The sequence below is a fragment of the Corythoichthys intestinalis genome, chromosome 2 (assembly GCF_030265065.1).
Source record: "Corythoichthys intestinalis isolate RoL2023-P3 chromosome 2, ASM3026506v1, whole genome shotgun sequence".
Taxonomy (NCBI): domain Eukaryota; kingdom Metazoa; phylum Chordata; class Actinopteri; order Syngnathiformes; family Syngnathidae; genus Corythoichthys; species Corythoichthys intestinalis.
The window spans coordinates 14,212,978-14,285,066 of record NC_080396.1 but is presented as its reverse complement, the minus strand read 5'-3'; the positions used below and the strand labels follow the sequence as shown (position 1 = coordinate 14,285,066).

Genomic DNA, 72,089 nt, shown 5'->3' with positions numbered 1-72,089 from the left:
AAATGTCAACAATTTCAGTTCCACGGAATCTCAATTCCACAGAATCGTTTGGCAGTTTGTTTAGCCTTTGTGGTTCTCTTTCGACTCTCGGGCTCTTGTGAAATACTTTTGCTGTGAAATTAAACTAGCTTCAACTTGCTTCAATTTCTCGCTAATCGCTACGCATCTTCCCTGTAATCTTGTCGTACATGTCAGCGTGTTTTGTTCGGTAATATCGCCTCACCATTAACTCTTTAAAAACAGCGACTGTAGACAGTTGTTGCGTATTTTAGTGAAGAAATAGTTCAATTTCCACCTATCCTTGAAGCGCCAGCCGTCGCAGTCAACTTTCATTTTCTTGTTGATTGTCGCCGTTTTAGAAAATTGGGAGTAAAGGGTCACACGGGGGAATGTTGCTTACAGTGCTGATGCCTTTTCATGGGTAAATGAGGAGCAGCATTTAGTGTGTAAGATACTTCATATGCTGATAGCAGTACTGCTGACCAATTTATTAAGTCTGTGTGCGGGCCAGACCTTATGGATTTTATGACAGAGGCTGGGGGCCAGATGAAATTTGACCACGGGCCGCATTTGGCCCCCGGGCTGGACTTTGGACATTTCTGACGTATACTTAGCGCAACTGCAAGCTAGCGGTTATTGACATAGAGTTTATATGACCTACTGCTAAAGCAAAATTATACTGTATCATTAGCCAGGCTGTTGTTTTAGAAATATTTTCAATATTCAGCCAGCTGTGGATTAGTTTCAGTTAGATTTACTCCCCCTCCCATTTTAGAGAAATTTGCACAAGGTGTATGGGGGACTAAAATTGTCTTGCTTATTTTCATGTGATGTGAACCACTTTTATATGGAGGACCAGGAGTGCAAAAATTCAATAAATAAATGCACAATTAAATAAATTATTAAAAGTGTCATTAAAATGCTTCTATTTCAATATTTATTTATTCATTTCAATATTTATTTCAATATTTATTTATTTCAATTTATATTCATTTATTTCAATTTTTATTTATTTATTTCAATTTATATTTATTTATTTCAAAATTTATTTAGATTTTTATTTATTTATTTCAATTTTTATTCATTTATTTCAACTTTTATTTATTTATTTCAACTTTTTTTTGTATAAATATAAATTGAAATAAATAAATAAAAATTGAAACAAATGAATAAAAATTGAAATAAATGAATAAAAATTGAAATAAATAAATAAAAATTGAAATAAATAAATAAATAAATAAATACTGAAAAACAAGCATTTTAATGACACTTTTAATTATTTATTTAATTGTGTATTTATTTATTGGATTTTTGCACTCCTGGTCCTCCATACTTTTACCTTGTGTTAAATTGTGCTTTTCAAATAAATTTGCCTTGCCTAAAAGTGCCAAGGTTAATTAAATAAATACACCATTAAATCTGCAATTAATAATTTCAAAGTTCTTTGGTATGGGGGAGTAAAAGTGCCAAGGATTTAAATGCAAACATTTGTTATTAAATGTGTCATTAATTCATTAAAATGGCGATCATGTTCATGTGAAAAAATATTCAATTTATTTTTTTTTTGCTATCATATATTATTTACTTCATTATTATTGGATAGTCCTGTGTAGTTGCCGTGCTTCAAGAATTTATTTTCTTTTAACTACGCCCATCAAAGATAGTGGCCGGATCCAATAGACAGGTACAGTAGGCTGCAAGAATTTAGACGCTATTATGGTTATATCAGGCTGGTTTCACAATCAACAGCTATTTGACGAATATAATGTAACATTCCACTTTCTGTTTTTTGTAGATGCTCTTCTGAAATATTTTCCTTCTACCTCTGTACATCCTGGGCCATCTTTTACAGCGAACTTATCCACATCAGCACCAAGTCCAAGCCCACCAAGTCCGGGAAAACAACTTTCTTATGAAAGGGAAATAGATGCTTTTGCAACAGTGAAAACAAGGTGAGTAAGGTCAAGGTGAAAAAAAAAAGTTGCATTTTAAAGTGTTCCGTATGTCTTTATATACAGTAGGTTTGTGTGGGTGGGTGTTAATCATATTGTAATAACAATTGTAATTCATTTTATTCATTTGTATTTGAAGTGTTTTATTGGTGCTTTTCAATAGTTATTAGAGCATTTTTCTTTTAATTTCTGCACTTTTTGTTGTTGTCTTTATTTATATAATACATTAAAAAGAGATAACGTGATTTTTCAGTGTGAGTGTTTAAATATATGTGGTGAAAATGGGGGGGGGGGGGGGGGGGGGTGCCAACAAATATGTTGGCTAGGGCAGGGGTCCCCAACTTTTTTTGCACCACGGACCGGTATTATTTGGGTCTTTTTTTCACGGACAGGTGTTCTGACAAATTTTGCAACCCATCAAAAATTGCAACGATGCGGTTCTGTGCATGCAGGTAACGTTAAACATGGCCGCAAATGCAGCGATTCCAAAGTAAACACTACAAACTTTCTTTAAAGAAAGGAATATTAACTTACGTTAGGTCATGAAAAGTATAGAAAAGTTCTTCACAGAGACATCCTGCCATGTTAGTTGCACGCAACAACTGCACACCACTCTCTCACCATTAATGACTTCGCCTTGTCGTTAAGCATTAATTAAGAAGCCCACTTCACAAAGATACGATGTTAGAAATTGTAGCAAGGTTTTCAATGCTCTCGTAGCGATGTCAGGATATTCCGGAATGACTTTAATCCAGAACCTCGCTAGAGTTGTTGTCTCAAATGTACGTTTAAGGTCGCCATCATTTGCGATCTCTACAAGCTGCTCCTCCTGTTGCACAGACATTCTCAAATCACTCGGTTTATTCACAAACTGGTCACGAATCGACTCCTTCACATTTCATGGGTCTTCGAGGTTGTAGGCTCATCTTCTGGCTCGTCAGGTGCCCTTTTCGCTAAAGATCGATCGGCATCGATCACGTCATTTTCAAAGTATCGGAATCGGCAAAAAAATATCGGACATGCCTCTTTTTAATATATATATATATATATATATTTTTTTTTTTAAATTAAATCGTTTTCTAATTGTATTTAACGTTACAGAAAAAATGTCTTACACTCATCCAGAGTCTTTAGTTTTGGCTTAAAGTAGGGCTATCAAATTTATCGCGTTAACGGCGGTAATTAATTTTTTTTTAATTAATCACGTTAAAATATTTAACGTATTTAACGCATGCGCTGCACGACCTACTCACGCATTATCGCGTTCAATCTATAATGGCGCCGTTTTACCTATATATAGAGCTAAAAGGCAGCGTGAAATGAGTAGAGTGAATTTTGGCAGTGTTTGACGCCTTTTTTTAATTGGCTAAAGCCTTACAATCCCTCTCTCAACAATTTGAAATATCGTGGGAAGCAATGTGGGGAAGCAAGGTAGTAGTTGATCTTTTTCTTAACACCCTATGTTAATGCCCAACGCAGAGAAGATATATCAATTGGTGCCACTACGCACAGTCATGGTTGCACTTCCCATCATGCATTTGGGCAGAACAGTTAAATGGCTACAGTATCATTTACTGAAAGCTCAACAAATACACTAGATGGCAATATTTAGTCACAATATACAAAGTCACATTTATCCTTTAAGAATTACAAGTCTTTCTATCCGTGGATCCCTCTCACAGAAAGAATGCCATCTTGAGGATTTAGTGTCATAATAAACAAATACAATACTTATGTACTGTATGTTGAATGTATATATTCGTCCGAGTTTTATTCATTTTTTTCTTAATGCATTGCCATAATGTATATGATCGGGAAAAATTATCGGGAATGATTGGAATTGAATCGGGAGAAAGAAAAAAAAAAGCAATCGGATCGGGAAATATCGGGATCGGCAGATACTCAAATTAAAACGATCGGGATCGGATCAGGAGCAAAAAAAAAAATGATCGGAACAACCCTACTTTTCGCTGAAAAAAATATCTCCAAAGACGTCTGTTTTCCAGTCATCTTCGCTCGTGTGGGGGCTAATTATTTCCGGAAGCAAACGCGCTGCGCCCGCGGCCTAGTAATACGTTATTATCCGGGACAAGCGCACATAGATATATTATATACACAAAATAAGATGTACTGCTAGCGGTCCAATCAATGGATTTCTATGACGACATTCTAATCCATCCTGTAGTATTATATCTAGATTAGACAGGGATATGTGTGTTAAGGTGTGTTAAGCAGGGGCACAGGGTTAATTCGGCCAGCATGCTGTCATTAATAAATTATTATTTCTGTGCGGCCCAGTAGCAAATGTGCCACGGCCGCAGCCTGGCAGATTGGGACCCCTGGCTTAGGGTACCAAATTGGTCAGGAACGGCCCTGCGGATAAGCAGTGTAAAAAATTGATGAATGACTTTGACCGGAATTTAAAAATATTCCCGAGGTAGAAAATACCTATCTTACACAGTACAGTATAGTTTTTATATGTTTATCAAAATGAATTTACACAAACTTAGCTGAAAGTTTGTGTAAAGCAGTACTTCTCAAATGGTGGGACGGGCCCCCCCCAGGGGGGCGCAGAGCTATGCCAGGGGTGGCGCATGTGACCTTGGGGAACATACGTTTTTTGCTGTACTAGAATAAAGTGTAATTGGACATCAGCTCAGTGGGTGCCAGTGGCGCTCCGGACACTGGACATATGGAAAGCCAAGACGAGGAAAGACGAAGCCTATGTAGCGTTTGGCTTTGACTTTTAGCAGAGTGGGAGACCAGCAAAGACCAGTCTGTTTACCGTGTCTAAAAATGTTCGCAGCGGACAGCAGGATGCCAAATCAATTAGGAGGTCACATAAAGACATTAGACATCTCAATTTAATCAAAATTAAATTGAATGGGAAAAAAATGAATATGAATCAGGAATTATTATGGATGAAAATTGTCCAATTTAGAAAAATAGGTCTAAATTAAAAAACAAAACAAAACAAAAACCCAGGTATGACATGTAAAAAAAATATAGAAAATTGGACATAAAAAAATTAAAAACTTTAAAGATAAAAGAAAGAAAGAAAAAAATTTTAAAGAATTTTTAAAAAGAATAAATTCCATTTTTATTTTTAATGATTCCTCTTTTTTTCCATTTACAATATTTTTTTTATTTTTAAATATCTTATTTAAATTGTTTTCACATTTTCTCGTTTCTTGTTGTAATCTTAGTCATTTGTTTGGTCTATACTAAAAAACACATAAATGGATGATTCATTATCAATAATTATATGTAAATTTACAGCAAAAATAAAAACTGTCCCTCTGCTCAATGACAATGTCATATTTGTTCTATTTTTGTTTTTTTTTCGGTCAAACTGTTTGGGATTTAGTCCTCAAGAGTTGTTGCTAATCAATTTGAATTTATATATATTTTTTTTTTATTGAATTTTATTTTTCAGTATCAAACGGTCAACAAATGTATCTTAAGTGTATTTTTTGCAGTTTGGAAGTGTTTTTGTTTGTTTTTTAATTTAGGCAAATTGATGTGCTTGAAGTCTTTTCTGTTAAAAACAATGTTAGTAAAGTCATATTGTATTTTATTGTAAGTTGATCTATTTTATGTTGTTTTCTTTAATATTAAAAAGGACACAATGTTATTCAGAGGTGTACTGAATATAATAATAATCTTATAGACAAATGATACGTTTACAGTGGAGGCAGAGAGCTGGGGGGGGCGGGGGGGCGCAAAACATTTACGTCTTCCATTGGGGGGCATTGCAGAAAATAATTGAAAAGCAAAGGTGTAAAGTAACCCAAAATTTGAAGTAACTTTAGAAGCATCAATTAAATACTTGACTTTTCATAACATTCAAATTGTACCATGCTTTTATCTCATCTCTCTTATCAGCGTTAAAATAATTAGGTGTTATAAATCTGGAGGCTTTGATATGAAATGTTTTAAAACATTTCGATGACATCTCTAAAGGATGCTGAGCAGATGTGGATCACGTGGATTAAACAGCAGTGAAGTTAAGGATACAGAACTACGGCAAAAACTGCTAATATCTCAACAGCAAATTAATTAGCGGCAATAAACGACAACTGTCATATAAGGAGCAAGTGTGATGTCATTAAAAGAGTGTGCCTTGATGGAGAGGAGGAGTGACTTTCTACTGGTCCTTAGTGCCTTTTCACCCAAGAGAGTTTGGGTAACCCTCAGATAAGAACAAATACAGTAGGTACCAGTGTTGTTAATCTTACTGAAAAAAAGTAATTAATTATAGTTACAAATTACTTCTCCCAAAAAGTAATTGCGTTAGTAACTCAATTACCTGAATGTAAGAGTAATTAGTTACTTGGCAAAGTAATTGGTGATAATTACTTTTTTTTTTTCCTCAATAAAAAAAAATTAAAAAAAAAACATTGGCCACACTATGTGAAGGTTTTTGGTACAATTGGCCCGAGCCCAATTCTTTACCCTAATTTACTCTTTACCCTGAATCAACTGTTAAAAGTTGTTAGAATTGCTCCCATTATTGCATTAGTTCCCTTCTCTCTACTTTCGACATATGAAAGTTTTAAAACTGTTTCATCATTTAAAGATAGATTCAAGTCAAGATTTTGCCGATTTAGAAGTATTTTATATAAAAAGTTACTTAGGTTTGCTAGGAAGGTTCTCTACAGCAGAGCCATCCTAAAAAGTCTACTGCTTCAAGATGGCGGCTGTCTACTAACGCATTTAGTGTGTCATTTTGCATCTAGTTATATCTATATACAGTACGTGTGATCTCTACCATGTCTACCATATCTACCATAACATGCGGGCGTAGTTTGAAGGCTATCGGCAACAACATGTATTATTGGAGCTACCTAGCATCGCGTTTGTTCGGCGTCACAACTTTCTTGCCTCCTCCACACTCCTGCTCTGCTCTGTCGTCTCGGTGAGTCAGTCTCCCTCAGACTTTTCGACCAGTATAGTAACGCATAGTAACTCATGCCTTTCCGTCCTCAGTAACGGTAACGGCGTTACCAAGATGAGAAAAGTAATTAATTAGATTACCCACTACTGAAAAAAATAACGCCGTTAGTAACGCCGTTATACTTTAACGCCGTTATTAACAACACTGGTAGGTACATACCGTATTGGCCCGGATATAAGACGCTTTTTTGCACTGAAATAAGACTGAAAAAGTGGGGGTCGTCTTATATTCGCGGTCTAGACGTAATACCCATTCACGACGCTAGATGGTGCCAGATATCATTGAAGCGATGTTCTGTCATGATAGATCTCAGCTACTCTCAAGTATAACCAGTTTGCATTATTTTATTGCAATGTTTTTCCTTATTCAGATTTGTTTCAAGACTACAGTTACAGTTAGACTTCACTTTTATGGTTAATGCAGTTATTGCAATTTTGTTGTTCTATCACAATAGATTGGTTTATTTACATTTCAAAAAACAGAAGCCATTCATTTATGAATGTAATTGCACTTTAGTTTACATATTTAAATGTTCAGATATAAAAAATTAATGGGGCAAAATAAGATGCTTTTTCTCTCAAATATATTGTTATAATCATTTGTTTCAGTTGTACTGTAATTATTTTCTGTATAAAAATTAATTTGGTGTTCAAAAAGTCTTTTTTCAAACTTCTTATGATAACGTCTTATAATCAGGGCCGTCCTATATTCGGGCCAATACGGTATATAATATTTCTAATTAATTAAATTGGATTTTACAGTCATTGGTCCCCATGATTGTATCGGCTAAATTGTCAGCTTCTTATTATGTGGTGAGTACTCTTTGTGGAACACATGTGAATACGCCTCTGGTCACTTTGAAAATATATATGGCGTACTTTAATTTGTTAACCTACAGAACAAATGCACTTGATCTCATCTGGCTTGACAAAGTATCAAGTCTCTAGCCAAGCATGAGGACAGAGCATCAATCACTGTCTTGTAGAGGTCAAATGTAATAAGGATGGAGCTATTTGAATACACACACACACACACGCGCACGCACACTTTTGTACATACTAAACTGTGCTTTATACGCAGGGGTGAAAGTGGCCCAGAATGGTCTGAAACGCCGCTTTGATCCCGAAAATATGAAGACAACTGTCAAACCTCTATGTTAAAAAAAACTGCTAGGCTGCCATACACGCATCTCCAAGTAGAAAACAATCTACTAACATACTCAAGTGTTAACAACAAGCCTAATAAAGTGCTTTGTCTGACGTCATCCATTTCCACTGATATTTATTATTTATTTATTCCACTGAGTCCGACGAGACCGTCGATGTGCACATGCGCGCAACAAACCACTCTGCCTGAACCCTAGTTGTCCGTTCAATTGGCTGACATACTGACATGTGATCAGCATGGATAGTTAGCTCTGATTGGTTCAAATGCACAATTCTGGGACAACAAAAAATGGGAGGGGGGGGGGGGATAAGCTTGATGATTTAATGTGATAAAAAAGCGCAATGCAACGGAAAATAGATCAGATCTTTTTGAGAAAGGAAAGTTGAAGAGGCTTATTAAATGTAGTCTGATGGGGAGCTTAAAAGTATCTTCCATGTTATAATGCCTGACCCCAGTATTAACTAATTTGCTCCCAAAAACTTATAAATACCTTCTATTTTTAATTGTTTCAGTGTCCCAAAGATTTATACATCTTTTAGTTTTTTTTTTTTTGTTTTTTTTTTTTTTTACAAGAGACATCCCTGGGTTCTGATTCAATTTAGCTCCAAAGCACAAAGCTAAATTCCATTTTAAAGCAGTAAAACTGGCCACTGGATGACAGTAGCACATTTGGTGAGACCTGCAACCGGATTCAACGACAGCAAACGACCGGTCTGCACGGCCGGGGCACCGGCGGAAGACGACCTAATGGAGAACAACCTAGAGGACGCTCGGGATGCCAGAAGCTGGACGACCGAGCAGCGGACGATGCTCTTAATGTTTTCGTTTTAATAAAATTTGTAAAATTTTCAATCAAAAAATAAACTAGCCCGCCATTGTTGATGCCAATAATTACACAATGATCATGGGTGCTTAAGCCCATAAAATCAGTCGCACCCAAGCGCCAGCAGAGGGCGACAAAACTCCAAAAAACACAAGTAACAAGTTGACATTGCACTGTGCTGTAATTTTAATCTGTTTGAGCGGGGCATGTGTGTTAATTGCGTCAAATATTTTAACGTGATTAATTTAAAAAATTAATTACCGCCCGTTAACGCGATAATTTTGACAGCCCTAATATAAACTATATAAAAAAAGATTTTTTGTGGGTATATGATCCATATAAATTGTATAAATTATACTAAAATTAATTAGGTAAGCAAGTGAACTGAAATACATTAGTTGAAATTAACTCTATTTACCTAATTTTAATCAGTAAAAACTTCAACTTGAACAAAAAGTTAAACAATAAACATTTATATTTTTTATATTTGTGTGTCTATTATATCAGGTGGATAGTGGATTTGACATTTATTTTAATGAGTTGGCAGTTTTCTCAATGTTTAAATAGTCTATATATTTTTATTATCATTATAAATGCATTTACACAACGAAATAACTCTGGAAAAGTTTGTTAAATATATTTCTCATATGAGAGCAAAGCGTCACATTCGTTTACATTCAGCGAAGCCGACACAGGTTTCTGTATAGCATCTTCAACAATGAATTTGAAGCCTTTCCATGCCCCACTCGCCTTGTTTATATTCCTTAGTTTGACATCCATACATCGTTTTAGTGTACATATAGAAATATATATTTATTAGGGCTGTCAAAATTATCGCGTTAACGGGCGGTAATTAATTTTTTAAGTTAATCACGTTAAAATATTTGACGCATTTAATGCACATGCCCCGCTCAAACAGATTAAAATGACAGCACAGTGTAATGTCCACTTGTTATGTTTTTTGGTGTTTTGTCACCCTCTGCTGGCGCTTGGGTGCGACTGATTTTATGGGTTTCAGCACCATGAAAATTGTGTAATTATTGATTGTATTAAATGAAAACATTAAGAGGGGTTTTAATTAGGGCTGTCAAACGATTAAAATTTTTAATCGAGTTAATTACAGCTTAAAAATTAATCGTAATTAATCGTAATTAATCGCAATTAATCGCAATTCAAACCATCTATAAAATATGCCATATTTTTCTGTAAATTATATATATATTCTGTAAAATAAATTGTTGGAATGGAAAGATAAGACACAAGATGGATATATACATTCAACATACGGTACATAAGGACTGTAGTGGGCATTTCACTCTACTGTCATTTAAATCTGTCTATGCTGTCCTCACTCCGAAGCGTCTACTTTTTCCAAAGCTAGGCAGCTAGTGAACGACGCCTTAATAATTAGACGTCTTCCTTTTTCATCTGATTTATTAATAAAATGGCCTCAAACCATTGTCCTCTTTAGAACGTCGTAAAACTACATAATAAAAATACACAAGCATTGCATTAGCAACAACGTTAGCTTAGCACGCTATACAGGTTCACTAAACATAAACAAAAAGCGTCTCATACAAAAAATATAACATTTCGCTTACTAACATAATATGTACATTCTTTACAACAACCATACTTACGGACAAATCTTGTCCAAGGATCATATAAGCACAACATTATCAGCCCAAGACGTCGTGCAGCCATAATGAAGAAAGAAAAGAAGAAAATAATAAACCATGTCGCAAAGCGACCACAAGAGTTCGCTGTTGGACAGCGCAAAAAGCCTTGCTGTAAAACTTACCAAAAGGCAGAATACTTTCTGAGCGGGACATGTGCGTTAATTGCGTCAAATATTTTAACGTGATTAATTAAAAAAATTAATTACCGCGCGTTAACGCGATAATTTTGACAGCCCTAGTTTTAATATAAAATTTCTATAACTTGAACTAACATTTATCTTTTAAGAACTACATGTCTTTCTATCCATGGATCGCTTTAAAAGAATGTTAATAATGTTGATGCCATCTTCTTGATTTATTGTTATAATAAACAACTACAGTATTCATGTACCGTATGTTGAATGTATATATCGGTCTTGTGTCTTATCTCTCCATTCCAACAATAATTGACAGAAAAATGTGGCATATTTTATAGATGGTTTGAATTGCGATTAATTATGATTAATTGATTTTTAAGCTGAAATAAACGATTCAAAATTTTAATCGTTTGACAGCCCTAATATTTATTAAAAAAAAAAAAAAAAAAGTTAGCAAGAAAAAAGTCCGGCCCGACCAGAAAGAAAAGAATTGACATTTTGGGCCCGACCCGGCCCGAAATTCGGGTCGGATCGGGTTGGGTTCGGGCTTAAGATATATCCTATTAAAAAAAAAAAAAAAAAAAAAAAAAAAAAAAAAAAAAACATGTTGAATTAAAGGTGCAATGCAACGGAAAATTTATCAGATCTTTAGAGAAAGGAAAGAGTTGATTGAGGTTTATTTTATTTTTTTGGGTGGTTCAGAACACCTTCCATGTTAATGTGCACTTATTTTTGTTCATTTATGTAAGGCTACTCATTTATTTCCCTATGAAGTAAATAAGTCTACCATTGGTTTGTCTTCAAAATACAGTATATTCAACTCTCACTGTGCATAATATAAGTCATTTGCACTTTGTTTTTTAAATGTATTTTACTTATATATCGTTAGCATTTAAAAAAAAAAAAAAAAGTGTTTACAGCAGGGGTCTCCAAACTACAGCCCACACTAAGCCTCCACATTTGGTCCGGCCCCCTGAACAATACCAGAGAGCATTTTTGAATTTTTTTTTTTTTTTTTTCTCAATAGTGTTATTTATTTCCTTGGCTTTTTCTGTGAAGAACTCAGAGAGGGTTATTTGGTTATTATCTATTTAATTAATAGTTTTATTATTTTTTTTATTATTATGTTATTATTTTTATTTTATTCCCTTTTTTTCTGTGAAGAATCCAGAAAGGGTTATGTGATTGTGGCTTTCTGAAAAACAATTTTTTTACATTTAGGCATTCCTGCAATCGTCACACTTTTTCTGTTACAAACTGACCCCGGCCCCTCATCAGAGAAGGGAAAAGTTATGTGGCCCTCACAGGAAAATGTTTGGGGACCCCTGGTTTACAGTTTATTGTCTTCAATTTTAAAGTATATCCTATGTTCTTGAAAAGTTAAAATTGAGCTTTTGCTTTTAAAGTTGAGGAAATATAAAAATAGATGGCGTTTTAGATGGAATTTTGTAAATCAGTGAAAAAATACTATTTTGAATGGAAATCAGTTTCTCATGTATGCCTTGTTCCAGTGTAATGCAGCAGCATAATGCATGTATGAAATCTATTAATTAATTCCTTCATTTTCTGAGCCGCTTAAGCTCATGAAGGTCACGGGGGCGCTGCAGCCAAGGGAGTTCCGGCAAGAAATTCCAGCCACTTTCACCCCTGGATAGAGCTATTCTAAGATCTGACTTTTAATCTCTGCTCCTAGCCCAATCCGAGTACCAAGCATACTATGGCGCAGTTAATGCTATCACTCCCAATAGCATGTCAATGAAAACGAAAAATAGAGGAAAAACTACAATAAATGTGTGAAGTCACTAGAAAAAAGTAGGTCTCTCAGCACTTTTGGTGCATTATGGTACTCAGTAAAACTGCATCATGCATCATCAAACATACGGTAGAAATAGTTTAATTACAAGCAATACTTTTAATTATATTGTATTTTAAGGGTTTTGAAAGCTACTATATAAGGGCCCGGAACTATGTAAAATAGTCTTTAAAAAATAGATATCTTAAAAACAATCATATTTACAAATACTGCCACTCAATTGGAATATAATATGTACTGCTTAAGCACTACTGTAAAATAATGATAATCAGTAGTAGTAGTAGTGTAATCACCATGTTGTCTTGTTATAATTAAAATGTAAGTTGTGTGAGTGAGTCTCAAGTGAGTCTTGAGAAGCCACTGTGGCATGACTGCGTCTGAAATTGCAAGTACTGTAGACGCAGTGCAGATAATGACCATACTACTGGTGTGAAAGTCCATACTGCTCCCCTCTGGTTGATGTTTGTGCTGCACCTCCAGGCGTTCCTGCAGCAGAAGAGGGGAAAACTCAATCGTGTGTTTTGGGAATAGCCGACTGCAGGAAACACACTCTGTACTTATGAAGAAAATGCAAAATACTACACTTGTGTTAAAAGAAAGTGTGGTGAAAGTAGATGTGGTGATTTAAATGAATTCATTTGTTGAACAAAAAAAGGTTTAGACCTTCTCAAAATTAAATTACCCTTTTTTGACAGCACACACACACACACAAAAAGACAAAGCAAAGACAAAGTAAAAGTAAGGAAATTACTGCTACCTGTTTTTTTTTTTGTTTGTTTTTTTTTTAATTTAAGCGGTAAAGGTAAAAAAAAATAAAATAAAATAGGAAATTATACATCAGTTCAATCACAACTATATGAAAAAACTAATTACCGTACTTTTCGGACTATAAGTCGCAGTTTTTTTCATAGTTTGGTTGGGGGTGCGACTTATACTCTGGAGTGACTTATGTGTGGAATTATTAACACATTATTATATCATTTCTCATGTTGTTTTGGTGTTTTGGAGTGACGCTGATGGTTTGGTAAACTTGTTAGCATGTTCTTTATATGCTATAGTTATCTGAATAACTCATAATAGCTATGTTACGTTAACATACTGGCCATGTTCGCATTTCGTTGTTCACGCATCATGTAACACTATCATACTATACACTTATTCAGCATGTTGTTCTCTATTGTATTTTAATTTTACATTGCCTTTCAAGATGACACCTCTGTTCTATGTGTTGGATTTTATCAAGTAAATTTCCCCCAAAAATGCGACTTATACCCCGGTGCGACTTATATATGTTTTTTTCTTCTTCGTTGGGCATTTTATGGCTGGTGCGACTTATACGCAGGTGCGATTTATAATCCGAAAATACGGGTAAGTGCAAATTCTGTGACTGCCCACTTCTGAGACAGGTCATATTTTATAGCCATCACCAATTTCAACAATAACTGATCTAATTGAACACCTTTTAGACTCTTTAAAGCATTTACCCTGATGTTTTCTAGTCATGGAAAAACAAATTGGAGTACCTCAAGAACGTGTCATAATTGGAATTAAGAATGCCCTGCTACTAAAACTACTACTAGCATAACTTAAATTAAATATAGCACATCACTTGAGGGGTATTATTCATCCTTATTGGTAATGGTTCAGCTCTTCTTATTTCGATTTGTTTAACTCACTGGTTATCAATGGTGGTGAGAAAAAAAACAGAACTGCTTTAAAAAATGAACCGTTTTTCATTGATCACCCATAACTTTGGCATTACAGTATACTATTCATAACACCAAAACTAAATAACCTGACCAATAGCCTTCCTAATGTTATAACTGCTTCAATGTTATCAATAAATTGACTCATTGGCTGCCAATGCCATTTTGATGGATTGGACGTCTATCGACGACAATAGGACTCTAATATGATCATTGAATGCCAGCCATCACACTGCAAATGGTTTTGATGTCAGTCACGTTCACTGGCAGTGAATGAGTTAATAATCACTGACATTGATAACACTGGCTACATGCATTACCTGGAACTATGCACATGCACACAAAACTGATAGTAGAGTTAGGAAATACGTGCAACAGCCCTGTAAATGACCTTGAGGTAGAGTGCTATACAGACTTAGAGAACAAAAATCAAATGTAATGCATGATAAAATACATAATGCAGTGCATAAACACCATTAAATGAATACGGGTGGAAAACATGATTGACATGGTCGAAACAAACGGGATTTTGGTTCGTTTTCAGAGTTTCTCACTAATCTTATCTGTAATTAGCCGAGGTTACACAAGAGCTACCGACCACCTGTGTCAGTATCGCCTTGTACTTGCAGCACACATTGCACAATTTCTCACATCACATTTAAGCTAAACACAAACATTGGGTCCTGGCAATCACTTAGGTCACCATGGTTTTTTTGTATTTTTTTTTTTACTTCAGTATGTACAGTAGTTCCTGGTTTAGAGCATTTATATTAACTCTACAAATACAATGATTTTATGCTTTCTTTGTGTAATATATTCCTGCCTACAAAACAAAGGCTCTTTCCTCTATTGAATGAGCACTAACTCGCGTCCCACCACTTACGTTTCCTGCAGCCTTAGAGCTTTTGGGGAAAATAATGGTAAAGAGTTAAACAGGGTGTGAAAGATCTTCCCCAATAGTCCCATAAAAGGCTAATTTATACAGATCATTTACCAGCACTACACTGCTCAATGCAGCGGCACACCAGCTGTCATACAGACTGCCTGCAAATTCAACAGTCTTGCTGTGAAAGTACCTACAACGTGTCTCTTGGACATACACGTGTACAGTGTATCACAAAAGTGAGTACATCCCTCACATTTCTGCAGATATTTAAGTATAGCTTTTCATGGGACAACACTGACAAAATGACACTTTGACACAATGAAAAGTAGTCTGTCTGCAGCTTATATACAGTGAAAGAGTTTATTTATTTTCCCCTCAAAATAACTCAAATATAGCCACTAAAATCTAAACACCAGACAACAAACGTGAGTACCCCCCTTAGAAACTACGTATATTCCTAAATTTCCAAATTGAGCATTGCTTGCCATTTTTCCTCCAAATGTCATGTGACTCGTTACAGGAGTGCTGTCAGCATTGCTGCAGTGATTGAAGAGGTGGGGGGTCAGCCTGTTAGTGCTCAGACCATACGCCGTACTCTACAAGAAAGCCCGCAAACAGTTTGCTGAAGACTTGTCAACAAAGCACATGGATTACTGGAACCATGACCTACGGTCTGATGAGACGAGCGGGCTTTCTTGTGTACCGTCTTCAGAAGAGGCTGCCTCCTGGCGTGACAGCCATGGACACCAATTTGATGTAGAGTGCGGCGTATGGTCTGAGCACTAACAGGCTGACCCCCCCCCACCTCTTCAATCTCTGCAGCAATGCTGACAGCACTCCTCTAATGAGTCACATGACATTTTGGAGGGAAAATGACAAGCAGTACTCAATTTGGACATTTAGGGATGTACGTAGTTTCTAATGGGTGTAGTCACTTTTGTTGCCAGGGCTTTAGATATTAATGGCTATATTTTGAGTTATTTTGAGGGGAAAATAAATGAACTCTATTATATAAGCTGCACACAGACTACTTTTCATTGTGTCAAAGTGTCATTTTGTCAGTGTTGTCCCATGAAAAGGTATACAGTACTTAAATATCTGCAGAAATGCGAGGGGTGTATTCACTTTTGTGATGCACTGTAAGTTTTCCTGCTGGTATTTGCTTGCACCCTACATACCGTAATTTCCCGAATATAACGCACACTTTTTTTCTCCCCAAAATCAACTTGTAAAATCATGGTGCGCATTACAAACGGCCAAAAGTTACATGGATGGAGACAGAAATATATATATATATTATATATATATAAACCGTTTTTTTTTTTTTTATTGACACGGCCACGTTGTGTTGAAGAAACTTATGCGGCGATCCGTTGCCGACCATTACGGTACGTGACGTCACCATTTTGTTTCGGTAATACTTCACTCTGATCGGCCGAATGATTTCGTCTGCGTTAAATTCTGCTTTTTTCACTCTTCATAAAGCACATAATTTAGTTTCTTGAACTCATTTGAGTCAATGTTTATTGCAGGTCCGCAACTCGGACCATAACAAACGTAACAACACAGACTTCCTGTGTGTGTCTGTCAACTATATCTGTCCCTCGGGAAACTCAAACCCAAATAACAATAGTTCCTACTGTTACTGTCGTGTCGACAGCGATGAGCTCGCACGGATTTCCGACTTACGTTCTCACTTTCATTTTACCGTATCAATCCATGGAAGAAACATTTATTCATCATGATGAAATGAGCAAGTTATACAGCAGCCTTTAAAAGAAAAGTCACATCTGTTTTGTTTTCTCCTAGGTTCTGGTAAGTTTGAGAAGTTGTCAAATCATATTATTACCGTAAATATTGTCAGTTTATGGTAATGTTTTGAACTACCAATATGCTACGCTTGTGCCGTGTTTCACCAGTCAGTAAAATGACATTTCTGTATCTGTACACGAGCTCTGTTTTCTTCTATTTATTGGTGCTAAAATTAGGGTGCGCGTTATCAACGGGTACAATAATTTCCCCTAGATTTTACAGGTAAATTTAGGGTGCGTATTATACACGGGTGCGCCTTATATGTCCCTTTTTTGTCGCATGTACGTCTTTGGCCACGAGAGGGGCATCCCTACGTTTGAAACAGGACTCAAATTATTGCGGCATTTCTTTCAATAAAAGATAATAAAAGTAAATAGACGAAGTGAACTGACCGGTGATTGCTGCTCTGATCCACCCCCCTTCCTCTGGATAGCAGTCCTGCAGTTGCAGTCTCAAACTCTTTGTGTTCGTTCACATGTTTCGTCTTCAAATGTTTTAATCAGGTTCGAGGTATTTAAAACTGGCCGATTTAACACCAACCACCTCTCGAAACTTTCAGGCGGCAAATCGTGCATGCAGCCATTGTACTGGAAGGAGTTTCTATGCTGAAATATTTCCAGACGGCTAACATTTCTTCTGGTTTGTTTTTCCTCCATATGAAAAAGCTGCCCCGGCATTGGTCAAGTGCAGCTATTTATTGGCCCGCTGTCATTGGTCTGGAGCAGGCCAATAGCGATAGCTGCTTAGCATGCAGAGTGGTCACGTGTCAACACACAATACAAAGTGTAGTGGGTGTTAGGGGCTAGAAGGCTGCATTCAAGTAATACCAGTAAATGGTATCGGCGCCCTATTTGTTGGTACTCGCCGATACCGATGCCACCATTTTCGTGTTTTAGTGCAGTATCCACAACACCCCACCCCCCCGCCGATACTGGTATTGGTATCAGTGCAACATTAATCAATATTTTACTATTGAACATTTTGCTGCTACAGTGCTATGAAAAAAGGCATTATATGCCAATGGATGACTTCAAGTTCTTAGCAGGCTTTTTCTCCAGCAACATTACTCTTAATTTACCTGAAAGCTTTTGACAACTACCACAAGGACAATCCAACAACAACAGATTTCCGCAAATTATGGCAAATTATGTTTTATTGTAGTGCTGCAACGATTAATCGATTAACTCGAGTATTCGATTAGAAAAAAAGATTTGAATAAATTTGGCTGCTTCGAGTATTCGTTTAATTAAAGTGGTGTTGTAATGGTTTGTTTTGAAAGTGTTTGCATTTACTTTTATTCATTTTGGGTGGATACACAGCCCTCTAGTCCACCTCATTTCACATAGCTGAATCCATCTGCTCCCTGTTAAGACCAACATAAGCTAAGTTTTCGTTTGAGCTAATGTTTTTTTTAATGCATTCGTAATTTAGTTTATTGGTATATTTAACCATTTTTTGTGGGAATATGTGTCTGAACCATTTGTTTAGAGCATTGTAAAAAAAATTTTTTAGCATTTTATAGCATTTAAGCTATAAGACTTTTGCTATGTAAGTTAGCCAACTGTTCATTTGTTGAACATAGATCCTCATTATTATTTTTTTTTAATATCGTTTGAGGTTCAGCTCAAGAATTTTTATTTTTTATGTTCCTTATCGGATTACTCGATTATTCGAACTAAATAGTTATCGATTAATCGACTACTAAAATAATCAATAGCTGCAGCCATATTTTAATGTATGAATACATCTCACCCAATAGCTTGAAAAAAGTGTGACAAAACGTTTGACCAACACGTCTGTTTTTTCTACTAAATGCATATATTTGTTTGAAATCCTTCTATATTCTCGTGAGAACCAGCTTAGTATCAGTATTTGGCAGTCTCGTGTGTGTATGTGTGTATATTGTATTCCCCGGCCTGGACCCAACAGCGGTGGTAACAGCACCAGAAGTCCAGATAGGACCTGACAGGCTGAAATGAAACACACAGATAGGGACATGGCGTCCAGGCAGACAGGAGCCAGTCTACCATGGGTGCTGGAGATTAGTCTGACTCCTACTTCACATTCCCCAACAAAACAACACATGGGGGCTGTTTGGATCCTTGAAAAAAATTTCTGTCTAGTAGACTTTCAGCTCTGAGTCCTACTCATGGTAACTTGTAAAGAAGAACTGGACATAAACAGTTTTCTGGATAAAGCACCATACATACAAGTACAAACCCCATTTGGTAGAAAGAGAGGCACCTTTTTGTAGCTTGTACATAAGTGATTTATTTATGAATTGAATCCAGTTAGTCAATAATAAACATTGCATATACTAGTGATGTAAAGATTCATTGATCTGGATTTGGATCTGGAATGTATGAAATGTTTTAGCAACAAAATTGTCAAAAATGTCAACATTGCTGAGATTGCGCGAAGCGAATTAAATCATGAAAGATTTTAAAATATCGACAAACACTGTGTCATTTTTCAAAGAATTGAAATTGTATTGTATTGCCTGAAATTGTTTATCTACACCCTTTTTAAATACAATGTATCGACACTAACATCATGTATCTCAGTATTGAATTCACTCTGTAGTAATGCATGTTGGAGAGAAAAAATTGCAATCATTTTCCAACATATATTTGCCATAATGATGATTTCATAACCAGTACTTTTGCTCTTCAAACTGTCATTGTATTTATATGTGCTGATTTGGCTTAATATCTCATTCATTTATCAGTGAAAAAAATAAACATTGCAGCTGTTCTCACGCAGAAGTGTAAATACATTTTTTGTCGTTTAAAATGTTGCCTAAATGCCCTTTACATACTGGAATTGCTGTGTTGTTGTGAGTGTGTGATCTGGTTATGGATCATTAATTGTTTACAACAATAATGTTAACCCACGCTTTGGTAAGTCTTCAAAGCCTCAAAGGCTAAATTTTATATTCAATCGATTAATGCATACAGTTGGGGTAAATAAGTTGTAAAAGTGATCCCTGCCATCACTAATTATGCACACTATGTGTTATTTCTTTTAGATGCCTCGTTTTTGACTCGTTAGAAGAAATAAATAGCATATCGGAATGTTTTTCTGACCTGCTGTTATACTCCCCTTAAAAAAAATAAAAGTGTTTATGATTTCCTTTTGATTACAAGGACAATTTTCTCCATTTTGATGATGATTATATTTACCAGTGAATGAACTCGTGTTCCCGGAGTGTACTCGCTTACTTTGTTCTTTTTGTTGTTGTTTTTCTTCTTGTTCTATTTATTGTCCTAAATAAAGATTGGTACTCCTCCTCTATTTGTGGGTCGATCAGAATTAATGTTGGTAGGTATTAGGGGTGTGACAATATATCGAAATGGTGATATATCGTGTTACTTTGCATCCCAAAAGGTTATCGATATGCTCATGCCAAGAATCGAGATATCGTTTTAAAAAGGTATCAATGTTTATAAAAAAAAAAAAAAAATTATTAAAAAAGGAAGGAACCAACAAGTTGCTACCAAAATCTTACTACATAATAGTGTTTCAGTTAACTCAATGGCAGCCATTGACAGTCACTCTTTCCGATTTTCAGGGCATTTATAGGTAACTTTCTCTTCATTTTAGGGCATTTACAGGTAACTTCCTTTTGAGTTTGAGTCACTGCCTATTCATTTGTGGGATTCCCGGCTCACTTCCTGTTCTGTAACCCAAAATCAACAGGAAATGCCCATAAAATGCCCCAAAATCAACAGGAAGTGGCTGAAAATCAACAGGCAATGACCTGAAATGGCCCAAAATGACTCCTTGCCTGGCAGTAATTGGCTGCCACTCATGGCTATAGAAGTGGGAGGGGCCTGTTCGAAGTGGGAGGAGTTCATTTGCTGCCACCCTCCCAGTTCAAATGGATTGGACGTAAACTTACAGCAGAAGGGAGAAGATAGCTTGTTTTTCTGTTTATTAGTTATTTTGTAGTATGATTTCCTGACCAATGTATCCATAATCGCTGTACTGCTATATCGTGAGATCATTCTTATCGTGAGCTTCACATCGGGAACCGTATCGTTTCGTGAGGTACCAAGAGGTTCCCACCCCTTGTAGGTATATTCCAGGAATGTCGGAGCCCGTTTTTTTTTTTTTTTTTTGTATTTATTTATTTTAGGGGTGTCAAATGATTACAATTTTTAATCGAGTTAATTAAAAATTAATTAATCGTAATTAATCGCAATTAATCGCAATTCAAACCATCTATAAAATATGCCATATTTTTCTGTAAATTATTGTTGGAATGGAAAGATAAGACACAAGATGGATATATACATTCAACATACGGTACATAAGTACTGTATTTCTTTATTATAACAATAAATCAACAAGATGGCACTACCATTATTAACATTGTGTTAAAGCGATCCATGGATAGAAAGACTTGTAGTTCTTAAAAGACAAGTTATAGAAATGTTATATCAAAACCCCTCTTCATGTTTTCGTTTTAATAAAATTTGTAAAATTTTCAATCAAAAAATAAACTAGTAGCCCGCCATTGTTGATGTCAATAATTACTTACACAATGCTCATGGGTGCTGAGCCTATAAAATCAGTCGCACCCAAGCGCCAGCAGAGGGCGGCAAAACTCCGAAAAACACAACAAGTACACCTTTCACTGTGCTTTCATTTTAATCTGTTTGAGCGGGGCATTTGTGCGTTAATTGCGCCAAATATTTTAGCGGGATTAATTTGAAAAATTAATTACCACTCGTTAAAGTGATAATTTTGACAGCCCTAATTTATTTATTTGTTACTCTTTTGCTATTTGTCGACGAATCACAATCAGATTTGGTAATTACATTCTAGGGATGTATAAACATCGATTTTCATTGTTTTTTGTCTCAGGGCTGAATAATAAGACTATTTAATTGTGGATTTATTGTATCCTGTAGGTTCCAAGTTACCAGTTGAGGATGACAGGCGGTCGTAGTTAATTTTGGACTGTTTTTTAATAGTTTTTTTTTTGTTTTGTTTTTCACATGTCAGCAAATAACCAAACTCCAGTTCATACCGATGGTCAATTTAGACTTATCATGCATGTTTATTGGAATGTGCTATAGGAAGTCATAGTACCTGGAAAAAAAAACACCCAAAAAGCAGGAAGTGTAAACAAAAACACCAAAAGTGAAATCCAAACTTCAAACCAAAGAACTGCTTTATAGCTGTTGTCACTATACAAACATACTAAAGTGCTTAATTCTTTGAATAATTTCCCACTGTTAAAACATGTCCAGCTCAATGCCCATCCCTGAACACATGCACAGAGGGTGCAGACTGATTATAACCATGCATGAGGTTATTCTGTCTGTCCACATCTAGCATCACTCCATTCCTAACACAGGAGAGGCCAGCAACAGTCTGAGCTTTGCATGAACACAGTCATCTGCCATCACGTGAAGAGGAGGGATGAAGCGGGAATCAGAGCGGAGATAATGCCTATCTGACTTTTACTCCTTAGCGTCTTCTCCAACATGGCTGCTCACGGCAGAGCTATTTCAGCAAATCTCTGAAAACGGGTCATGGTGGGTTTGGGCTGGGCTGGAGGTGATAACGCTATCCCCCTTGATGAATGAAGACCAGGGGGATCTTATCTGGACAGATCATTACATCAATTTGCAACGATGACAAATAATTAGGGGGAAACCCACTAAAACATGAGTGACAGCACACACATGCGCACTGGTGAGTTCTATGATCGACAGTTAATACCTTTGGAAAATTCCAAACTTATCTAGCAGGCATGAAAGATACAGGGTAAAATTCCATTCAGGCCAAAAGAACGCGGCAGGGAAGGACAGTTACAATGAAGTCCAAATCGAAAGGTATTTACTGGAACTCCGGACCGAGTGAAAAGAAATTTGACACATACAGCCAATAAGCAATCTGCGGCAGAATTTGCGGCACATTTGCACACCCGGTTTCTTATTGACATAACCACTGAGTGACCGTGTTGAGCAGTAATACCACAGGCCCCTTGACACAGACCAATGAGAAACAAGCATGATGGAGGGTTTAAATGAGGCTGTGGTGGAGCGAGTCCTCAAGCATCACCTCATTCATATGTTCGCTATCTGACTCCTATAGTGACTGACGAGAATTACTCCATGTGCTAAACCCTCTAGGTTGCCTTGTCTCAAGTCTGTTGCAAGAAGGTGCAAGCAGAGTTTATAGACTGCGCAAACGTGTGAAATTTAATCCAACCTGTGAACAGCCCTCTCTCAAGTAATCGGAATTCACATTTTCAAGAAAATTCTGTATTTTGTGACTGTTTTGATCAATGAACATCGATAAGACTGACTCAATAGGTGTTTACTTCTTTTTGTTTTGTCTTTTTTGTCTTCTTTCCAATATCAACACTGTAGAGTACAAGTGATGTAAATGTAAATGTAAAGCAAATTAGCCAATATGTGATGATGGCAATGAAAAGTAGTACTGTACACATGCCTCTGCGCTATGCAATAAGTGAGGGCTACATTGACCACAAAACTATCACCCCTAGCAAAAAGTATGGAATCCCCAGTCTCGGACGAGCACTCACTCAGACATTTTATCATGTAGAACAAACTCAGATAAAAAGTAGGGCTGTCAAACGATTAAAATTTTTAATCCAGTTAATTCCAGTTTAAAAATTGATTAATCGTAATTAATCTCAATTCAAACCATCTGTACAATATGCCATATTTTTCTGTAAATTATTGTTGGAATGGAAAAATAAGACAAGATGGATATATACATTAAACATACGGTACATAAGTACTGTATTTGTTTATTATAACAATAAATCACAAGATGGCATTAACATTATTAACATTCGGTTAAAGCGATCCGTGGATAGAAAGATTTGTACTTCTTAAAAGATAAATGTTAATACAAGTTAAAGAAATTTTATATTAAAACCCCTCTTAATGTTTTCGTTTTAATAAAATTTGTCAATCAAAAAATAAACCAGTTGCCCGCCATTGTTGATGTCAGTAATTACACAATGCTCATGGGTGCTGAAGCCCACAAAACTCCAAAAAAACACAAGTAACAAGTGGACATTGCACTCTGCTGTCATTTTAATCTGTTTGAGCGGGGCATGTGCGTTAATTGCGTCAAATATTTTAACGTGATTCATTTAAAAAAATAATTACCGCCCGTTAACGCGATAATTTTGACAGGCCTAATAAAAAGCTTGAAAAAATAATAAATTAGTTCAAAAGTGCAACTCTTAAGCATTCAGAAACACTAAAGGAAATGAATAAAAACATTGTGGTGGTCAGTAAATGTTACTTTTAAACAGCAAGTGCTGGGAAATACATATGGAATCATTCCATTCTGAGGGAAAAAATAAGGAATCGTGAGAAACAAACAAAGAAATAACAATCAAAACACATCTCTGGTATTTAGTAGCACCACCGCTGGCTTTTATGACAGCTTGCGGTCTCTGAGGCCTTGTCAAGAGTCAAGAATCTGCATTGGACAAGGTGATGATGTTGGAACTTTGGTTTGGTGCTGTTCCTGTGAGATTTACAAAGATGACTGCCGGAAGAAAACACCAAAATTCCCTCAGACCTTGATGATATGGGGCTGCATGTCAGGCAAAGGCACTGGGGAGATGGCTGTGGTTAAATCTTTAATAAATGCACAAGTTTACATTGAAATGTTAGACAGCTTTCTTATCCCTTTAATTGAAAATGTTTGTCATGTTCCAAGATGACAATGCATCATGCCACAGAGCCCTTGGAGAAAGACTCATCCAGTCAATGTCATGACCTGCAAATAGCCCAGATCTCAACTCTATTGAAAACCTGTGGTGGAAATTGAAAAAAAAAAAAAAGGGCCACAGCAAGGCTCCGACCTGCAAGGATGATCTGACAACTGCAATCAAAGAGAGTTGGCACCAAATTGATGAAGAATACTCATTAAGTCCATGCCTCAGAGACTGCAAGCTGTCATAAAAGCCAGAGGTGGTGCGACTAAATACTAGAGATGTGTTTTGATTGTTATTTGTTTGTTTCTCATGATTCCATATTTTTTTCCTCAGTATGTGTTTCTCATGATTCCATATTTTTTCCTCAGAATGGAATGATTCCATATTTATTTCCCTGCACTTGCTTTATAAAAGTAACATTTACTGACCACCACAATGTTTTTTATTCATTTCTTTTAGTGTTTCTGAATGCTAAAGAGTTGCAATTTTGAACTAATTTTTTCAAGCTTTTTGTCTGAGTTTGTTCTACATGATAAAATGTCTGAGGGAGTGCTCGTCCAGGACTGGTGATTCCATACTTTTTGCTAGGGGTTGTATAAGAATAAAATATAATTGTGTGTATGTATAGCATTTTAGCACTGTACTGCATATATAATATATAATATATATATATATATATATATATATATACATACACACATATATACAGTGGGGAGAACAAGTATTTGATACACTGCCAATGGGTTTTCCCATTGGCAGTGTATCAAATACTTGTTCTCCCCACTGTATATATACACATATATATTGGGGTGGCGTGGCTCAGTGGTAGAGTAGTTGTCCCCCAAGCCAGAGGTTGTGGGTTTGATTCTCCGCCCTGATGAACTCGTCTAAGTGTCCTTGAGCAAGATACTGAACCCCACATTGCTCCTGGTGCTGAGTCACCAGTAGGTAGATGGCGAGATAGTGTAAAGCGCCTTGAAAGGTGGAAAAGCGCTATGTAAGTATATATAAATATGGATTTTTTCCTTGAGAGATTGTATATATATATATATACATACATATACAATCTTTCAAGGAAAAAATCCATGCTTTTTTTTCAACAACCTTGGACATAAAGATTATGCATATTTTACGGTGTTGCCCTGGCAACAAAAGATTCTATTCCCCGAAAAAGCCCAATTCATGTATACATGCAATCTTTATTATTTGGTTTGTTTATTGTCATCAAGATGAGATATGTTTAAAATCAGAAACTTGATGTATCTACTATGTTTTTGCCTGTACAGAGTCAGTGTAGTTAGTCAATTTGCCACTCTACCTCACTCAATCATGTCTCTTCTAATTGTAATGCAACTACACTGTAAAAAAAAAAAAAAAAAAAAAAAAAAAAAAAAAAACACCTATAGAATTTACTCAATTAAATTGCAGTAACAATTTATCCTCAGTTTGATAGTGTAAAATTTAACCAATTTTACTGAGTAAATGTTACCTAAATGCGTCAACAATAACATACTCAAATAATTCGTGCAAGGTTTACTTAACCTTTTGAAACAGATAACATCACCTAATACCTATTAAAATTGAGTATTATTTACTCATGATTGTAGCTTATTTTATTGTATATTTCACTAAAGTTTTTTTTTTAAATAAATATTAATTAAAATATCAACTTAATTATTACTATTATAGATAAGGATTGTTTTACCCTAAAGCCTACAGTCATTGCACAGAAGAAAAACATTTGATTGGCACCTGTTTTATTGACAATTTGCTCATTAAACATTTAACAAACTGTCTGCTCGAATATAAATTGCATGCAAACATTTTTTCCCTCATAGTATGAGTTTAAGTACAGTACAGTATTAACTAAAGAATGAAGAAGACAAGCAGGGGTCACAGACTCCGGTCCTCAAGGGCAGTCTGCTTTTCACCTCTCCCTCCTCCAACACACCTGAATCAAATAACCAGGATCATTATCAGGCAATAAGATTGGTTCTTGATTAGTTGTTCCTTAATACATATTGACTAATACGAGTAGTGGTTATTAATAGTTAAATTAATAATAAATTCTGGTTATTAATCATAGGCGGAGTTTGACTTTTGGGGCAGGGGGGCACAACATGTTGATGGCCCCGAAACGCAGTGTCAGCAATAAAATATACTTACAAGAATATTTATAATAATAAGTTGAGAGTGTTTTTTTGTTTGTTTGTTTGTTTCCATCATTCTTGAGGGGAATTCTAAATCAGGCTGCTTAGGCTTTTCGCCAAGATCGTCATCCATTCAATATGGCACGCCCACTGGTGTCATGCCAATGTAGTTACCCCAGTCAAAAATTGTATCCCCTGGGCGGAGCCATATGGAGGAAGATTTGTGTGTTTATTATTCAATCAAAAAAAAAAGTTGCTTCAATAAAAAAAAAAAAAAAGTTGCTTCAATAAAAATATATATTTGCAACAAAAAAAAAAGGGTTTGAATGCAAAAATGAATTTGAGACTCAAAAAAACTAAAAAAAAAAAAAATGAATGTGAAAGCTTTTTTTTTTTTTTGATTGAAGTCAAGGTTTTTTTTTTTTTTTCTTTTTTTCTTTTTTTTTTTTTTTCTTTTTATTGAAGCACTGTTGATTTGTGTTTGGGCCACATTTTGGCTAGGATGTTTTTGTCTTTTTTATTCAATCAAAAAATAAGTTACTTCAAAAAATATATATATTTTCAAAAAGAAAAATCACTTCAATCAAAAAAAAAAGAAAAATTTAAATCATGGAAAAAGTTTTTGAATGCGAAAAAAATATTTGAGATTGAAAAATTTGCATTTGAACACTTAATTTTTCATTGAAAATGTTTTCTTTGATTGAAGCAATCCTTTTTGTGTTTGGGCAATATAATGGGTAGGACATTTGTGTCTAAATCATTTAATCCCCCAAAAAGTTGCTTCAATCCGGAAAAAATATTTTCAATCAAAGAAAAAAAATCCTTTGAAAAATAAAATTGCCCTCCCCTAATTTATTTATATATTTATTTATTTATTTATTTATTTATTTTTGTAATTATATGCAAAGCAAATGACCGTCTAAGTCAGACATATCCAAAGTCCGGCCCGGGGGCCAAATGCCGCCCATGGTCAAATTTCATCCGGCTCCCAGCCTCTGTCATAAAATCAATAACGTCTGGATCGCACACAGACTTAATAAATTGGTCAGCAGCACTGCAACCAGCATATGAAGTAGCTTACACACGAAATGCTGCTCCTCATTTACCCACTAAAAGGCAGCAGCACTTTAACCCTTTATTGCCAAATGTATGACATTTGATACACCTAAAATTTCATGATTTTCAGACTAATTTAGAATTTTGACATTTCTTTTCGACAAAAAAAAATGATGGATGCAAGTCAACACATGCATCTGCAGGTTCCTTGAGAAAAAAAAAACATGATTTAGCATTGGTTATAGATATTAGAGCGCTTATTACAAATATTCATTTTTATTTTTATTTTTACGAATTTGAAAAATAGGTTTCAGTAGGACCTTTTTTTTTTTTTAATTTTGGGATTCTCTGATAATTGCTTAATGTTGCAGGTATTTAAGGGCTAAGCAACATTACTCCGTGTGACCAATTACTTCCATTTTCTAAAATGGCGACAGTCAAAAAAAAAAAAAAAAAGAAAGTTGACTGACGTCCGACGCTTCAAGGATAGGTGGAGATTGGACTATATCTTCACTAAAATACGCAACAACAGTGTCTTGCCTCATTTGCAAAGAGGCGATATTACCAAACAAGACACCAGACATGTACGACAAGATTACAGGGAAGATACGCAGCGAGAAATTGAAGCAACTTCAAGCTGGTTTAATTTCACAGCAGTAGTATTTCGCAAGAGCCCAAGAGTCGAAAGAGAACACCACAAAGGCTAGTTGCGAGACTGTTGAAATTATTCATTAAAAAAATAATAAAGCAAATGTGAAACACTGAATGGCTTGCTAAATTTTGCTTAAATATGTTGTTCTACGTTAAAAGGACGTGAACCAAGGTCGGCCCCCAACATTTTTACCACGCCAAATCTGGCCCACTTTGCAAAAAGTTTGGACACCCCTGGTCTAAGTTGTTGACCGTGATCTGTTCAAAGAATAATTTTGACCCATTATAAAATATATTTTTTGTTCATTTCATTCATTTTTGTTGTACTTTTATTGCTTTACAACTTTGATATATATAGAAAAGTCAATTACATGCAATGACACTTCTCGGCCACCAGGGCCCCCCCCCCTTAAAATCCGCTTATGTTATTAATAGTTATTACTGGGTGTTAACACGCCACAGTAGCAGCCTAGTGTCATTCAATGGAAAAAGTATCGCTAGCTTGCTGCTGCTGGCTGTGTGCTCCGGGTGGATTTACGGTACTTCCAGTCAGGAACTGAAGGATGAACGTGCCCCTCAATTACACAGAAGGGGCAAAACATTGGAAAATATACTGTACGCCGTACTGAAAGGTTAATTAAAAAATAAGGTTAATGGTTCAAATTAAGCCACATTATTACCAGCAACTCATGTTACTAATCTCTGAAGAGCATTGTTAGCTAGCTATTAGGAATGGCTGTCGAAACCCAGGAATAAAATATACAAATATTTTTACAATTAATGCTTCTTAATCCAACACCCAGCATACCAGGCTTGTTAATGTTTTCGCATCGTCAGTTTTAAAAGAAACAGTAAGTTCAAACATACCTGTTACTGGACGTTGAGATCCAAGATGAAACGGTCGTTCTTTCAGGCCATGTCCACACGTAGCAGGGTATTTGGCAAAAAGAAGATATTTTTCTACGGTTTGGCCTATCATCCACACGCACACGCACATTTAAACCAGGGTTCTTGAGAACGACAGGGAAAGTGAAGAAGTGCGAATTCTGCGTTTGTGGCGCCATCATGTGGACACTGATAACCGAAGATTTAACTGTGGAAACGTCACTGACTGCGACAAACCTCACGTCACACATGAAACCAATGTTTACATTTTGGGTTAATTAAACACGCGCATTTTTTGCTTCAATTTTTTGTTCACAAACTATTGCTGTGCTTCCTATTAAAGAATTGGTAAAATGGACCATTATTTTTATAGTTGTGACTGTACTTAAAAATGAATGAAAGCGGTTGGATTTTTTTTTTTTTTTTTTTTTACAAACGTGCAGGTGTGGACGCAATTATTTTTTATCGACGTATTAGAGCAGAATCCTTGTTTAAAAAAAAATTTTTTTTTTTAAACCCTGCTGATGTAGATATGGCCTGTTCCATTTCAAAGAACATGCGCATGCCCAGACTTGAGCACACACTTAATAATTTTCAGTAGATATCTTTTTGTTCAAGTTGAAGTTTTTACTGATTAAAATTAGGTAAAGAGAGTTAATTTTAACTAATGTATTTCAGTTCACTTGCTTACCTAAATAATTTTAGTATAATTTATACAATTTATATGGATCATGATTACTACCCACAAAAAAACTTTTTATATAGCTTATATTAGGGCTGTCAAAATTATCGCGTTAACGGGTGGTAATTATTTTTTAAATTAATCACGTTAAAATATTTGACGCATTTAACGCACATGCCCCACTCAAACAGATTAAAATGACAGCAGTGTAATGTCAACTTGTTACTTGTGTTTTTTTGTGTTTTGTCGCCCTCTGCTGGCGCTTGGGTGCGTCTGATTTTATGGGTTTCAGCACCATGAATGAGCATTGTGTAATTACTGACATCAACAATGGCGAGCTACTAATTTATTTTTTGATAGAAAATTTTACAAATTTTATTAAAGCGAAAACATTAAGAGGGGTTTTAATATAAAATGTCTATAACTTGTACTAACATTATCTTTTAAGAACTACAAGTCTTTCTATCCATGGATCGCTTTAACAGAATGTTAATAATGTTAATGCCATCTTGTTTATTTATTGTTATAATAAACAAATACAGTACTTACGTATGTACCATATGTTGAATGTAAATATCCGTCTTGTGTCTTATCTTTCCATTCCAACCATAATTTACAGAAAAATAGGGCATATTTTATAGATGGTTTGAATTGCGATTAATTACGATTAATTAATTTTTAAGCTGTAATTAGCTCGATTAAAAAATTAAATCGTTTGACAGCCCTAGTTTATATAGACAAGGATAAATAAGTTTCATTAAAACAGCAAGAAATTGAACATCATGCTCTACGTTTAGCTAATATCTTGTCTATCAGTTTTTATTATTATTATTATTATTTAGTTGTCTATTTCCTGTAGAAATAGAAGGAAATATTGATATACAAAGTTTCAAAATGCTGAAATTTTTCATTAAACTCAGTGATCTTTTATATGACACCTTATTACTTCTTATGCCACAACGTATATAAGAACAAATAGGAATAAAGCTTACATTTAATGTCGGAAATTTAAAGTAACACCTCGTCTTAAACGTAAATAAATAAATAAATAAACAAACCACAAAACCACCCTTAATTCTTATGATGTGCTCAAGATAGAGTATAGCAATATGATTTGAAGATGAGTCACTATCACCACAAAGCATCTTAATGTACCAGTTGTAACATTTCTCATGTTTTGATATTGCTATGTACCAACTATATTTACAGTAACTACAATAAGATTTTTATTTTAGGTAAAATCATTTAATCAGTGAATTTAACTTCTCTAGTGCAGCGGAAACTCTCAAATGTTCTCTATTTATTTTAAATCAGAAAGTTTTATCATCAAGCACTGCAGATTACAAAACTTCAAATTATTGAAATTAGATTGAAATTAGAAAACTTTCTGTAAACGCAAATGCATAAATGCTAAATGATTGATAACGTAACGATTTAAAGGTTCTTCTTATGTTGTTCTGTTAAACATTATACATGAAACAATACTAACTGGGAATTCTTTTGTGTGCATTTTTTTAAACCACCACACGAACTTTTTTCTTTTAATTACACTTTGGTATGACTGCATGTTTCAGTAAGCTCTAATTATACTGAAGATGGAACCAAGATAAAGTGTTTTATCTCGATATGACTCACATGTTCTCATGTGAAAATATATTTTGCTTGGCTTGAAGAGATGTTTTCCATCTTTTAATAAGAGTAGACAACTTACGAGTTCCATTTAGTGTACATTGTCGAAATGTGACAACCACACAAACATCATCAAATGAAATATCTGTAATGCAAGATAAATAGTTGCCACATTTTAATATCAAATGCATGTGTGGATTTTTTTCACAAATAAGTACTAAATGTTGGACCAAACGAGAAAAATAAACGTGGAAGTGAGTGGAAGGGCACGTGACTTTGCATAGGTGACAATGTCTGAAGTGGGGATAAGAAAAATAAGTGAGCTCAAACAAAGAAGCACAACGTATTTTGCTCGCTGAATATGTCCTTTCTTTCAGACCTCTAAGTTATTTCGTTACAATGACTATATCTAAGAGGTAATTCCGTTATTATATTTACTTTAAAACACAGGACTAAGCCCACATTTTGATTTTTCATTTAGTTAGAAATAAATGTTCATTCACTGTTTCAGAAAAGATAACACTATTATCTAAGATTTTTATTTGACACTTGTTTTCTTTAACAAATAAAAGTGACGGTACTTGTCTACAAATCTGAAATGTTTTTGTCAATATGGAACGTATTTTTCCATTTACAGTATTTCACATTTTAAACAAACAAACAAACACACTCCAAAAGCCTTTATTGTCCACGCACGCGCAGGCGGGTAATAATTTACAAGCGTCAGTGTTTTGTAAGGACTGCATATATTATTCTATCCTGTATTCTTTATATTGTAGCATTCAATTTTTTAATCTATTTGGTCTCAATTATGTTTAGCGTTAATCTCTATATCATTATCATCTATCAAATTAACGGAAATTATACCTCATATAGTCGTGTCCAATTGATGCTTGATAAATTATTGTATTTCGATATATGGTTAATACATGAATGAGATAAATATAATTAAATATACGTAAATCTGAGCGATTTTACATCTGGATTAATTTCTAAGAATGCTATTATCGTTACAAATTTAAAACAAATAACTCTGCTAAAAGCAAAATAAATAAATGGGTGATTCAATTTTTTTTTTTTTTTTTTTATTGTGATTGAAAAAAATGTATATAGTGATTTTAAAATAAAATAGCGATTTAGAATACAGGTGCAACCATACAGAGAAGGCCTTTCTAGAGGGGAGGCACCCATTGGGCCTCCTCCTACTCCTCTACCACCACCCTTCTACCTCCGTGCTGGGTCACGTGTTTCTCAAGCATTTACAAAATTTCCAGTAGGAGAGCAAGTCGACGCACACGTTTATCAGCAATTATCAGCACAGGTCCCGATTTCCACGGGATAGAGAGGCAAGGATTGGACAATAAAGAATTCTTAAACCTGGACTTACATGAGAGGACTACAGCATTCTTTGGAGTTTGTGTGGCTCCCACTCTCCTCTTCCCCTCCACAAAGCCTTTCTACTCTGTGCTCTCCTTTGGGTAGCACGACTGGACTGATTTGTTTCTTTTTTATCACCTGGTGGGCCTTATCTGGTAAGATAATACAATGTACAGAGCCCTTGGAACCAAATAATGTTCCCAGTATAGCCTTCCGCTCGTTATCAATAATGTTGTGCATGTGGAGTGTGTATGTTTTCGATTTTTTTTTTTTTTAAATGATGAGTTCAATGCCTCCAGGATGTCTTGGGTTTATTTAACATGCGCAGTTAAATCAAGCTTGTTTGATGAAGAGATGAGGATGATTTATTTTAAAACGGCACCAATCCTTTTTATTTAAATATTCTTAAATTTGTTATAATAAACTTGTAGGTTGTTTGTCAACATGAAAGGCCAGGAGAAAGATGCGTTTTATGGGGCTGTTGGGCATTTTAAATATTACATTTACAGCGGAAATTCAAAATAGTCATTTATAATTTGGGTTTATTATATTTTGGTTTTTGTTCTATGTATAGTGACCAGGGCGGGGCCATTATATTTCCTGCAAATTGATAATGAACCAAATGTTGTGATGTCTTTTGCAGTTCCTCTACAAGGGGCCCTATACAGCCTTGGGGAGTGTGGTCAGGGTCTCCCACGCACGAAGGACTGAGACCGACCCTCGCCTTTATTTTTTTAACCTAGACGTGAATGAGGAGAGAAAAAAAATGTATCAAAGCCTGACCTTATCGTCCAACCAGTCCCATTACACGCACGACACCGGGAATTACATTCACCCCTCGGCCAACTCCCCTGTCTACGTCCCCACCAGCAGGGTCCCGGGCATGCTGTCCACCCTTCCTTACCTGCAGACCTGCGAGCCGTCTCACCAGTCCCACGGCCTCGGGGCTCACCACCACCACCATCACCACCACCACCCTCACGGCTGGCCCCAGGGAAGCACGGGGGACGGCTCATCTTTCGCACCCAGCAGCCCTCACCCTCCACACGGCTTCTCGTACTCGCACAGCCCGCCGCTGAGCACCAACCCCAGCCGGGACGGCGCCTACCAGAGCCCGCTTGTGATCGGTAACAGCGGCCGGGCGGAGCAGCTCGGCGGTGCCCTGGTGCGGCCCGTTGGGGGATCTTACACCGGGCCGTACGCCTACATGAGCCCGGAGATGGCAACATCCTCCTGGACGCCGGGACCTTTCGAGAGCGGAGTGATGAGCCTGCAGGGCCGCCAAGGAGGCTCTTCGACGCGGCGCTCCAGTCTGGGTAGGCATGCAGGCCTTCGGCGCTTCTTCCATTTTAAGTGATGAAACCATAAAAAAACGGAAAAAGGTCTATTTTTCAGGAATTCTTGACTTGTTTACCTTCCAAAATCTATTTTCAAATTTAAAAAAAATTTACTGTCCTTTTTTTTTTCAATAGAATAGAATAGAATAGAATAGAATAGAATAGAATAGAATAGAATAGAATAGAATAGAATAGAACGCTTTTATTGTCATTACACAAAGTGTCATGAGATTCAAAGCTGCCCCATAGTGTGCACACACACTTACACATAGAATGGATTGCAAAATGTGTACAATCTTGCAAAATATGTAAAATCTCCAGTATGCAAAATATATATAAATATATATTTACACAACACAAGGTTATTAACAGTACAAAAAAAAAAAAAAAAAAACACAGTATGCGTCCATTTGTAGACCGCCTCAGTGGTATAGGTAAAGTGAGTGTGATGGCATTCAGTAACACATATTGGTTATTAATAGTGCAAAAATACAGTTTGCAGTTTATTTGCATTACATGAGAACCATCAAAACATCTCCAAATGCCCATTTATTCTAAGACAATTTTTGTTTTTACACTGTCGCTAACATTTTGGGACCTACAGTCCTCAGTTATAATTTTCGCAAAGATCTTTTTTCTGATACTGATACAAGCTGAATAAACACAATTTTAGAAACATGATGAAATATGGCGTGTAGCAAAAACACTGAATAATAGTCATCATTGATATCCAATGAAAAACACATTTTCGTCTTAATGGAATATAATTATTGTGTAAAATGAAGAATAATAATGAATTTATAGGTAATAAATTATTATTTGTATCAATAATTTTTTTTTTTTTTTTTTTTTCTTAAGTGTGGCTCAGGTGCATATGTACTATCACAAAATCATAGTGAAAATTATGTCTTTGCCATTTTGCTTATTTTTAACGATACTATTTTTCACCATATAACAATCATTCTATTACCCTTACCCAGCGCCCACTCGTTCTGTGTTACATTTTCTTCTGCTGTAATTTATAAATGAGCAGATCCTCTATAGTTTGCTGTCTGGATTTAATCAAAGGGTTTTAAACAATCCTGCGAATTTGACTAAGACAATCCACATTCTTCTTGACAGAGGCCAAGTAAAAATAATCAATTAATATGTTAATTTAATCCCTCAGCGACAGAGCAGTGTTTTGATTTTAGGGCTCAATACACTGTTACACAAGAGCCTATTGTCCCAAACCATCAGCAGTTATCACCTACACCATCATAAAGACTACAAGTTAACAAGCAAAAAGGCCTCTATGCTTAAAAACATGACAATGAACTGACTCTTATATTGAGCATTTTGATTCAATACAATCATACTTGTAGATTTATTATTGTTACTTAAAGTATTTAACCTAACTGAACAAGACTGCAAGGGCTGAAGTAACTTAAACTTATTGCCACCAGATACATGGAGAATGGACACATTTGTGTTTTCAAGAATGCATTAATGGGGAAAAAGACAAACATATGTCAAAAATGACCAAAAATAACATAACTAGTAATATACATAAGGAAATGGCTGGTCCTAAATGAGAGGTCCCCTTTCAGAAAATAATGTTTTGCATTTTTGTAGCATTAAAATGACCAGGTTCCATGTGAAAACTTTAGTTTATAGCTAAATGTTAGCCATATTTTCAATAACATTGAATCCATAACACCAATTTCACTGTTTAGACATTGGACAAACACTTAAATGCAAGGGCGTAGGTTTGCATGTACGGTAGGGACATAAGACTACCAAATTTTTAGGATGCTCAAATTGTCCCCACCAACTTTTAAGCAACCTGATTTGCATTATATAAAGAGTTCAGTTATATAGGTAATTTAGATTGTTTTCCTATATGTTGTAAGGGTTAGAATTGAACCTACCATTATTAAGTGAATCATTTTCATTATGTTCAGACTTCCATTTATCCCTTTTCACTTGCTGAAGGTGCCAGTCCATTTTATTCCCCTGAAACGCACGTTTGATTGCTTGATGACTTATACAACATGCCGCCTCCTCGACGAAGGGTTAGCGAGGAGGTCGAAGAGGAGGGATATTAGAAGTTTTTTTTCGGCCAGCAGCAGCCACTATGATTAATGTAAAAAGTCGCGAATGTTATGGAGGTGGGGAACACACCACAAATTTTGCTACTGAAAGTCCGACCTGCATCTGAGTTAGCATAACATTAAACTGTGTGAATTTGCTAACCTGCAAAACTCAAGTAGGAAGCTGCTTAGAGAAGTGTTGTCCTGTATGTTTTCTACTGTTAACATTAAACTGTGAAAAATGTAGTGAACTAAGGTTTACCCCCTCCTCAATTTTCATTTTCATTTTATTTAGCCCAATGGAGCTTTCATTTTTTGTTGAGTTTGGCTGTGCTTGTGGACAAAAGCAGTAATGTTTTACCTCTACGAAGGCTCTACTTTTATTTATTATTGTTATTCCCTAACAAGTTTTTTTCAGTTATACTTAATTTTTTTATTGAGGCAGTCAATTTGAGTGGTTGTAAGACATTTTTTTTTACATTCCTGATAGATGAGAGATGATTAACAAGTTCCCATCTATTGTGTATGTTAATATACTTTAAGTGATGCTCGAATATTGCAATTTAAATTTGCTAATAAGATCCAGACATGTATTCCGGAAGTTTTCAAAATGTTTCTTTAGTAGTTTTTGAAGTCAATACAGCTTTATTTTGCATTGATCATTTAGCATATCAATTAATTAGGTTCAAATTCGTGAAAAATGCAGCCCTGACCCCGGTTCACCCAATCTGTTTGGTCTTATTAATGTCCCGTCCCCAGCATTAAGTGTACATGCAAGTTATGCTGTTATATCGTCCCAACCAATGTTGAGACCAAACCTACGCCCTTGCTTAAATGTTCTTTATTTTAATTTCTAAAATTGCAAAAAAGTGTGTGAGCTGCAAATCTGAAAATATAGTGCTTTTTTTAAATCTGTTTTAAATTAGCATGTGGCACTCTATTTGGAACTGTGTTAATTTTGGTGTCTAATGACATCAATGCAAAATGCTTATTTGAGTACTCATTACAAAACATTTTTCATACATTTAAAATGTTTTTTCAACATTCATACAGTATAATGACAGTCAGAAATTCAAACGTCATCCATTGGTTGAGTAACTGCATTCTGGCCAATTTATGCCAGGAGTCCGTTGCGTGTCAGGGCTGTGATGGATAGAAGGGACCCCTGGATCTTTTCCGTCTGATAACACCCACCTCCCCATTCCCTCCATTAGTCTGTCTCCCCAACGCAGGGTTTGATCTCTCTCCATCACATGGCTTAAAGAATGAGAGGTGTGTTCACTCAGACTCCTTCACAGCTATTCATCTTACTCAGACCCCCACCACGGCTGTGCTTCAATCCTATACTTGACTTCCAGGTTACATGAATTTGTGGATGGAATTCTTGTTGAAGCAGTTAGTTCCAAAATCTGAATTTAATGAAATGCTTCTGGTTCAACGAAGAGCTGTTTGTTTCATTCATCAGACAGCTTTAAAGTCGTCCAACGGCAATATATTAAGACTGAAAAGTGCTCAAACTGTGTGCTCAGATCTGGTGGACGACATGGCCACTGAGGGCAGGGAGTGTGTCAACTGCGGCTCCATCTCCACACCACTGTGGCGCAGAGATGGCACGGGTCACTACCTATGCAATGCCTGTGGCCTCTACCACAAGATGAATGGAATTAACAGGCCACTCATCAAACCTCAAAAACGACTGGTAAGATCAAGCTGAATGTGTGTCATTTTGACATAACATGTGTTTAGTTCCCAAAGACATTTGACTTGCTTGGACGTCCTGGTGGCCGAAAAGTGTCATTGCATGTAATTGACTTTCCTATAGTATATAAAAGTTGTAAAGCAATAAAGCAAACAACAAAAATGAATGAAATGAACAAAATATATTCTTTTTATTATGAGTCAAAATTATTTTTCAAACAAATCATGTAACTAGAACCTTAGACGGTCATTTGCTGTGCATATTATTTTTTAAAAAATTAGGGGAGGTCAATTTTATTTTTCAAATGATTTTTTTCTTTGTTTGAAATTTTTTTTTTTTTTTTTTGATTGAAGCAAACACAAAAAGGATTGGTAAAATCAAAGAAAACGTTTTAAATTAAAAAAAAAAAAAAGTGTTCAAATGCAAATATTTGAGTCTCAAATATTTTTTCGCATTCAAAAACTTTTTTTTCTATGATTGAAATTTTTCTTTTTTAGATTGAGGTGATTTTGAGTGTCAAATTTATTTTTGCATTCAAATACATTTTTTACAAATCTACCTCTGTATGGCTCCGCCCATGGGATACAATTTTTGATTGGGGTAACTACATTGGCACGACACCGGCGGGCGTACCATATTCAATGCGTGACGATCTTGGCGAAAAGTATAGCTGTCCTTGTATTCTTGTAAGTTAATTTTATTGCTGACACTACGTTTTGTGGTCGTCAACATGTTGTGCCCCCCCCCCCCCCCCCCGGCCCAAAAGTCAAACTCCGCCTATGAGTAAAATACAGTATATCATGTTTCATACTGCATAAACGTTTTATGCATATGCTCATTTTATGTATCATTTCAGATGCCATGAGTGGGCAAAAAGTTTAGTAGTTAGCCAACTTGTATGAGAAAATGTTCATCCTCTCGCACACAATTGCTCTTATCCATTAGTCAAATTCTGGTTGAGTTAAAATTCTGTGAGAGTAAAGCAAAGGTTGCCAGACACATGACGAATTATGTCATCATCAAACACAAAAGTCTCACAAATATCGTAACCATGTTTTGATTGTATTTTTTTACAGCCCCAATCCTTTGATTTCAACCTCCTAAAAGTTTGTGATTTCTAATTTCTTTTAGTCCTCCATAAAGCAGTTAAATTGTCTTAGCATATGAAGCAAATTGAGACTGAAAATCCTCTCATGGAAACTCAAATCAATATTCAGCGCAATTCATTTAGACCTTTAATGTAAACATTAATGTAATGTAAACATTTTTTTGAATATGGCACGCCCGACGGTGTCGTGCCAATGTAGTTACCCCAGTCAAAAATTGTATCCCCTGGGCAGAGCCAAATGGAGGTAGATTTGTTTCTTTGCTTTTCAATCAAAAAAAGTTGCTTCAATAAAAAAGAAAAAATTGCTAAAATCAAAATATATATTTTCATCCAAAAAAGGGTCGCTTCAATCAAAAACAAAAACAAAAAATGTGTTTGAATGTAAAAATAAATTTGAAACTAAAAAAAAAAATGCATGTGAAAGCAATTTTTTTTTTTTTTTAATTTATTTTTTGATTGAAGCAGCTTTTTTGATTGAAGTCATGTTGATTTGTGTTTGGGCCAGATTTTGGCTAGGACAGGGGTGTCCAAACTTTTTGCAAAGGGGGCCAGATTTGGTGTGGTAAAAATGTGGGGGGCCGACCTTGGCTGACGTCCTTTACGTAGAACAGTATATTTAAGCAAATTTTAGTAAGCCATTCTGTGTGTCACATTTGCTTCATTATTTTTTTTAATTAATAATTTCAACAATCTTGCAACTAGCCTTTGTGGCGTTCTCTTTCGACTCTCGGGCTCTTGCGAAATACTGCTGCTGTAAAATTAAATTAGCTTCAAGTTGCTTCAATTTCTCGCTACGTAATATCGCCTCACATTGAACTCTTTAAAAACAGCGACTGTCTCTTTGCAAATGAGGCGGACACAGTTGTTGTGTATTTTAGCGAAGAAATTTCCATCTATCATTGAAGCATCGGCCGTCGCAGTCATTGGTCATTTTTGTTGATTGTCGCCATTTTAGAAAATTGAGAGTAAAGGGTCACACGGGATAATGTTGCTTAGAGTGCTGCTGCCTTTTAGTGGGTAAATGAGGAGCAGCATTTAGTGTGTAAGTTACTTCATATGCTGGTAGCAGTACTGCTGACCAATTTATTAAGTCTGTGTGCGGGCCAGAACTGATTGATTTTATGACAAAGGCTGGGGGCCGGATGAAATTTGATCACGGGCCGCATTTGGCCCCCGGGCCAGACTTTGGACATGTCTGGGCTAGGACATTTTTATCTTTATTATTCAATCAAAAAATAAGTTGCTTCAAAAATATATATTTTCAAAAGGAAAAATCACTTCAAACAAAAAAAGAAAAATTTCAATCATGTAAAAAGTTTTTGAATGCGAAAAAATATTTGAGATTGAAAAATTTGCATTTGAACACTTAATTTTTCATCGAAAAAGTTGTCTTTGATTGAAGCAATCCTTTTTGTGTTTGGGCCATATTATGCGTAGGACATTTGTGTCTAAATCATTTAATCCTAAAAAAAGTTGCTTCAATCAAAAAAAATATATATTTTCAATTAAAAAAAAAACAACATTTGAAAAATAAAATTACCCTCCCCTAATTTATTTATTTGTTTTTTGAAAAGTATATGCAAAGCAAATGACAGTCTAAGTTGCTAGTCAGCTGATCTGTTCGAAAAATAATTTTGACCTATTATAAAAATATATTTTTTTGTTCATTTCATTTATTTTTGTTGCTGTTTTATTGATTTACAACTTTTATATATGGGAAAGTCAATTACATGCAATTACACTTTTCCGCCACCAGGGGAAAAATCCGTTTATGATTTTATTTTGTAAAACATGCAGTGTATTAGAATGAATGAGCAGCACAACTGCTGTGGGTGCTAATAATACCATGCCATAATGTTTACATTACCTCATAACTTGTCGTGAATTTTCTACATGATTAAGGTCTAACAGTTTTATCAAGTGACATGGTATAGGTGGAAAGATCTGCTTTTTTTGTGCGTCTTACGGACTGTTTTGCAAAACATTTTTCAGCATGTGTCTGTCTTATCTATTGTCAGTGATTGGTTGCCTGAACTGCGATGATTCTTTTAAGGGCACCTCGGGGGGAAAGTATTACTGCATGTTGATTTGTTTTAATGGCTGTAAAAGTGTTGGAGAAACAGATTATAAAATTGGAGGAAGGTTCTACTGCCACCCATTAGCTACACCCCTGCTGATTTTGTTTTGTTAGCTTATTTAACTTTTTACTCTGTTCATTTGCTTCAATGAATTCAATTAGAATGGAGAAAAGCAGGCTGTGCAGCAGTAAGTAGGGTGTCAAGGCAGAGCTTCCCGGCTGACTATTTCCCACAAACTTGCTTTGTTCTGCAGAGCAGCTGCAGTTTGTATTCCAAAATCCAATGGCTTTGGTGTAAAATCATCTTTTATGTGTAATGCTGCTCAATTGTTATTTTGAATTGGGGCCTTTCAGCAATAATTTCTGTTGTATGCTTTGTGTCCTGTGCTGGTATAGTGTGATTCCTTCTCAAGGGAACAGTTTTACTCTAATGGAGTCCAAGGAGAAGGCTGTGTTGGGTCTCAGTCAAATGCAAAAAAATCCAACACTTTCTGCTTTATTTTTGTCACCCACAGCAGACTACATCTCGCCGAGCTGGCCTGTGCTGCACCAACTGTCACACTAGCACCACTACGCTGTGGCGACGTAACGCTGAGGGAGAACCAGTGTGTAACGCCTGTGGTCTCTACATGAAACTGCATGGGGTATGCTATGCATGGATTTCAGACAATCTGGATAAAAGATGTTCCATTGTCCATAATCTCTGTGAAAATCTGCTACTCTAAAAATAATAGTTTTAAATCCTGTTTTAATTTAGTAAATCAGTACCGTATATACCGTATTTCTCGGACTATAAGTCGCAGTTTTTTTCTTAGTTTGGCTGGGGGTGCGACTTATACTCTGGAGCGACTTATGTGTGAAATTATTAACACAATATTATATAATTACACATGTTGTTTTGGTGTTTTGGAGTGACGCTGATGGTTTGGTAAACTTGTTAGCATGTTCTTTATGCTATAGTTAGCTGAATAACTTAATAGCTATGTTACGTTAACATACCGGCCACGTTCGGATTTTGTTGTTCATGCATCATGTAACATTATCATACTGTACACTTGTTCAGCATGTCGTTCTCGATTGTATTTTTATTTTAAATTGCCTTTCAAGATGACATATCTGTTCTATGTGTTGGATTTCATCAAGTAAATTTCTCCCAAAAATGCGACTTATACTCCGGTGCGACTTATGTTTTTTTCCTCTTTGTTGGGCATTTTATGGCTGGTGCAACTTATAGTCCAAAAAATATAGTACTATTAGAATAGGGAATTTAGTAGAATATTAGTAGAATAGGGGAAAAAAAACTGATATACCGGTATGTACAGAGGGGAGAACAAGTATTTGATACACTGCCAATCCATTGGCAGTGTATCAAATACTTGTTCTCCCCACTATAAATATATATATATATATATATATATATATGATATATATATAAATCATATATAAATCACACCGGAATATAATATAATATAATATAAATCAAATTTTTGGGGGACAATCTAAAATAAAAATCGAATGGAGAACAACAGTTTCTCGCTATCGCCAAACTTTCTGCTGCTCGTATACCGTTTTTGGCTGCATATTTCACTATTTGCAGCTTGAAATCTGCAAAATATGTTGTTGTTTTTTTTGGTGCCATTTTGTCCAGCCATTGTCTTTTTTTTTTTGTTTTTGTGTTGTCTTTTTTTGTTTTGTTTCCGCCAACGTTGAAAAACAGTCCTTGAGCGCACTCTTGCGGTTTAGTTTGGGGGAAAAAACATGTAAAGTGATAAACAGGTTACCCTGGTTACGAAGGAGTTCCGTTCCTGCGCTGGCAACGTAACCCGAATTTCTGCGTAAGTCGGAATTAACCATTGAAGTATCTCTAAATACACCCTAAATCTCAAAATAACTGTCCAAAAACATGTAACATATGTCATATTGATAAAATAAAGAAAAAAATAAGACATTGAAGTACAACAAGGTACTGTTGACCAGGGGTGGGAACCTCATGGTACCTCACGATAAGATACGATTTGCGATACAAATCTCACGTTAACGATCTCACGATATGGCGATACAATGATTATCGATACATTGTTCAGCAAATCATTCTACAAGACAACTAAACAGAAAAACAAGCTACTGTCATCCTTCTGCTGCGATTTGGAATGAGTTTGTCACTAGTAAACGTTTGTTTTTTAAATGAAGCGTTTTTCTTCCCCAGAGGTTTTTCACATTTGATTGCATTAATAATTTCATTTATTATTGATTTTTTTTATTTTTTATAGTTTTGTGCATACGGGAACCATAAGATATGTGTTTATAGACAGTACTGTATATACACTGCTGGCCAAAAGTATTGGCACCCCTGCAATTGTCAGAGACTGCTCAATTTCTCCCAGAAAATAATTGCAATTACAAATGCTTTGGTAGTAATATCTTCATTTATTTTGATTGCAATGAAAAAACACAAAAGAGAATGGGGGAAAAAAATCATTATCATTTTACACAAAACTCCAAAAATGGGCCAGACAAAACTATTGGTACCCTTTGAAAAATCATGTGATGCTTCTCTAATTTGTGTAATTAACAGCACCAGTTACTTACCTGTGGCACATGACAGGTGGTGGCAAAACCTAAATCACACTTGCAGCCAGTTAAAATGGTTTAAAGTTGACTCAACCTGTGTCCTTGTGTGTACCAAAATGAGCACGGAGAAAAGAAAGACCAAAGAACTGCCTGAGGACTTGAGAAGAAAAATTGTGAGGAAGCATGGGCAATCTCAAGGCTACAAGTCCATCTCCAAAGACCTGAATTGTCCTGTGTCTACCGTGCGCAGTGTAATCAATAAGTGTTAAGCCCATGGCACTGTGGCTAACCTCCTTAGATGTGGATGGAAAAGAAAATTTGACGATAGATTTCAACGTAAAGATTGTGCGGATGGTAGATAAAGAACCTCCACTAACATCCAAACAAGATCATGCTGTCCTGCAGTCCGAGGGTACAACAGTGTCAACCCTTACTATCCGTCGGCGTCTGAATGAAAAGGGACTTTATAGTAGGATACCCAGGAAGACCCAACTTCTGACCCAGAGACATAAAAAGGCTGGAGTTTGCCAAAACTTACCTGAGAAAGCCCAAAACGTTTTGAAAGAATGTTCTTTTTGGGAAAAGACATCAACAAAGAGTTTACAGGGGGAAAAAAAGGCCTTCAAAGAAAAGAACACTGTCCCCACAGTCAAACATGGCGGAGGTTCCCTGATGTTTTGGGGTTGCTTTGTTGCCTCTGGCACTGGACTGCTTGACAGTGTGCATGGTATTATGAAGTCTGAAGACTAGCAACAAATTTTGAAGCATAATGTAGGGCCCAGTGTGAGAAAGCCGGGTCCCCCTTAAAGGTCATGGGTCTTCCAGCAGGACAATGAATGACACAAAACACACTTTAAAAAGCACTACAAAATGGTTTGAGAGAAAGCACTGGAGACTTTTAAAGTGGTCAGCAAGGAGTCCAGACCTGATTCCCATAGACCACCTGTGGAGAGATCTGAAAATGGCAGTTTGGAGAAGGCACCCTTCAAATCTCAGAGAGCTGCAGCAGTTGGCCAAAGAAAAATGGTCTAGAATTCCAGCAGAGCATTGTAAGAATCTCATTGATGGATACCGGAAGCAGTTGTTCGCAGTTATTTTGTCTAAAGGTTGTGCTACCAAGTATTATGCCGAGGGTTCCAATACTTTTGTCCGGCCCATTTTTGGAGTTTTGTGTAAAATATTCATGATTTTTTTTTTTTTTTCTCATTCTCTTTTGTGTTTTTTCATTTCAAATAAAATAAATGAAGATATTTCAACCAAAACATTTGTAATTGCAATCATTTTCTGAGAAAAATTGAGCATTATCTGACAGAATTGCAGGGGTGCCAATACTTTTGGCCAGGTTAGTTTGTGTTGTGCTGAATCAAATAAAGACGGAGCAAAATCGAGTCCATTTTACCATTTTGCCGACTTGGCAGTCATGGCGCTTCTCAATGACTTTGACTCCAGTCAACACAAAGTAAATGAACAACAGTTACCAAATGTCTATTTAAACCTTGTTGTGCAATACAGCCAGTATGTGTTGTTATAAATCTAAAATTAACCTTAATCTTATCTACGGAATTAATTGGAAGCTGGGGTATCTTCAAGATTACTTGAGACCTTAATGAGGACAAGCTGTGTCGAAAACGGATGGATATATACTATTATTAAAACAGTTAAATGCAGTTTAAACGAAACGGAAAACCCTCAAACGAATCCTCAGAAGATGAATCAAAGACTTCTTATTTCAAACACATAATTTTTCTTCCAAACAAGAGAGGACTCAAAGACATTTGTGTTTGATGCCAGCACGCAGCACAGTGCTGTCGCATTCATCTTTGTTGAATTTATTGGTGGGTTTATACAGTGATGTCATGCTACTTATACTGTCTCACTGTCTACACACTTGCCAGATCTGGCTTCGGTGTTCCAAACCATACTGTTGTGACCTGAGCTAAACTATAAAGTTTGGCGTAGAGATTGCTACAGTGTCGCGCAGATAATTAGGTGCTGTATAATGCGTCTCCAAGAGCACTGTGGTGGTTGTTATCAGAGCTTCAGTGTGGGAGTGGAGCTAGTGTGTTCTCATGATACTTTAGCCTCTGTTGGAAGAATGAGTCAACTCAATACTGCTTTTCTCCTTTTTGCAGGTGCCCCGACCACTGGCTATGAAGAAGGAGAGTATACAGACAAGGAAACGCAAACCAAAAATGCCCAAGAACAAATTACCTACAGGTGGGGCTAAAGTGAACACATTGGGTTGACAACTCCCTGAAAAAAAAAAAAAAGACACCTTATTGGTAGAACTGGCAGCCTGATAACTCACCCTTTAAGGGTTTTTTTTTGTATTTGACAAGTTTTTTTTTTTTTTTTCTTAATTAATAATGTTATAATTTCACTCCAATCTGAATTGTGTACATATTTGAGTAATATAACCACACAGAAAAACAATCATTATCAGCAATGTATTTTTAGTTTAAAAATGCTAGAATAACAATTGTCCTGCTAAATTTAATAAGTATGTAAATTAACCCTTAAGGCCTTGAACCTTTTGTGTGTGTGCGTGTGCTTGCCCCTTTAAAAAAAATAATAAATAAATAAATAAATAAATACTTTTTTAAAAAGTACAAACAAACTGAGGCAACCTTTACCAATTTAGGTGCATTCAAAAGTCTCCTCAGCAATAACATTTTCACAAATTATCACTCTATATATAATGTGGAAATACAAATGGATTTGACAGAACACAAACATACAACTAAAAACTGCAATTTCTGGAGAAATTACTCTGGGTCTTTGCTGTCTGGCTATAAAGATCTTAGCCCCGCCCAGGGCTATAAATAGAATGGACAAACATACCAGTCAATGGCATTAAACAAAGTAAGTGCCATTAGAAATGAATGGAAAATTTGAACATCCGTGGCCATCAATGGCAGCACCCTCCGTAAGTGTCAATGGAAGCGGGGAAGTTTGGTGGACACATCCACTTGAAATCTGGTCATTTCCTGTTGATTTAAGGGCATTGGATTTTTTGTCATTGTAAATGAATGTGAAAAATTTTGGACATCCATGGCTGTCAATGGCATCGACTCACAAAGGCGTCAATAGAATCCAAATATATCGGCATCAATAGAATATACAAACATGCCCGTCAATGGTTTGAAACAGAGTAAATGCCATTAGAAATGAATGGAAAATTTGGACGTCCATGGCCGTCGATGGCAGCACCCTCCATAAGCGTCAATGGAATCAGGGACGTTTGGTGGATACGTCCGATTGATATCTGGTCATTTCCTGTTGATTTGGGGACATTGTTTTTTTTTTTGCCATTGAAAATGAATGGGAAAAATTTGGGACGTCCATGGCCGTCAATGGCAGCACCCTCCATAAGCATCAATGGAATAGGGGAAGTTTGTGGGGACACGTCCTATTGATATCTGTTCATTCTCTGTTGTTTTGGGCACAATGTTTTTTTTTTTTTTTGCCATTTAAAATAAATTGTGAAAAAAATTTTGTGCATCCATGGCCGTCAATGGTATCGATTCACATATGCGTCAATGAAATCAAAGTACATTAGCATCAATAGATTTGATATATATGGCCGTCAATGGCATCATTGCAATGTAAATTCCATTGAAAGTGAATGGGAAAGTTCCCATTAAAAATGAATGGGAACATTTTTGGCAAATTTCCGGGGAACCGTAAATTTTTTCCAAACTCTTTATACAACTTTTATGCCCCTCACCATCCTGGAATTCGCCCAAATTATGTGATTTGGTCAAAAATTGTAGGACTAGATACATTTTTTTTTTTCCGGAAAATTGCTGTTTACGGGCGAACTGAACATTTTTTTGGGCCGTTTGAAAAATTCCCTGCATCGCGCGAAAACCGTGCAGATACTTCAACGGTGCTGATCGGTGTAACGGTTCCGGCTGCGCGGCACGCCGAAAAAACGCGGAGAATAAGATGCACTAAAAATAAAAATAAGTAGGCTAAAGTTGCAGAACAACACTATCTGTTCAAAGACCCTTGACAGTTAGTGGAAATAAAGTACATGGAGAAGAACAAGAAAAAATATTACCCTCATTTTGAACATGAATTTTACTTAAGCTTCACTCAAACCTCTTATACCTCACACTCCTACCGTGCCATGAAAAAGTATCTGAACCTTTTGGAATTTCTCACATTTCTGCATAAAATCACCATTAAATGTGATCTGATCTTTGTCAAAATCACACTGATAAAAAAAACTTTCTGCTTTAACTAAAACCACCCCAACATTTATTGGTTTTCATATTTTAATGAGGATAGTATGCAAACAATGACAGAAGGGGGAAAAATAAGTAAGTGAACCATCACATTAAATATTTTGTGCCCCCCCCCCCCCTTTGGGAGCGATAACGTCAACCAGGCACTTCCTGTGGCTGCAAATCAGTCTGGCACATCAATCAATCAATGGGGTTCAAATCTGGACTTTGACTTGGCCACTCCAGAACGTGTATTTTGTTCTTCTGAAACCATTCTGAAGTTGATTTACTTCTGTTTTTTGCATCATTGTCTTGTTGCAGCATTCATCCTCTTTTTAGCTTAAACTGTCTGACAGACAGCCTCAGGTTTTCCTGCAAAACATCCTGATAAACTTTTGAATTCATTCTTCCATTAATGACTGAAAGTTGTTCAGGCCCTGAGGCAGCAAAACAGCCCCAAATCATGACACTCCCTCCACCATGCTTCACGGTGGGGATGTGGTGTTGATGTTGGTGAGCTGTTCCATTTTACTTCCACACATGACATTGTGTGTTACTCCCAAATAATTCAACTTTGGTTTCATCAGTCCACAAAAAATTTTGCCAAAACTTTTGTGGAGTGTCCAAGTGCCTTTTTGTGAACATTAAACGGCAACAATGTTTTCTTTTTAGACAGCATTGGCTTCCTCTGTGGAGTCCTCTCATGAACATCATTCTTGGCCATAGTTTTACATGTAGTTGATGTGTGCACAGAGATATTGGATTGTGCCAGTGATTTCTGTACGTCTTTAGCAGACACTCTAGGGTTCTTTTTTACCTCTCTGAGCATTCTGCGCTGAACTCTCGGCGTCATCTTTGGTGGACGGCTACTCCTTGGGAGGGAAGCAACAGTGCCAAACTCTCTCCATTTGTAGAGAACTTCTCTGTCTGTCCATTGATGAACATCCAGACTTTTAGAGATAGTTTTGTATCCTTTCCCAGCTTTATATAAATCAACAATCCTTGATCGCTGGTCTTCAAAAAGCGCTTTTGACCGAGCCATGATGCACATCAGGCAATGCTTTTCAGGTGTGTATTTTATAGTGGGCAGGGCATCTTTTAACCACTCAACAGTGATTGGGCACACACCTGACTTAAATTGTTTGGTAAAAATTAGTTTCAATTGGTCTTTAAGTCTACTTTGGCAAAAGGTTCACTTACTTATTTCCCCCCATCTGTCATTGTTTGCATGCTATCCTCATTAAAATATGAAAACCTATAAATGTTTGAGTGGTTTTAGTTGAAGCAGACACTGTTTTTACATCTGTGTGATTTTTGAATTTTATGCAGAATTGTGAGAGATTCCAAAAGGTTCAAATAATTTTTCATACCACTGTATGTTGACTTTCATTATCATCATGGCAAGCGACAGTACCTCGACCAATGAGACGAGTGGGATTTCGTATTGTCGTTGTTCCGTTGGTCAAAAAGCACGAAAGGCAAGCGAATGCTTTTTCCAGTAAATTCTTCTCTGAATTGGATAACACGGCATAGCAAATAAATACTTTTCAAATTTACTCTTACACAACAAACAGCAGAATAATCAAATGTTCAAAACACACTGCTATTTTTAGGAACGCCCACAGCCTCTGGTAGCAGCTCACCCTCGTCACTTTTGGTGTCTGAGCACGCCTCCACCATCAAGAGCGAACCCAGCATGACGTCCTCACCCTACGCAGGACAGACCGTCACATCAGCCTCCCAGGTAAGGCCATGTCTGGCAGTGAATGATCATGTTTCAGTGCCACTGATGGTGCTAGATGTGCAATGCATTTCAACTGGGAGACACTAAATGGATTGGACGTCTATCTCTGACAAGGGCGGCCAATGGGTGAAAATGCCCTTAGAGCAGTGCTTCTCAATTATTTTCTGTTACGCCCCCCCAAGGAAGACGTAAATGTTTCGCGCCCCCCCAACTCTCTGCCGCCACTGTAAATAGTATCATTCGTCTATATTACTATTATAAGTACGCCTCAGCCTAACATTGTGTCCTTTTTTTTCTATTAAAGAAAAAAAGTAACATAGATCAACTTATAATAAAGTATAACTTTTTTAACATTGTGTTGCTTGTAACAGAAAAGACTTAATGCGCATCAATTTGCCTGAATTTAAAAAAAAAAAAAAAAAAAAAAAGTCACATCCAAACTGTAAAAATACACTCAAGGTACATTTTTGACCATTTGATACTGAAAAATAAAATGTAATAAAATCAGTAAATAATAACAAATTCAAATTGATTAGAAACATTTACTCTTCAGGACAACATGCCAAAAAATTTGACCGAAAAAAAACAAAACTGAATAGAAGGGGGGAAAAAGGTCAATGAGATTGAGGTCTAATGTCTTTAAGTGGCGTCTTAACTGATTTGGCTTCTCCGCTATAATCATTTTTAGACTCAGTAAACAGTGATCTTTCCTCATTTCCCACTATATTAAAAGTCAAAGGCAAACGGCCCGAAAAAAGCGCATTCTCGGCGGCCGAGGGAGAACCGTAGGTGAGGGCGGTGGTCGTGACGATCCCAAGCCGAAAACGGCACTTCTCGGCCGGACACGTGAGAAAGACAGTGGGTCGCTGCGTGAGTCCAGCTCTGCATGAGTCTCTTCCGTGTGCTCTTGCTTCAAAAATACTGCACGCACTTTGAAAATGAGAGCGCCACTGCCACCCACGGAGTGGATGTGCAAGTACACTTTATTCTAGTGCGGCAAAAAAAAAAAAAAAAAAAAAAAAAGCATGTTCCCCGAGGTCACTCGCGCCCCCCCTGGCATCGCTCTGCGCCCCCCTGGGGGGGCGCGCCCCACCATTTGAGAAGTACTGCCTTAGAGACATTTGAATAAAAGGCAGAGCAAAAAAATGGTACAGTGATCCCTTCTTTTTCGCGGTCAATGGGGACCAGAACCCGCCACGATAACTGAAAAACCGCGAAGTAGTGCATTGTGTGTTCAATATATTTATTCAGATTTATCATTAGAAAGATATACATACTGTATAAGACATGCTTTTTCACTTTTTTTCCCAAAGTATATTAAAAAAACTTTTAATTTCATAGATTTTAATCAATGGTTTTCAAGCACTTCAAATGTAATAATAATGAGAAGTTTGAAACATGTTAATGTCCGACCAAATTTTTTAAACAAAAATAAAGTAGAAAATTTCTTGTCATCATTAAATGCTTCATTGAATGAGTCCACTCAAGCTGCTCACTTACACACAATGAGTTGCCACAGCAATTCTTTAACAAGTTAAACGATGTTGACGAATGCTACGCTTTGAAGTTTCGGCTTAAGCCTGAGTTAAGCTCTCGCGTTGCTGTGACGGCGCAGCGACTACGGCGTCATTCGATATTTGATGGTTCTCCGGCCAGGTGACGCGTTGCTCTGTAATTCACCGCTAAGCCACTAGAGAGGTGTGGTGTTCTGTTTGTACGGTTTTGGGGCATGCTTGTTGACTTCCTCTTGTCTAGTTTAACGGAGAAAAAAATAAATAAACAATGCAAGATGGAACACTTGAATGTGGATCTTCAGCTCATCAACATTGAATAAATATCGATCACACAAATGTTGAGGCGCAGGCGACGCAGAAGACTGTTTCGAGGCGGTCTGTCCAACTTTTGATGCTACATAGAAAGTTCTAGCCTTGGGTGGAAACCAGCTAGCTGTGGTGGCTAGCTTCAAACTGGCGTCGAGCTATTAAAATCTCAATTTTCTGGAGGATGAAAATTTTTGAACAAGAGGGCATTTTCAAAAAAAAAAATTAAACATCAAAACCCTATCTGGAAGTGTGAGCACGCGAGAGCAGAATTACAGACGCCATGATTTTAACGAGATATTATCGCGTACTTGCCTTGTTTCGATCAAAAAAACTCCAGGTTGCATGTATCACCGAGTGTCAAGACACAGCTGTGAATTGCCACAGCTTGATGTTTTGGGGATTTTATGGGTGAAACATGGTCATATAACAAGGGTCGCGATGCAGAAATCGCAGACATCAAGGAGTGGAAGAGATTTTCTTTTTCATATATTTACCCTTTTAAACGTTTTTTTTTTTTTTTTTTTTTTTCAATTAGTTTGGATCGATTATTTATCATCTAACATAACGGAGAAAATGCGACAGTAACAAAAAAATACAATTTAAGCCATAGTTATGAGGTAGATATCCGTGACTTTTTTACAGACACCATTTTTTTCATTGTGACGTCATTGGTTTAAAAGTTTAAAATATACGAGTGAATAATTTTTAAAGTCGTTTTTTTAAGTGAAATATTAGACATCAATTAATGATTCGAAGCTAAAAATGACAGACATTTTGAATAATAAATATACAAAATTACCTTAGTTTTATGGCTGGGATGAAACAAATGCGGTTGCACGACGACAGTAAACGGGGGTTTTCAGGGCAAAACGGACAAATTAAAAATAGTTCGGGGGTTTGATGCGCGATGAATCTGCTATGGCAGCATATAGACATATTGTTCTATCAAACACAAGTTGTTTTGGCTTAAAATACAGCAATTTATTTCAAAGAGGAGTGCAATAGCAGAAATTACTTTTTCAATCTTGTCGGTGTTTTCCCATTGGCAGTGTATCAAATACTTGTTCTCCCCACTGTATATACTGTACATATATGTAATCCTGAAATGGCAAGAACTATATATCGTAGAACTACTAGTTCTTGCCATTTCAGGATCCCTTCCCCCAGCAACGTTGCCGCCATCCTGCAGTTCCCACTTCCTTGATCTCATGCTGCCGCTGCTGCTGTTTCTCACCCGGTGCCGACTCCTCTTGCGAGTCCCGATCTGGTTTTTGAGTTCAGACGGCAGGTTCGCCTTAAGAGAGGCGACCTGAGCAGCTATGATATCCCCCCTTTCGCTTATTAATTTATCAAATTAATATTACGTATAATACATGTTTTTAGACAGTTATTTTGAGGTTCAGGGGATATCTTTGGGTACTTAAAGCGTTAATTCCGGCTTACGCAGAAATTTGTGTTACCTTACCAGACTTTAGGAACGGAACTCGCTCGTAACCAGGGGACTACTGTACCTGTAATATTTTAGGCTACCTCTACCCACCTCTGCTATCATTTCACAGAACCATACCTTCGCTTTATTTGGTGTTTAAAAGAATTTTTTGAACTATTTCGAAGAATCCTAATCAATTACATTTATTTCCATCTGCAGAGTACCACCCAATTGAATGCTACAGTATCCTCAGCATCCATGGACATTAAATATGATGATTATGCTTTTACTCCAACGTCCATGGCTCCACAGAACTCCTGGTGTGCTCTTTCTCAAGCATGAGCCCTGAATCACAGTCATCCAGTCTCCATGTCTTACTGGCCGGGACGTCCAATGCACATGCAAGAAAGGTGGACACCTAAATCCCTTTACAATGAATTGTAAATTAAAGAGTCGAGCCGCCTCATAGATTCAGGCTGCATGGGACCAGGACTTCACTAGCAACTACCTATTTCGGAGCAAGCAAATGAACCAATGCAAAAACAATCACATGACTTGTAAAGAGAGGAAATTATCCGCGGTTATAAATTTTATAGCATTTTGTTTTTCACAATGTTTTTATTGTTCGTTTTTTAACAAACACAATGAGGACATGTTACTCTCACTGCAGAAATAAAATGGAAGAAAGTTTTTTTATGGCTTCTGAACACATCTCATCAACAGCATGTGGATGATTAACTTTTATAGACGCATTATTTATATTGAGATAAGGGCAGTTAAAAGTCGCTGTGGACATTACCGTTTGACTCAGATCCCCCGTGCGGGACGGCTGTCTGGAGTGACCCCGACGCAGGGAGATGTGAGCAATTGCTTTGTGACATAGGACGCCTTCAATTGTATCCCGAATGGTGACCACATACGTTATTTGGCAAAACAATTGACTGTAAAAGTGCAATGTTTCTATTTCTAAAAAAAAAAAAAAAAAAAAAAACGACAACAACAAAGTGAAATTATTACAATCGTTTTGATTGTATTTTGTCAATATTGAAGGACATTGGTTATTGTATTTTAAATATGTCACCCTTTGTTTCTTTTTTCTTTTGGGATCTGTTCAAGTTGAACTGATTTACTATTTATTAATTTGATTGATGGTGAAATGAATGAATATAATAAAAAGTAAATCTCACCAAATATCTCAATGGAGATGACCTCATTTTTTCTGTCCAGGAATCGACCTTTAAATGTTTGCTCTATCTTTGTTAATCCTAAGGATTCAACCCATAGGCGGAGTTTGACTTTTGGGGCAGGGGGGGGCACAACATGTTGATGACCCCGAAACGTAGTGTCAGCTATAGAATTAACTTACAAGAATATTTATAATGATAAGTTGAAAATGAGCGTTTTTTTATTTCCCGTAATTCTTGAGGGGAATTGTACATCAGGCTGCTTAGGACAGCTATACTTTTTGCCAAGATCGTCATCCATTGAATATGGTACACACGCTGGTGTCGTGCCAATGTAGTTACCCACGTCAAAAATTGTATCCCCTGGGCGAAGCCACTGCGCTGCACTGATTTGCTTGATTTCCGTGTTTTGATGATGTACGCAGTTATCTATGAGGTTTAATTTTTTTTTTCTGTCGTATAACATACGTACTGAACGTAAAAAAAGGCAAAGTTTTACTGCTTTATTCATAGGATGACCTATAACTGTTATTACTAGAGATGTCCCGATCGATCGGCATCTCGATCAATCGGGTCCGATCACATCATTTTCAAAGTATCGGAATCGGCAAAAAAATATCGGCCATGCCTTTTTTTAATGTATATATATATATATTTTTTAATTAAATTGTTTTCTAATTGTATTTAACTTTACAGACATAATATGTTACACTCATCCGAGACTTTAGTTTAGGCTTAAGGTAGGGTTATCAAATTTATCCCAATAACGGCGGTAATTATTTTTTTTTTAAATGTACCACGTTAAAATATTTAACGCATTAATGCATGCACTGCACGACCCTCTCACGCATTGTCGCGCTCAATCTGTAATGGGGCCGTTTTACCAATATAGAGCGATAAAAGGCAGCGTAAAATGAGTAGAGTGAATTTTGGCAGCCTTTGGAGCCTTTTTTGATTGGCTAAAGCCTGGCAATCCCTCTCCCTTCGATTAGCAATATCATGGGAAGCAATGTGGGGATGCAAGGTAGCAATTGATCTTTTTCTTAACACCTTATGTTATTTCCCAACGCAGAGAAGATATATCAATTGGTAGCACTACACACAGTCAAGGTTCCACTTCCCATCATGCATTTGGGTTGAATGGCTGCAATATCATTTACTGAAAGCTCAACAAATACACTAGATGGCAATATTTAGTCACAATATACAAAGTCACAAGTCTTTCTATCCGTGGATCCCTCACAGAAAGAATGTTAATAATGTAAATGCCATCTTGAGGATTTATTGTCATAACAAACAAATACAATACTTATGTACTGTATGTTGAATGTATATATTTGTCCGAGTTTTATTCATATTTTTCTTAATGCATTGCCAAAATGTATATGATTGGGAAAAATTATCTGGACGGATTGGAATTTAATCGGGAGCAAAAAAAAGCAATCGGATCGGGAAATATCGGGATCGGCAGATACTCAAACTAAAACGATCGGGATTGGATCGGGAGCAAAAAAACATGATCGGAACAACCCTAGTTATTACTGTTATATATACTGTAATTCAAGTCTGTGTGGAGTTTCTCCAGTTTAATAAACGTCGAAAATATATAACTGTGGTTCTTTTTTGGCTTGAATTAATTGTTTAAGTTGACATAACTCATATCTTAAGTGTGTGTGTGCACTCCCGCGGCCCAGGGATACAATTTTTGACAGGGGTAACTACATTGGCAAGACACCGTCTTTAGTGGGGCAAATTGAAACTCTGCTCACCGTTTTGGTGCTGCTATCTGGCGTTTCATGGTCCACATTTTCAATCCTAGGTTCTTGCTCAGTAGTTGTTGTCGCTTTTGAAAGTTTAGGTTTGTAAAAATTAGTATACCCATCTTGCCTCTTCGGTCCTCTGGTGGTTTTGGTTTTCTTTTTTTTTTTTCTGTTTTGTTTTATAGCTTTAAAACTTTTATTGACAACACTTTAACGGAAAACTCTTAATTTTTAAATCATGTAGAGGTAAGTCAATTACATGGAATGACACTTTTCGGCCGCCAGGGCCCCCCTGACCCCGCCTTAAACTCCACATATGATTCAACCTCTTCTAAACTATCTATATGAGATAATTTACAAAACACAAGGAGAAATAACGGCAGATGACATGACCCGACGGGGAATTTATTAATGCATGCCAGCAGCATCGCCCAAAATAAATATATTGTTGAGCTTTCTGTCCGCAGTTATGATGTCCGCAGATGCCAAAATGTTAAGTGTTTCCAATATTTTGTCCAACCCCTGTATATTATAATGTTAAATAAATACCGTATTGCAGAAATGCCTGTTTGTTTTATATTTTATTGTATGTCAAAATTTAAAAATGTTTAAGAAACAGGCACATTTTAATTTTAAATCTGCTTTTTTCAAATGTTTAAGAAAACAGGGATAATATTATGAGGAAAAAAAGGTTTTGGTTTCCATTCCCAGATATTTCTAAAAATCAGTTTTCAGAACTAAAACAACAAAAATTGTGTTACCCTTTTAAATAGTTATTTACAAATTTCAAAATGTCAGAACTCCTCACCCGCTTGAGCAAAAAAATATTTTTTTAACTTTATAAAGGTGGGTTTAATTGTTCATAAATGTCCAAAATTCATTTGTTAAAAACTTTTAAGAAGGCATTGAAATGCAATATGTAGGTAAAGCAATTGGGAATCGTTTCTCCTTTCTTTAAAAGAATAAATAAATAAAATAAATAATGTTTCTTCTTTACAACATTTTTCTAGTAATCAGAATGTATTTCTCTGCTCTTCCTAATCACTGAGTATTACAACTCCTAGAGTATTATAATTTCATTTTTCTATACTGATAAGATTTTACTTAATCTATTAATAACTGAAAAATGTTAGGCTGTTAGTGTGACTCCAAATATGTCATTCTTAAAAATCACTCACGCTTAAAAAGGCCTAAATTCAATGACCTGCATGAAATTTGAACAGCCATAATATCACCTTATGTAAAAGTTGAGCATGAGTCCATCCTATCGCACACCATTAGTCCGCTCACTCTGTTTGTATGCACATTTAGCAAATATTGCTCTTGGACATAATAATTGCAGCATAATACACACTTGTATGACTTCACTCTATGAGAAGGAGTACGTGTGTTTGTGAGCCAAGTGGTCGTCCAAAGGTTGTGTTCCAACTGTGCTTTATGGCATCAATTCACAATGAAAAACAGAAAGCATCCCAGTCAGCAACAAGGCGACTTTACTGCAGTCATGGCGACATGCAGGCACCACTGCGCCAACAACGCCGCCCTGCTTTATGGCTCCGGACGAGATGTGACATCCTCGCTTTTCCTGGGCGAGGTCTTCATCAAGTGCAGCGTGATCAACTTTTAGTCAAGCAAAGGGTAATAAAGGAGGTGCTCCAAATGAAAAGCGGTGTTATTTTGTGTTTGTGAGCCAATCTATTTAAATGGCCTGTGAGGATGTTGCATTTTCATGTTTTGCTCCGTGAGTTTAGTTATGTTACTATTTTTCTGATGACATTTACTGAATATTCAACATTACCGTGAAACTCATTAAACTGTATGGATGCAAAGTCTGCATTTATAATTAGAGATGTCCCGATCACGTCATTTTCAAAGTATCAGAATCGGCAAAAAAATATCGGACATGCCTTTTTTTGATATATTTTTTGAATAAATCCTTTTCTAATTGTATTTAACGTTACAGACATAATATGTTACACTCACCCAGAGTCTTTAGTTTAGGCTTAAGGTAGGGTTATCAAATTTATCCCAATAATGGCGGTAATTAATTTTTTAAAAAATGTATCACGTTAAAATATTTAATGCAATTAATGCATGCGCTGCGCGACCCACTCACGCATTGTCGCGCTCAATCTGTAATGGCGTCGTTTTACCTATTTAGAGAGATAAAAGGCAGCGTAAAATGAGTAGAGTAAAATTTAGCAGCCTTTGGAGCATTTTTTTTGTTGTTGTTGGCTAAAGCCTTACAATCCCTCTCCCTACGATTAGAAATATCATGGGAAGCAATGTGGGAAAGCAAGGTAGCAATTGATCTTTTTCTTAACACTTTATGTTATTTCTCAACGCAGAGAAAATATATCAATTGGTAGCACTACGCACAGTCATGGTTCCACTTCCCATCAAGCATTTGGGCATGGCTGCAGTATCATTTACTGAAAGCTCAACAAATACACTAGATGGCAATATTTAGTCACAATATACAAAGTCACAAGTTTTTCTATCCGTGGATCCCTCTCACAGAAAGAATGTTAATAATGTAAATGCCATCTTGAGGATTTATTGTCATAATAAACAAATACAGTACTTATGTACTGTATGTTGAATGTAAATATTCATCCGAGTTTTATTCATTTTTTTCTTAATGCATTGCCAAAATATATATGATCAGGAAAAATTATTGGGAATGATTGGAATTGAATCGGGAGACAAAAAAAGCAATCGGATCGGGAAATATCGGGATCGGCAGATACTCAAACTAAAACCATCGGATCGGGAGCAAAAAAATGTGATCGGAACAACCCTATTTATAATTATTTCTGTGTATTTGCATATGGCGGAAAACATACAAGTTCCGCTCTGAAGGCCCAAGTACACCGCATGCGTGATCGTTGCGGTTCCGGTCCGGTTCAGTGTTGCCTGCGTGCCACGCAGTCCGTCAAAAACAGGCAAATCATACCGGCTGCTGCACGGCTGCGGTCCGCCAACCTCGCCCCCCCCGTGAGCTCTCGCGTGATCGCGCGCGATAATGTGCCATTTAAAACAACGAAAAACATACTATACTCATCAGAGAAGCAGAGAGAGAGCACATATTTTCTTTGCATATTGATATTTTAGTTAATCTGGAATTAAGAGACAGACATGACTGCATCATGATGAGATCAGGACAGAAAAACACACATAATAGGACACCTTGCAGCTTCCTTTTTTATATTGTCCTTATAGAAAGGATCTGCTGCATCATAAATGATTTTGTGGGTTTCCACCTCCATGATGAAGCGCTCATCATCCATCTTCGCTCGTGTTTAAACCGTGATTAGGCACCTGGGCTGTTACGTCCAGGCCCAGCTCCGCCCATTTTGTCGGATGCGTGTCCGGCAAAAATAGAAAATAGCCTATACCATCCGGCGGGCATGCGGCACGCCGGAGGTGGTTCGCAGTCAAGCCGGAGCACTGACGCGGCCGGTATACGTTGAACAATAGGATATAATGGGAACGGATTGGCTCCGGCGCTATTTTTTACCGGAGTCGGACCGGAAACGCAACGATCACGCATGCGGTGTACTTGGGCCTGAAGACACCCAATTTTGCCAAATCTGAAAAATGTCCTATATGCATGTGGGATACATCATTGGAAAGCTTAAAATCTCTATTTTCTTGGGGAAACATTTTTTTGAAAAGGAGGGCATTTTTTGACACCCTAAAAGTAGGCATTTTTGAGACCTTTGAAATTTTTGTTAGAATCCCAATCCTTTTTCTCCCTCCCAGTCATCAACACTAATTCCACACACCTGTCCTGCCCACCTGGTCATTACCACAGCCTCCCTACTTAAACCCCCACAGCCCTCTGCTCCATTACGAGTTTGTCAGCCCACACTGCAACATACGAGCACTCCTAGTTACCCTGTCTTGCCGGATTTTGATACTTTTTTTGACCTTGTGGATTTTTTGCCTTAGCCTGCTCCTTGTCTGTACTTCTGCCTCGTTTCTGCAACCTGCTAAAGGACCGGATCTGGATCGCCTCTGCCTTGGCCCTCGCCTTGCTCGTCTCCCCCAGCATGAACAGTCCTGCGTGCCTCACCAAGAGCCAAGACTTATCATTCCAAGATCATTGTCAATAAATCTGCTCTGAGCACTGCAATATTGGGTCTGTTTGTTCCCTGAGCCTTGTCAATTTTCTTTAATTGTCTCATTTTAAAAAGGTTTTGGAAACCAATCCTGGTACATAATAACGAACACTTCAAGATGATCACCCTTTGTTTATCCAAGTCTTTGATGATCAATATGCATGCACTAAGACATGCGGGTGGATGTACAATAATAAAGGAAATTGGTGTGAGTAAATAGCCCTGTGTTTTTATTTTGTAAATAAACATGGATAAATGGGGAGTTAGCTCTATAGACCCCACTCACCAACGTCACACAATGACGTGTCGCTGTATTGTGCCGCCATATTGTCAGTCATTTTGTGTCCGTATTCTCAATAGTCTCAATTTATCGAGCAATTTATTGTGCAATTCATGGAAGCCCCGGTGCTTTAAGATGCTGTAAACTCATTGGATGTGTTGCATAAAATGCGTTATGTGGAAAAGCTTCGGTCGATCCATTCGCCAGATCCATATTTGATGCCTAAATCGATATTTTTCGACCCGCTGTCTTTGCCGTCTCTGCCTGACATCTGCTACCCTGATATCTACAACTATGTTGTCCACAGAAACTCAGCCTATTCTCATGAAACTTTGAAAAACTTTAAGAGCAGCACTCTAAGCAACATTACCCCGTGTGACCCTTCCAATTTTCTAAAGTGGCGACAATCAATAAAAAAAAAAGTTGACTGCGATGGCCGACGCTTCAAGGATAGGTGTATATTGGACTATTTCTTCAATAAAATACGCAACAACTGTCTGCCTCATTTGCAAAGAGACAGTCGCTGTTTTCAAAGAGTTCGATGTGACGCGATATTAACAAACAAGACACGCTGACATGTACGACAACATTACAGGGAAGATACGCAGCGAGAAATGAAAGCAACTTGAAGCTAGTTTAATTTCACAGCAGCGGTATTTCGCAAGAACCCGAGTGTCGAAAGGGAACGCCACAAAGGCGGGATTGTTGAAATTATGAATAAAAAATAATAATAATAAAGCAAATGTGACACACAGAAGGGCTTGCTAAAATTTGTTTAAATATATTGTTCTACGTAAATCAGCCAAGGTAGCCTCCAACATTTTTACCACACCAAATATGGCCCCCTTTGCAAAAAGTTTGGACACCCCTGTTTAACTGATGAGCCGTAGACAAGGCCAGCTTCTTTCACTTGTTACCAGCTAAATATCATTCCAAAAATAATGATGGTGGAAGAAATGAGCATTTTGAATTTGAAATTGTATGTTGTCGGCGATTAGCCTCGCAATGATCTTAATTGTGGTTGTCAGCCCAAAACCCTCTAAATATATATTAAATGCATCTTACCAGATATAAAATGACTACAACATAATCTGTGGTGATCGTTTGGTGCCCAGTTTTCTCGTCAAATTGCAGCAGTCCATCTCGTTTTCCTCTCCGGGTCTCTCAGAATACAGTAGAACTTCAAGTCTCTCCGTCTATCTTCTCTGTTACTGCAACCAACTGCCACACACGCCTTCACCATTTTGATTATTAATGTTAACGAGCAGAAAAACACCCCAAAATAGGAGGAATTTACGTAGCGGTAATGCGTAAACACGACGAGCTGACGGACAATATTGCGCGGAGGCGTAGTTGTGACGTCATGTGAGTGGGGTCTATAGTTGATAACTTTACTGCATACAGTTTTTAATGTTGGCTTGATTTTAATCTGTGCAAAGAAATAACATTCCAGGGGAATTTTAGGAGTTAAATTCCAATACCATAATATTCGGATTTTTGCAGTTGGCTTTTAAAATATTATATCAATTATGATTAAAGAATATGAATGTGAGATACTGAGAATAAAAGAATCCATATGCATAAAAGGAACACATCAATGTGAGTACATAACACTATCTATTTATTGTATTTAGTCTTGAAGCCTATTCAATTCAATTCAATTTTATTTGTATAGCCCTATATCACAACAAGGTTGTCTCAAAGGGCTTTGCAGAGGCAATATGATACACAGTCAAAAACAGTAGATGAATTAAATAAAGTTCTAGTCCAAGTCCTGGGCATCCCTCATCCTTAGACCCTCCATGTTGGCAAGGGAAAACTCCAAAACCTCTTTGGAAAAAATGAGAAACCTTGCCAAGAACCACAGTCAGGAGACATCCACTCCCAGGACGGATAGACAAGATTCACCAGGACTGCTAATGGGAATTAGCAGACGGAGTTACAGTTTATAGAAATGCAATAGAGTGAGGGAACAAGATGAGACGGGGGTTGGGCAACGAGGACGTCCATCCAGCCAGGGGTCCAGATAGTCAGGAGGCTGCAGCTGAAAAATAGCTACTCCCCAGAGGGGAGTGGGGAAAGGGGACACCGGGTGACTAGTGATGAAGAGACTAGTCAACTAGATATTAAAATTAGAAAAAAGAAAGTAAGACAAGTGGTAGGTAGAGTGAGAAAAAGGAGATAGGACTCAGTGGCTGTACTTCCCCCAGCATTATAGCTTCTAGTGCAGCTTAGACTGAGCTGTGAGTCTAGTCCGATTTCAACTAGCCTGACCATAAGCTTTGTGGAATAGGAATGTTTTTAGTCTAATCTTAAATATACAGACTGTGTCAGCTTCTTTAATACTAGCTGGAAGCTGATTCCAAAGGAAAGGAGCTTGGTAGCTAAAGGCTCTAGCGCCTACTGTACTTTTAGAAACCCTGGGAACTACCAGTAGACCCGCATTCTAAGAACGGAGTGTTCTGTTGGAGCAGTATGGAACCAGAGCATCGGTGAGATAAGATGGCCCCAAACCATTTATGTTCTTAAATGTAAGAAGGAGGATTTTAAATTTAATTCTAAACTCGACTGGAAGACAATGAAGGGCCTGGAGCACAGGGGTGATGTGCTCTCTTCTATTAGTTCCTGTTAAAAGTCTTGCTGCTGCGTTCTGGACTAGCCTAGGACTTAGGGTTTATGATTTAAGCATCTGATGTATCTAATACATCGATATCATCCCATAATAAGCAATCCAAACGACAACAAGGGTAAAAAAGATAACGGACAGCATGGTAGTCAGTTAGCCTGCATGAGAGAGCATACTGTAATTAGAGATGCCATGATTTTAATGAGATATTGTCGCATAATTACCTTGTTTCGATCCAAAATCTCTGTGTAGCATGTATCACCGAGTGTCAAGACACAGCTGTGAATGGCCATAACCGGACTTTGCGGGGATTCTATGGGTGAAACACGGTAATATAACAAGGGTCCCAATGCAGAAGTCACAGACAACAAGTAGTGGTTGAAATTTTCTTTTTCAAATATTTACCCCTTTAAAGGTTTTTTTTTTCTATTTTTCTTTGTTTGGATTGATTATTCTAAAAATAACTAATATCTAAAAAATAACTAAAATATCGGGGGAAATGCGACAGTAACAAAAAAGTACAATTAAGCGATAGCAATGAGGTATATACTGTGTGTGTGACCTATTTACAGACACTATTTTTTCATTGTAACGCAATTTGTTTAAAACTTTAAAATATGCAAGTGAATATATTTTTAAAGTTTTTTTTTTTTTTAACTAAATATTAGACATCAATTAATGATTCTAAGTTAAAAATGATAAACATTTCGAATAATAAATATAATTACTTACTATTCATGTCTGGGTTGGAACAAAAGCGGTCGCGCAGTTTCTGTAAACAGGGGTCTCCAGGGTAAAACGGACAAATTAAAAATAGTCCAGGGGCGTAATTCGCCATGAAACTGCTATGGCAGAATATACACATATTGTTCTATCAAACACAACAGTTCTTTTGGCTTAAAATACAGCAGTTTATTTTAAAGAGGGGTGCAAGAGCAGAAACTGCTTTTTCAGCCTTGTCTGTGTTTTCCGCCATATAGGAATACTCTTAAGACATTTATACTCTTTTGGTTAACTCAAACACAGATTTGTCTTCAGTTCGGTTCTTCAAATAAGTAAACCCTTAACTGAGTGGGGACTGAAACAATCAAGGCTGGGGGTCGAGCATGTGTCAAGGCGCTGGTGAATAACTGCATTTCAGTGTGTGAGGTTAAAATTCTAACTAGCTCCAAACACACAGGTCATTCTTGACACTCACAACGCAAGTGGGAATTTTGGACTCAGATTTTTAATAGCTTCACTTTTGCTTGCAGAACCGATGCAACCTTTACATTATCTGCTGTTACTCAACAATTTTCAAAGCTTTAGGTATGCATGAATATACCGTTTATCAAAATGTTTCACAAACGTTATACCGTATCTTTCCTCGACAGGTAAAATGCAGTGTTTTGAAAGTTGAAAGGAAAGAAGTGTTGAAATGATGTTGTAGCGTGGCACATTTTAGACAAACAAAAAATGATGTGGTGATTCCCCACTATTTTGCAATGTTTAAAATACCAAATACTGAATCTTAAGTATCCCCTTTTCTCATTTCCTCATATTATAATTTTCAATTACATTATCTTAACATGAATACAACCCTGGTACTTTTTTCCCCATCTAGAGGAAAAGAAAACAAGTGATGTCAATGACTCAGTAGATATGACAACATCAAGGTTGTTGCGCCAAAGATGGGTAGACAACTTCTACCACTTTTCATACTTTTTACAATGGTTTAACTAACAAAGCTTGTGCCAATCAAACTAGCACGTTACTGATATTTTTAGAAAAAGACATGAATATAACATGTTTATTCAAATATTTTTATTAAATGGCAAGGCTTATTTTTGACTAATTAACTGGAACATTGGCATTCATTTTCAATTTTCAACCCTCTTTCTCTAATAAGCCAAGAAATTAATTAATTAATTAATTAATTAATTATACATACATACATATATACACACACACACACACATATATATATATATATATATATATATAGGGCTGTCAAACATTTACAATTTTTAATCGAGTTAATCAAAGCTTAAAAATTAATTAATCGGAATTAATCGCAATTCAAACCATCAATGAAATATGCCATATTTTTCTGTAAATTATTGTTGTAATGGAAAGATAAGACACGACGGATATATACATTCAACATACTGTACATAAGTACTGTATTTGTTTATTATAACAATAAATCAACAAGATGGCATTAACATTAACATTCTGTTAAAGTGATCCATGGATAGAAAGACTTGTAGTTCTTAAAAGATAAATGTTAGTACAAGTTATAGAAATTTTATATTATAACTCCTCTTAATGTTTTCGTTTTAATAGAATTTGGAAAATTTTCAAAAAATAAACTAGTAGCTCACCATTGTTGATGTCAATAATTACACAATTCTCATGGTGCTGAACCCATAAAATCAGTCGCACCCATGCGCCAGCAGAGGGCGACAAAACTCCAAAAAACACAGGTAACAAGCGGACATTACACTGTACTGTCATTTTAGTCTGTTTGAGCGGGGCATGTGCGTTAATTGCGTCAAATATTTTAACGTGATTCATTTTAAAAATTAACGCCCGTTAACACGATAATTTTGACAGCCTTAATATATATATCTATAAGAAAGCCCGCCCGTCTCATCAGACCATAGGACATGGTTCCAGAAATCCATGTGCTTTGTTGACATGTCTTTAGCAAACTGTTTGTGGGCTGTCTTATGTACCGTCTTCAGACGAGGCTTCCTCCTGGGGTGACAGCCATGCACACCAATTTGATGTAGAGTGCGGCCTATGGTCTGAGCACTAAAATGCTGACCCCCCACCTCTTCAATCTCTGCAACAATGTTGACAGCACTCCTGTAACGAATCACATGGCATTTTGGAGGGACAATGACAAGCACTACTCAATTTGGACATTTAGGGATGTACGTAGTTTCTAAGGGGTGTACTCACTTTTGTTGCCAGGGGTTTTGATATTAATGGCTATATTTTGAGTTATTTTGAGGGGAAAATAAATTAACTCTATAATACAAGCTGCACACAGACTACTTTTCATTGTGTCAAAGTGTCATTTTGTCAGTGTTGTCCCATGAAAAGATATACTTAAATATCTGCAGAAATGCGAGGGGTGTACTCACTTTTGTGATACACTATATATCTTGAAAGCTAATTTTATTGCTGACACTCTGTTTCGGGGTCAACAATTTTGCCCCTCCTGCCATAAAAGTCAAACTCCGCCTGGGATGCTAACGCTACGAGTTAAATTTAGTACAGACCTTTAAAGGCTAAAGTAAAGTTGCATATTCTCTCTGTTCAAGAAAACAAAATTTACAATGTATGCAAGCCTGAATTGAGACTGGAGATGACACACTGGTGAGTATGGAAGGGGTGGCGCAGCACGTCACGAGTGACACAACCAGACACTGCTACAATGGACACTAACTACACATAACATGTCGCACATTGTGAACATGTGAAGGAAGCTATTGTGCATTTTTGTCACGTTCTCGTCTCGTCAGACTAAAACTGGCATTCGTCTCGTTATGTTTTGTACTAAGGGGCATTTTACATGGCGACTCTGCGACACGAAGACGCAGTGACTGTGTTGCGGAGTGGCCTCGCGTTTGTATGGTGTCGGCGAAGACGGAAGGCAAAGACGCAAACCTTGGAATTCGATTGCGGGGGCTTGAATGGGGGCTTGCGCCGCATGCATATCAAAAGCTCCCGTGGCACAGGACCGCGCCAATAACGTCAGCACTCGTACACGTCACATTGGGCGTGCGCAGCGGTGCTACTACACATTCAAAACAGCAAATATGGCGGGACGTCGGCTTTAATTTACTGTTTTTATAATATTTTTATCTTAAATACCGCATTCGCCCGAACATAAGACGGTGTTTTTTGCATTGAAATAAGATTGAAAAAGTGGGGGTCATCTTATATTCGCAGTCTAGATGTTATGCCCATTCACGACGCTAGATGGCGCCAGATATCATTGAAGCGATGTTCTGTCATGACAGAGCTCAGCTACTCTCACGTTTAACCAGTTTACATTATTTTATTGCAATGTTTTTCCTTAATAAGATTTGTTTCAAGACTACAGTTACAGTTAGACTTCACTTTGATGGTTAATGCAGTTATTGCAATTTTGTTGTTTTTATCACAATAGATTGGTTTATTTACATTTCAAAAACCAGAAGCCATTCATTTACGAATGTGATTGAACTTTAGTTTACATATTTAAATGTTCAGATATTAAGATTTGAATGAGGCAAAATAACATGCTTTTTCTCCCAAATATATTGTTATAATCATTTTTTTCAGATGTACTGTAATTACTTTCTGTATAAAAATTAATTTGGTGTTCAAAAAGTCTTTTTTTTCAAACTTGAGTCTTTAAAAAGAGGGGGTCGTCTTATAATCAGGGCCGTCTTATATTCGGGCCAATATGGTATGTTGAATATTTCTATTTTTGTGCCTTTTTGAACAAAAGAAAATGCCATTGCTTGGAGTGGGCGAGCATGTTGTCTTCCAGGCTGAAGAGGTCAAAGTGCATCATTCGCTGTTGCCTTGTAAATCTGCACTGCCCCCTAGTGCCTGGCATTAATACAACATCGTTTTCATGCGGAATTGCGACACTGTTCGAATGGAGACTGACCCATACAAATGCAAACATGAAATTTTTCGTCTTCTCGGAGAGTCACCATGTAAACGGCCCCGAAGTGTTGTCTGTACCTTTGGATAACCGCGTTCAAGGTTTTTGTGCAACTTAAGTTCAGCTACAAAGCTTATTGTTTGCTATTTACAGATGCTCAGGTGACCTTTTGTTTTGGGGTCATGAACGTGTCTAATTCGTCACCATTGTCCAGAGCAATGCACCTGAACGCTTCTCATTCTTCACCTCCTAATTGCACCTCCTCCCATCAAACCTGTGCTGAGCCAGTGACAAAAAGTATTTAGATTGGAGGAGAATCTCCAGGTTGCATTTGATACTTTATGAGACAATGAGATACTGTATGAGGTTGAATTTTTGTTTAGCATCACTTTGATGCAACCTTTAAAAGACAATAGTCAGGAAAAATTCTGGTTTGTCGCTAAATTGTCTTTGGAATGTCCGCTGTACAATAAACACATTGAGGAAAATGCAATTTCATTTGTGGAGCACAACAACACAATGAATACATGAAGGAACAACTTATTATGCAAAGCCTGATGAAATCCTTTTAAGAGGTTGTTGTTGGAGCACAGTGAACCCATGTGACCTTCACTCTTATATCTAGAGTCAATAGTACTCAACCTGCACTGCAGCAATACAGCAGAGAGTTAACATGCTAGCCAAGCATGACCTCGACTATTTGCTGAGCTTGTTCTCAATGCAAAGACCATGAATCATAAAGTCTTTGTATAATTATCCCTGGTCTCAGAATGTTATCCACAGACGTATTATGAGAGAGACCTAAAATAAGAGCTGAAAACAGCCGAATGACGGATTACTTGGTGACACCCAAGAACGATGACTTCCGTGTCTGAGAGTTTGATTGTTTCCTTGAGGAAGAAAAAAAAGTTACAGGAAGTGAAGTGAGGGTGTAAACACAATCTTCCAAGTACGGTGACCAATTGAGAAACAGCAAATAAAAATATACTGTAGACTAATTTAAAGTCGGCCACCCTAATGTCATACCATTTTGAATTAGACCAAATGAACATGAATGATGAGAAAAAGTAAGAAATATACCAGAAATTACAATATGTGAGATAAACCCACAGTTACAGTGGGGCGAATAATTATTTGGTCAAGCACCAATTGTGCAAGCTCTCCTACTTGAAAAGATTGGAGAGGCTTGTAATTGTCAACATGGGTAAACCTCAACCATGAGAGACAGAATATGGGGGGGATCACATTGTTTGATTTTTAAATAATTTATTTCCAAATAAGAGTGAAAAATAAGTATTTCGTCACCTACAAACAAGCAAGATTTCTGGCTGTCAAAGAGGTCTAACTTCTTCTAACGAGGTCTAACGAGGCTCCACTCGTTACCTGTATTAATGGCACCTGTTTTAACTCATTATCAGTATAAAAGACACCTGTCTACAATCTCAGTCAGTCACACTCCAAACTCCACTATGGCTAAGACCAAAGAACTGTCGAAGGACACCAGAGACAAAATTGTAGACCTGCACCAGGCTGGGAAGACTGAATCTGCAATAGGTAAAATGCTTGGTGTAAAGAAATCAACTGTGGGAGCAATTATTAGAAAATGGAAGGCATACAAGACCACTGATAATCTCCCTCGAGCTGGGGCTCCATGCAAGATCCCCCCCCCCCCCCCCCCCCCGTGGTGTCAAAATGATAACAAGAATGGTGAGCAAAATCCCAGAACCACACGGGGGGACCTAGTGAATGACCAACAGAGAGCTGTAACCACAGTAACAAAGGCTACTATCAGTAACACAATGCACCGCCAGGGGCTCAAATCCTACACTGCCAGACGTGTCCCCCTGCTGAATCCAGTACACGTCCAGGACTGTCTGCGGTTCGCTAGAGAGCATTTGGATGATCCAGAAGAGGACTGGGAGAATGTGTTATGGTCAGATGAAACCAAAATAGAACTTTTGGGTAGAAACACAGGTTCTCGTGTTTGTAGGAGAAAGAATACTGAATTGCATCCCAAGAACACCATACGCACTGTGAAGCATGGAGGTGGAAACATCATGCTTTGGGGCTGTTTTTCTGCAAAGGGACCAGGACGACTGATCTGTGTAAAGGAAAGAATGAATGGGGCCATGTATCATGAGATTTTGAGTGAAAATCTCCTTCCATCAGCAAGGGCATTGAAGATGAGACGTGGCTGGGTCTTTCAATTTGACAATGATCCCAAACAAACAGCCAGGGCAACAAAAGAGTGGCTTCTTAAGAAGCATTTCAAGGTCCTGGAGTTGCCTAGCTAGTCCCGTAGAAAATCTGTGGAGGGAGTTGAAAGTCCGTGTTACCCAATGACAGCCCCAAAACATCACTGCTCTAGAGGAGATCTGCATGGAGGAATGGGCCAAAATACCAGCAACAGTGTGTGAACAGCTTGTGAAGAGTTACAGAAAACGCTTGGCCTCTGTTATTGCCAACAAAGGGTACAAAACAAAGTATTGAGATGAACTTTTGGTATTGACCAAATACTTATTTTCCACCATGTTTTGCAAATAAATTCTTTAAAAATCAAACAATGTGATTTTTTTCCACATTCTGTCTCTCATGGTTGAGGTTTACCCATGTTGACAATTACAGGCCTCTAATATTTTCAAGTGGGAGAACTTGCATAATTAGTGGTTGACTAAATACTTATTTGCCCCACTGTAGTTGTAATGCATTCAAATATTACATGTAATCATTTACAGTGGCTAGCTTCTGTCTTGTATGCTGATGAAGAACGTTAAAAGATGAGAAGTCAGTGTCATCTGTCTGTGAAGACAAGCAAATAATTGGCGATGGTTGTTTTGTAAATCACTAATTCCACGGCGACACGTTATCCATTCTTTCAATAGCGATACAATATTTGCCGATATTACAAAGTCTGTCACGATTTGATTCAATTTTAATGAAATACCTTCGATCAATTTAAGACGACATTATGTACATGTGTGACAAAATCAGGAACACTGCACTTTCACACTGCTGAAATATTTTAGAGATTTGAATGAAAATCAATTTTTAACAAAACAACCTATCTAAGTGATGACAATATTGATTGAAATTTGGTGTTTTGATCTATTTCAATTCACTTGCTTTAACCAATTGATATATCCAATCCAAAGCTATTAATCGGAACTGTTACAAGTGCTGGCCAAAAGTATTGGCGCCCCTGCAATTCTGTCAGATAACGCTCAATTTCTCCCAGAAAATGATTGCAATTACAAATTCTTTGGTAGTAATATCTTCATTTATTTTGCTTGCAATGAAAAAACCAAAGAGAATGAAAAAAAAAAAAAAAATTCATTGTCATTTTACACAAAACTCAAAATGACAAAAATGGGCCGGACAAAAGTATTGGAACCCTCAGCTGAAAACTGGGTAACACAACCTTTAGACAAAATAACTGCAAACAACCACTTCTGTTATTAATCAATGAGTTTCTCACAATACTCTGCTGGAATTTTAGACCATTCCTCTTTGGCCAATTGCTCCAGGTCTCTGAAATTTGAATGGTGCCTTCTCCAAACTGTACAATTTTCAGATCTCTCCACAGGTGTTCTATGGGATTCAGGTCTGGACTCATTGCTGGCCACATTAGAAGTCTCGAATGCTTTCTTTCAAGCCATTTTCTAGTGCTTTTTGAAGTGTGGTTTGGGTCATTGTCCTGCTGGAAGACCCATGACCTCTGAGGGAGATCCAGCTTTCTCACACTGGGCCATAAATTATGCTGCGAAATTTGTTGGTAGTCTTCAGACTTCATTATGCTATGCACACGATCAAGCAGTCCAGTGCCAGAGGTAGCAAAGCAACCCCGAAACATCAGGGAAGTTCCTCCATGTTTGACTGTGGGGACCGTGTTCTTTTCTTTGAAGGCCTTGTTTTTTTTCCTGTAAACTCTTTGTTGATGTATTTTCCCAAAAAGCTCTACTTTTGTCTCATCTGACCAGAGAACATTCTTCCAAAACGTTGTTGGCTTTCTCAGGTAAGTTTTGGCAAACTCCAGCCTTTTTATGTCTCTGGGTCAGAAGTGGGGTCTTCCTGGGTATCCTACTATAGAGTCCCTTTTTATTCAGACGCCGACGGATAGTATGGGTTGATACTGTTGTACCCTTGAACTGCAGGACAGCTTGAACTTGTTTGGATATTAGTTGAGGTTATTTATCCACCATCCGCACAATCTTTCGTTGAAATCTCTCGTCAATTTTCTTTTCCGTCCACATCTAGGGAGGTTAGCCACAGTGCCATGGGCTTTACACTTATTAATGACAT

General features: G+C 36.9%; 1 protein-coding gene across 2 annotated transcripts; it reads left to right on the top strand.

Annotated features, from left to right (window-relative positions):
• Nucleotides 1-32,974: 32,974 nt before the first annotated feature.
• Nucleotides 32,975-54,368, top strand: gata5 (GATA binding protein 5). Of its 2 annotated transcripts, XM_057856266.1 has the most exons (7): nt 32,975-33,234; nt 33,723-34,395; nt 38,018-38,187; nt 41,888-42,016; nt 46,076-46,160; nt 49,786-49,916; nt 53,388-54,368. In XM_057856266.1, the coding sequence occupies exons 2-7, from the start codon at nt 33,846-33,848 to the stop codon at nt 53,508-53,510; spliced, it is 1,188 nt and encodes a 395-aa protein (XP_057712249.1). In that variant the 5' UTR covers nt 32,975-33,234; nt 33,723-33,845; the 3' UTR covers nt 53,511-54,368. The 2 variants fall into 2 exon arrangements, with proteins under 2 accessions (XP_057712249.1, XP_057712257.1); XM_057856274.1 differs by lacking the exon at nt 32,975-33,234 and having other exon boundaries at nt 33,346-34,395.
• Nucleotides 54,369-72,089: the final 17,721 nt, after the last annotated feature.

Coding starts and splice junctions, on each gene's coding strand:
- gata5 (XM_057856266.1), top strand. CDS start 33,846: ATGTATCAAAGCCTGACCTTATCGTCCAACCAGTCCCATTACACGCAC. Junction 42,017..46,075: donor TCTACATGAAACTGCATGGG/GTATGCTATGCA, acceptor TCCTTTTTGCAG/GTGCCCCGACCACTGGCTAT. Junction 49,917..53,387: donor CCGTCACATCAGCCTCCCAG/GTAAGGCCATGT, acceptor TTCCATCTGCAG/AGTACCACCCAATTGAATGC.